The sequence below is a fragment of the Nicotiana sylvestris genome, chromosome 9 (genome assembly GCF_000393655.2).
Source record: "Nicotiana sylvestris chromosome 9, ASM39365v2, whole genome shotgun sequence".
NCBI classification, from domain to species: Eukaryota; Viridiplantae; Streptophyta; class Magnoliopsida; order Solanales; family Solanaceae; genus Nicotiana; species Nicotiana sylvestris.
The window spans coordinates 106,278,044-106,350,132 of NC_091065.1; the positions used below are offsets into that span (position 1 = coordinate 106,278,044).

Genomic DNA, 72,089 nt, shown 5'->3' on the forward strand with positions numbered 1-72,089 from the left:
AAAGATACATTACTACGCTCAACACGTACATGTCATTGTTTAGTCACGACCGCCTAGTATTCTCTGCTCCAACCACTTAAATTTATCTTCCAACTTATTTTTTTTCTTCTTCCACCTCCTTGAATTTCTCTTTCAACTCCGCAACTTCTCATTTGTATTGTCGTTCATATTCCCACTTCTTCAAACACAAACAATGAAGATGCTGCAACTTTTCTTTGTAGTATTTCTGCTGACAAGGTTCATCAATCCATACCTCAAAATTGCAAACAGGTTCATCGGGAACCCTATAAAACTTGTTCATACACGCCTGGTAGAGGCGTCCAACTTCTTCCAAACAGTCGTGCATCATGCATTTTTTGCCGCACTCGCACCTTGGGACATAAAGGGGTTCAGACATTTATTAAAGCGTAAAGAAAAACCTTGCTTTTATAAAAATATTTGTTATTGGTTATTGTTAAGCGCAGAAAATAACTAGAATGCGCTAGTTATTTATAGGCAAGCCAACACACAAAACGTAGTATTATACCGCACTATACGTATTCATTTTTTCTGAAATGAAACAGCTTTTGCGCAGTCAGTTCAGCTTTTCAGACCTACAAAACAACACACAAAACGTAATATTGTACCACGCTATACATATTCATTTTTTCTGAAACGAAACAACTTTTGCACAGTCAGTCAGCTTTTCAGACCGACAAGATAACACACAAAATATATTATTGTACCGTGCTATACATATTTAATTTTTCTGAAACGAAACAGCTTTTGCGCAGTCGGTCAGCTTTTCAGAATGACAAGACAATACACAAAACGTAGTATTGTACCGCGTTATACATATTCAATTTTTCTGAAACGAAATAGCTTTTGCGCAGTCGGTCAGCTTTTCAGACCGACAAGACAACACACAAAACGTAATATTGTACCGCGCTATATATATTTTTTCTTAAACAAAACAGCTTTTGCGCAATCGGTCAGCTTTTTAGACCGACAAGACAACACACAAAACGTAGTATTGTATCGCGCTATACATATTCAATTTTTTTGAAACGAAACAGCAATGTCTTGATTTATCCTTTATTATCTTTTATTTTCATGTATGTTGCTTTAGTTATGGTTGTTGTGTTTTTATCTCTTCGAGTATTATGTTATGGAATTTCAATCTTCAGATTGGTCTTCTTTACTAACACCAAATAAGTTGAATGTTGTAACTACCATATCATCATCCCAATTCAAAAGGTTATGTTAAAAATAAGATGTAACAAGACTATGGAACATAATTTTATTTGATAGATATTGCAACATAAACAAGTAGAGACACTTATTACAAAAAATATTACGAAAACAAAACACTAGGTGTATCCTTGATAGTTGGGTACATTTGACGAACTTGCACCAGGAGCTGGATTACCACCGCCACCCACACCAGCTGAAGGACATTTACGACGGTCGTGTCCTATTTGCGAGTATATGCCACATTTACGCGCATAAACGATATCACCAACATCCATTTGGTTTCGTATACGCATTCTCTTTTGCACTTGCAGCTTGCGCAAATAGTCCTTGTTACACAGTATTTTAAATGGTTCCGGTGACCAATAATGCTCAGCACCCAATGGTTGCAACTGCCCACTATATGTGTTTACGTATGCAGCAACACTATATTGTCTATCAACATAGTTGGTTGCCCCTAAACTAACTTGCTGAAAGCACTTCATGGCATGTGCACCGACATGTGGTAGATGGTCCATTTCCCACATGAACACAACATGTTGGCTTTATTTATGGTGTGTAGATTATTCCTCCGGTGTCCGTGGATAACAGTGCGAACTTCAAAAACACCCCGGTCGTTATTGTACTATAAATATGAATGCCAATGTGCTCGCCTCCTGTATTTCTCAAATCTTCTCATCGGTATTGGCATAAATTGAACACCTTTGTCCATCAATTCTGATGCAGCTCTATGCCTTTCAACAAACATCTTCGCAATCTGTTTTAATGTCATCCGGACCATGGCAGTGACAGGCAATCCACGTGCAGACTTCAATAAGACGTTGAATGACTCCGACACATTTGTAGTCAGGGCTCCCCATCGTCTGCCACTATCAGCATGCAATGTCCACTTGTGAAGCTCATGTCCCATCAGCCAAGTATAGGCTCGTGGATCTAACTACCGGATCGTTTCCATGCGCCTAGTGAATTTGCACTGTTGGTGCTTAGTTGTATCCATCCACATAAAATCATACAAGGCCTTGCCATGATATTTCTTCTGGAAATTGGCCTTCAGGTGCCTCACACAGTAACGGTGGTATGCATAGGGTTCCTGTCGTTCAGGCAAATGCCGTATAGAACTTAAAATACCACCATGCCGATTAGATATTAGACAAATACTTGAATGCTGTTTGACAACGTGCTGCTTCAAGTGGTTCAAAAAAAGCGTCCACGTCTCTTCGCTTTCATTGGCACAAATAGAAAAAGCTAGTAGAAATATTTGTCCACTGGCATCTACTGCAACTGCGATCAAAAGCTTAATATCATACTTTCCATAGACATGAGTACCGTTTATGGAAATTATTGGACGGCAATGTACAAAACCAACAATTACTGGTTTAAATGACTAGAACACATAGTTGAAAATATATTTCGGTCTTCCCGGACTTCGCTCATGCCTTTATTCAACAACAGTCCCCGGGTTAAAGTGTTTCAGTACGGACATGTACCTGGGTAGAGATGAAAATGACTTATCCCAGTCACCATAAATAATTTCAAAAGCACGTTTGCGCCCAAGATATGCCTTTCTTTTGGTTATAGTACACCCATATTTCTAGTGGACGGCTGTAATACACTCTTTGATCTTGAACCTAATGGACACTTCCAAGTATGGAATCAAGACAAGAGAAATCAAGTCTACATACAAGTTGAAGTGATTCTCATTGAATGTGTCTATTTCACATCTGTGGGTGCTAATATATTTACCCATTTTCCACAACCCTGATTTCTTCTTGCTCGCACGCAACATCCAGTGACAACCCATAAAGTCTTTACGGCATACAGCCTTGTATACCTCCGGAGTTGACTCCCTTACCATAATCTCATGGTACTCTCTGTAAGCAAGTGATTTTTGCTTCACGGACAAGCACTCCAAAAGAAAACAAAAATAGTGACCAGTGACCTCGCTGTACAAATTTTCCAATTTTTCATGACATGTACTGCTAGTCATTTGTGGTTCATCCCTTTTTTTTTGCATTTTTTGATCTTATCAGTCAAAACACAAGGTATGTCTGTCATAGTAATCAAACCGTAATTCAGTAGTTAAAAGAAAATTCAAAAATATATGTGCATTGTTCGTTCTAGGTTGTGATTTAACTTACTTGAACATTTTAATTTGGTGTGATAATGGTGTTGAAGTGTTACATTGTTGTTTGTTTTAATTTCATTTGTTTTACTATTTATTTGTTATTTTTCATTTTTTGTTTTAAAATTAGAAAAAACAAAAAGAAAAGAGTTGAAAATCGGTTTGGGCCCAAAAAATGAAACGAAATAGGCCCAAAATCGGCACTCAAGTCCAGTCCAAATCCGTCCTGCCCAAGCACCAATTCAAACGACGCCGTTTCAGGCAAGTCGATCTGAGCCGTCTAAGCCTCTTGATCCAACGGTCCACATCCGCACCCGTGACCCGACCTGTTTAGCTGGTCCAACCCAATCCATCACTTAAACCCAAACGACCCCGTTTTAATACCAAACGACCTCGTCTCACCCCTCACCATCAGATCGAAGCCGTTGAGATCATCTGATCCAACGGCTCAGATCTAAACCCCTAGACCATATATAAGCTTTCTATCACACCCCACGCCCCCTAGTCGAACCCCCCCCCCCCCTTCACTCATCTCCTTCCTCACCAAGCCCTGAAACCCCCCGAAACCCTAGCAGCCGCCCTAGTTTCCCCTTCACCAGAACCCGGCGGCATGAACGCCGGTGACCACCTCCTGAACACCCTAGGACCCCCTCACTCTCCTGAACATGGATCTATTACCCCTAGCCTCGAATCCCCTTCCTTCATCTCGAATCTTCATTTGAAGATTCGAGTCGAACCCGGACCTATACCAAACCTCACCATCTTCATACCAGACACTCCCCTGACCCCCCTCGTGACCAAACCAGGCTTGGTTTGGTCCGAATCTACCCACAACTCTTAGAATCTCAAATCTAAGAATCCAAAAGTTAGAACAGGAATAGCCTTGGAAACCAGCCAGTCTTATCAGAGTTTGAGGTCTAATAGACCTTAATCAAGGTGTTCTCGTGTGAGAACACCCTGATTAAAGTTTGTTCGGCCTCAAGGGTTCAAAGTTGAGTCAGATTTGGGTCAGTTTGGTTTAAACTTTTTCAGTAAGTTTTCTCTTTTCTTTGTTTTAGTTTTGATTGAGTTGTTAGCATGCCTTGTTGTGACTGTTTGCTATTGTCTGATAGTTTTCTTAATTTCTTCCATCTCTGCCAAAGACCTTTTTATTTGGTCGATTATTTTCTGTGTATGATTTGAACGTATCCTGTGGTAAACATGTCCGATTAGGATAGTCGTCGCATAAATAATTTATATAGGTTCCCAGTGATTGACCAAAGTTGTCCGAAGCCCTTTAGGTCCCTGTATGTATTTGTTTATATGAACGACTGATTGTTACCTGTTATAATTAGTATAGTCGACTTGATAAATGTCGTCGATTAACCTCCTACGACTGAATGTTCAAATATTCTAATTCGTACAACTTCACGTAAGTGAATGAACCTGTTGATCGTTAATTGGATACTTGACATTAGATGTGACTACTAGCTTATAACTACATTGTAAACAAATTAAAAGAATCAGGCTAGGGCAGTCTTGAATTTGAACTTTCAGAAGTTCAAAATACCCTGATGCTACAATGGGTTTAAGGCAGTAATAATCAGAGTTTAACAGGGGCAGTCTGGGGTTTGAAAAGAACAGAAAAGCTTAGTTTAAATGAGCTGACAAGTAGGGTACTAATTTGGGATTAAACTAATGCCAATGGGGAACAAGACACTAGAGTATGGGGTTTAAAATGAATACTTAAATGAACTCATAACTCTTGAACAAAGGGAATAAGCCAGGCGTGGGGAACAAAATGGCTGGCATCAAAAAGATGCTTAGGCATGGGATTTAATAGGGATGGGCAGTCTGCAATTGGGAGAATCCAGGCAGCTTGACTGCACTGGTTGTTTGGCTTATAAATAGGCTATTTCAGAACTTAAAAGGGGCTGGAAATTTTAGTCTTGAAGAGAGGTCTTGTGAGTTGAAGAGAACTGGAAAAAAAACAGAAAGAAATTTCCAGAAATACTGTAACTGAACACTGTCCAAAATTGCACAAAGAAACCAAGTTAGTTATCCTAACTGGGATTGTTATTTGTTCCATTAAGAGAAGTCTGTGTTATTCTGCTGTGATTGTCACTACACTGAGCTTTCTGTGTGCTGTTGGTTTGAGTTTTGGTCTCTTTGATTGTCGAAACTGTGCTGGTTACTTGCTGAGCCTTGGTGGTTATTGAACTCTTGTGGCTATAGCACAAAAAATTCTGTTTCCTTTCTCGACTGGTTTTGTTTCCTATCCTGTTTTCCTGGGATTATTAGTCTGTTGCTCGACCAACGTGTGAACTTCATCTTTGTGGTTGTTTGGTTGTTGCTGTGTTGTGCTATTTATCTGCTGCTGCTGTGCTTGCTGCGTACCACTCAGCTGATCATTTCCTTCTTCTTTTGTTCTCTATACCATGTACATGACTAATATACTGTCAAATGTAATTGGAAAGGTGAGCATGAATACAACAGAAAAGACATGAAGAGTGACTTTTATACATAGATTGTTACATTAAATATCATGTACTGTATAATAATTTTCATTCCTTTTTGATAATAGAAGTAGCCTGTATGCCCAGTATATATCAATGTAGATTAGCTGAATGTTAGTTTATATATGTATGCTGTTAGGTGAAAATATTCCCCATGTAATAGGTTGTATCTTAGACTTAGTTTAACTGTGTAGTATATTCTTTAATGTAGGCCAAACATGAAAACTATCCACTACTAGTTAAGTTCTTTCCCTTTAATAAACGATCCCTTTATAACTGATAAACCACGCCAATAGAACCCAGAACAAGTTCACGGCCTCAACCTCACAGAGGTCGAGCCCAGGTCGAAACAGACCAAGCAGGCCCGCATCGAACAAACAATGGCCCAGGTCTGGCCCATCACGCATGAGCTGGATTTGGGCCCTTAATTCTTGCTCGGCTGACTGTGTACGTGGCCGTGCTTCTGATTTTGCGCAAGCACTCGGAATTCTGTTATAGATAACTTGCAAGCATGTAATTAACTAGGGCTATCTACTGTTTTCAATTAGTAGAGACAAACGCGACAAGAAACGTAGTTGCTATAGAATATCCTTTTAAAATAAGGACGAGATGAGCCTCGACAAAAATAAAGAAAAACGCACAAATTGCGGGGCCCTCGTTAAATGTATATATTGAAGCATTCAGTCCCTAAGGTGGGTCGTTTAGCAAATCTCACGACCTCCCGGAATAATAACGCGATAGCCTCTATAAGCGTGTATTTAATAATTTTACCTTCTTAAATTCGGGTGCGTATTTATGTGACCCAAATCCAAATCTCGACGGATTCGAAATGTGTTTCTAGTCACGAGTACATTGATTGTGACGTGGTTCGAGATGCATGTCCATGACGTCGCAAATTCCTTTTAAAAATAGAACGAGACGAGCCTCGACAAACAAAATGTACAAAGCTGCGGGGCCCTCTAGAAATGTATATATCAAAGTATTTAGAATTCGGGACGTGCCGTTTAGCGAATTTCACGGCTTTCCCAAAATAATAACACGATAGTCTCTTAAGGTGCGTATTTAATAATCTATTTTCTTAAACTTGGGTGTGCATTTCATGCGACCCATATCCAAATCCCAAAACGTCAAATAAAATATGTTCCGGATTGTGGGTGCATTTCATGTGACGCAGTCCAAAGACATGTTTTTTTAAGCAATGTTCACATTCCTAAAAATAATGATAATAAAGCGGTAAAAGATAAAATTTGCACATGGTTCATAATTGTATTTAAAATCAGATAAATAAGCCGAATATAACAGTTGAGCGACCGTGCTAGACCACAGAACTCGGGAATGCCTAACACCTTCTCCCGGGTTAACAGAATTCCTTATCCGTATTTTTGGTACGCAGACTGTAATACGGAGTCATTCTTTTCCTCGGTTCGGGATTAAAATTGGTGACTTGGGACACCCTAAATCTCCCAAGTGGCGACTCTGAAATAAATAAACCAATCCCGTTTCGATTGTCCTTCAATTGGAAAAACTCCCTTGTACCCCCTCGGGTATGAAAAAGGAGGTGTGACACTCTCTAACACTATAGATTTTTACAGCCCTGATTAGGCGAGCTTTATCGAGAAAATACGTGCCCTTTACCAGCACAGTTGGTCTAGACTCATCCCATATTGCTGACCAAAATTCGTCAGCATCCCTTGTGAGGGCATCCACATCCGGCATACTTGGCAAATTATCAAGGTAGGGAATATTTCGCTCATGAAATGGCACGTGAGACTCGTACACTTTTGGTCTAACGAGAGGTGGAGGAGCATGCTCCCTCGTCAGCTCAGGTTCGACATTCACTTCCTCCTCCTCATCACCCTCATTAGGGAAGGGTGTGTCATCTCCAAAATCATCGGCATTCTTGTCATAATCACTATCATCTTCCTGACTCTGCGTATCTGCCAAATCACGAGTTAATACGTCGTCTACGGGCAATTGTGTGAGGTCAGGAACATCAAGTTGCTCGTTTTCACTGCACAAAAAGAACAAAATGATAAGCTACTCAAATTGATAAATACTTTACATATAGCTATATCACTTCACTTACAAGTCGTATTGTGTTGATATTCCATGATGGATATTTTCTTGTTGGTGATGATTCCCGGATGGACCATCGTGATCCAACACGCTAGAACTACGCATATTCCAACTAGGAGTGGGGTCATAACTTGTAAAATTCATATCCGGACGGTACCCCCTGTAGAAAATATGAGTGTTAATACAAATCCAATTCAACATAAAATAAGCATCGCTAAAGCGTAGAAAAATTAAAGTTTACCAGTCGTCTTGTGGATTATGTAAAGTCGAGAAATTATTTTCTCGCTGCTCATTCGCTGGTGATGATAATTTTAAATCAAGGCAAACTCTTTCATCAGGAATCTGTCCGGCAAAAACTGCTCCAAAATAACCACCCGATGACTGGGGCTTATCCCTGCTTTGCGCAATCTCATTATTGCCAACGTCTTCAGCCTCGACGTATATTTCCAACAATTTTATTACAATAAATTCCCTGTATTCATCCGGAATTCGCAAAAAATCTCTAAGAGTTTCATCATCTTCGATGTTAAACTCAAAATAATAAGCAAACCCCTGCGGAGTCACAGAATACGGAAATCTACCGGTTACTTTAAGGTTCACCGAACATTTCCTCACACTCATTCTTTTACGTAACAACAATACCAATTTATCGTACTTCATTATAAGCGGCAATTTAACATGACACTGTGGAGATGAATTATACCTCACAGAGTTATTCTCCATTACAACCTCATCCCCTCACCCCAATATAATGAAACCCTTATTTTTGGCTCTTTAGACATTATAATAAATGCTTGATAACAAGAAGAAAAGTTTGAATAGAAGTTTGAAGGTATGTTTTGAATGGATTTTCATAAAATCCTAACACCTTTAAATAAGGCAAGTCCTAGCTCGGGGGGCTGAATTTTTTGATGTAAAATACGGCATAATACCGCGCTTTATATATTTGAATTATTGTTATGTCAGTTAACCGCATGACACTAATTGGTGGGCCCAAAAAGAAGTAAAGCGCGGTATAATATCGCATTTTATATAGAATAACGATGTATAATACCGCGTTTTATATATTTGAATTATTGTTAATTGGTGGGCCTAAAAAGAAGTAAAACATGGTAATATACCACGCTTTTCTATATAAAATGTGGTATTATACCGCGCTTTACTTTAACGGCTAAACTCCATTAAAGTAAAACGCGGTATAATACCGCATTTTATATAAAAAAAGTAACTTTTTTTACACTATAGAAACGTGTTTTAAGTCCAAAATATTGGCATTTAGGTTTCAAACTCGGAGGGCGTATGACATATTTTGAATAGTAGTATGGACACGTGACTACACGCACTAACTTTTTAACATCACATGATGTTTTAGTCTAAAAAGGGTAATACAATATCACCAACTTTAGACTTGGGATTGAGGTAATTTGAGGTTTTACTCCTTAAATTCCCATTTGACTAAATCAATATATCGTATGATTATGAAATACTATTGTTTACCTCGAAAATACGAGTAACAATTAAATTTGTTTGTGGTTTTAAAGATATATGATTTAATCCGATACTAATTGATAGACAAGGAATCTAATGTATAAATTTAAAAGTAAGGCAAGTCAAACCAACCGTGTAAACAGACCTCGACCTCGAGCAAAGGCGACCTCGAGGTAAATGAGCAAGAACAACAGGAACTGTAAAATAATAATAAGATAATTTAGATGAGCAGTAGGTAGAAAAGTAAGAGAGTATATTCTTTGCTAATGATTGATGATATTTACAAATGATTGGGGTCTTATATAGTAGGGGAATCCTAAATAAGGTACATTTCTATTTACAGTAAGGAATTTTATTGGTACAACTATCTAACCACCTAGTACGGATTCGTACTAGGTCGTAGAATAAATTCCGAAATTTACGCCGCGATCTTGGGGGCGTGGCGGGAATCTTGTCCTTCTGTAACAAACTCATAACGACTCCATATCGGGGTTGGTCATACTCGGCTTCTATCTTCGATCCTTATATTCTGCCCTCGAACTCGAACCCGGTTCATACTAAGTTTATCCCTTGATGCGAGCTCTCTGTTCCTCTACGTAAGCCCTCGAGCCCACAAATCGGGGGTACATAATTTTACAGTATACAGATAGTCTCCGCGTTTCTTAGAATAAAATGATAAGAAACGATTTGAACCTCAATTTTTTGGAGCCCTTGATGATCACATCATTCTCGTGACGTAGGCGCTCGAAGTGACCGAAACGTCTCATCGGTTTGCTTTCCCAAAATATTAAATGTTTCTCCAGTGGTGGTCGGCCACTAGCGTCATTGAACTGTCGCCGCTCACCTATAAATATAAGGTTTAATTTTAGAGAAAGCTTTACTTCAATCTTCAAACCACCTCTTAACTTCTTCTATATATCATTCCCTTCATCTCTTTTCTCTCATTATTTGCTTCTACCATCCTCTTAGTGCCAGAAAATGCCAAACTCCGCCACCTTCTACATCTTTAAATCCAAAATCATGGCAAAACCCTCTAAAATAGTTCCTCAAAAAGAAAAGGCTTCTTTCTCTTCCTCACATCCGGTCGGCGACAAAGCGCCAGCTCTTCACGAGATCGTTCACGTCGTCTGCATCATAAAGAAAGATTTCGAGATTAAAAACCACCATGTAGTTCCTGGCTGATGTGAGCACACATCGAGGTACATTTGTTTGATAACGGAGAAACACCTCGAGGCTGTGAGAAAGGAGTGTGTCTAGAGGGTGATGTACTAACTTCAATAGTCAAGTGAGTACTGGCTCGGACTCAGAATATAACAAACTCTTAGGTTTTTTAGTGATCAATGGGCGATCTTAGAACTTATAATAGAATACCTCTTAAGGTTTTTTGTTAACCTTCAAGCTATGCTTAAGTCGATTTGATGCAAGCTCGGGATGATGGGACTCTTGAGTCCGAGTTGAGTGAGAGTAAGGTCTCGAACTCTTCATGTTTCGGCCCTTAGGCTCTTTTATATTGGCCCTTAGGCTCTTTAAGTTGGGCCAATTAGGCCTCTAAAATGGCTATGATTTTTACCTCTTTTTTTGGATAAAAGACTTAGTGAAATTTTCTTTATGCCTTAGCATGTTTTTTGTGCCCATTGGGTTTTCCGAGGGTCCAGTCGATCGGAACCTCATTTGTAATCCATTTGTGTTAAGGTAATTTAATACCTCTTAAGGTTTTTTCGAAGGCTGATGTTATCGAAGACTTTAAATTATTTGAGGATTGATTTTATCGAAACCCTTTTTTATTTGCTTTTGCGGAGGATAGCCTTCAATTTCGAAGGCCTTTAGCTTATGGTGAAAGTCATATGTCTCTGAACCGCATGATTTTGGCCGTAGTCTTTAATATGGCCGTTGCCTTCGGGTGTATTTTTGGACTTGTTTTCCGACAACTTTTTGAACTTGTCCAAAAAAGTTAGTCCCAGAGTATGATGGCCTTGGCCTTCGAGTCGAGGGATGCCTTTTTGAGGTCTTATAAGTCCGAGTTTAGATATTCGAAAGTGTTAATTGTTGACGATAGTCCCCGAGTATTCAAGGTGTATTTGCATTTTGGCCCTTGAGCCGCTTTTCATAAAATCACAAGTATGGAGTTCGTATAATAGCAGATTTCGTTGAGACACAATGCATTATGATATATAAGGAATGCGTTTTTGAATAATTGGTACATGCATACATGTTTTGCCATCGGGGTTCAGCTATTCTATATAGACACGGTTTATCTGACTGTTTGGCCCATTAAAGAGTTTTCCTATCGAGGACCACTTTGCCGTGAAGTATTTTCCTCGAAAATATAACCTCTGAGGGTGATGCCCCCCCAGTATTCGAGGTTGATTGAAAAGAAGCCTTGAATACTATTGAATTCTCCTGAGGTAGCACATAGTTGTTGCGTCGTTAAAAACCTCGCCGGGAAAACCCATTTGGGATAAAACCTGATCTAAGGGAAAAAGAGTTTAACGCGTGTTTAAAACCTAAGGTCTTCATATAGAAAGGTGCTCTCGGTGTCCTCGATCTAACACATGCAATGAGTCAGTTTTAAATCCAAACAGAAAAAAGGAGAAGGTCATACCTTAGCAGTAATATCGTTTGAGTAGTGATACATTCCAATTGTTTGGCAATTGTTCGTCTTCCATCGTGTCAAGTTTGTAAGATCCTTTACCGATAACTCCAATGACTCGATATAGTTCTTCCCAATTCGGGCCCAATTTCCCTTCATTCGGGTCTGAAGTATTGAGGGTGACTTTATGTAGAACTAAGTCCCCGATTCCGAAGTGTCGAAGGTTAGTCCTTCTATTATGATGCCTCTCGATTCTTTGTTTCTGTGCCTCCATCTTAACAAGTGCAACTTCTCATTTTTCATCTAGTAGTTCGAGGCTGGTATTCATAGCCTCCTGATTTGACTCTCGGTGCATGTCAAAATCTGGCGCTAGGTTCCCCGAACTCGATCGAAATTAAGGCCTCAGAGTTGTATACTAACGAGAACAGGGTCGCCCCCGTGCTGGACTTCGATGTTGTTTGATACGCCCAAAGAACCTCGGGTAGAACTTCTTTCCATTTCCTTTTGCATCGTCCAACCTCTTCTTTAAGTTTTGAATGATAGTTTTGTTTGTTGACTCGGTCTGTCTATTCCCGATAGGATGATATGGCATTGATAAAATCCTTTTTATTTTGTGTGCTTCGAGGAGCTTTGTTACCTTGCTGTCGATGAATTGCTTGTTGTTGTTGCATATGATTTCAGCAGGTATCCCGAATCGACACATGATGTGGTCCCAAATGAAGTTAATAACTTCTTTTTCTTTGACCTTTTCGAAGGCCTGTACTTCCACCCATTTAGAAAAGTAGTCAGTCATAAACAAAATGAATTTAGCTTTACCTGGGGTCGTTGTTAGAGGGCCGACGATATCCATCCCCCGTTTCATGAAAGGCCACGGGGTCATGACTGAGTGAAGTTGTTCTCCGGGCTGATGAGTCATTAATGCAAACCTTTGACATTTATCATATTTTCTAACAAACTCTAATATCCTTCTCCATGCTATCCCAGTAACATCCTGCTCTAATAATTTCGCGAATGAAGGACTCGGCGCCGGAATGATTCCCATAGGTGCCTTCGTGGACTTCTCGAAAAACATAATCGGTGTCCCCCGACCCTAAACATACTGCCAATGGTCCATCGAACGTCCTACTGTATAATGTTCCATCTTCATCCAATGTGAATCTAGCAGCCTTAGTTCGTAGGGCTTTCGACTCTTTATGATCCAATGGGAGCTTTCCATTTTTCAAATACTCGACATACTTATTCCTCCAATCCCAAGTCAAACTTGTAGAATTTATATCGGTATGACCCTCCTCGACCATGAATCTCGATAACTGGACGACAGTCCCCAGGACAATATCGTCTTCTTAGACCAATGATCCCAAATTTGTGAGCGCATCGGCCTCACTATTTTGCTCTTAAGGCACGTGATCCAGGGTCCACTCCTTGAAGCGGTGCAACGTCACCTGTAACTTGTCCAAACACCTCTACATTCTATCCTCTCGAACTTCAAAGCTTTTGTTCACTTGGTTCACCACCAATAGAGAGTTGTATTAGGCTTCGACGACTTCTGCCCCCCAAGCTTTTAGCTAACTCTAGACCTGCGATCATGGCCTCATACTCAGCCTCATTGTTATTTAACCTAGTAGTTTTGATAGATTGTCTGATAGTGCTCCTTGTGGGTGGCTTCAAAACAATGCCGAGCCCGGACCCTTTAACATTCGAGGCACCGTCCGTGAAAAGGGTCCATACCCCCGATGTTGTACCCGATTTAAGTAGAAGTTCCTTTTATACTTCGGATATGAGGGTTGGCGTAAAATCGGCCACGAAGTCAGCCAAAATTTGAGACTTGATGGCCATTCGGGGTTGATATTCAATATTGTACCCGCCAAGTTTGACTGCCCATTTCGCCAATCAGCCTGATAGCTCGGGCTTATGTAAAACATTTCGGAGAGGATAAGTGGTTAACACACATATGGGTGACACTGGAAATATGGTTTTAATTTTCTAGATGCGCTTATTAATGCAAGTGCCAATTTCTCAAGATGTGGGTATCTAGTTTCAGCATCTCCTAAGGTTCGACTTTCATAATAGAAGGTAATTGTGTACCTTGCTCTTCTCGGACTAATACACCACTTACCACCACGTCGGACTCCACCAAGTATAAATACAACTTCTCATATGCCTTCGGAGTGCGAAGAAAAGGTGGGCTCGATAAATATCGCTTCAATTCTTCCAATGCTTGTTGACATTTCGGGGTCCATGTGAAATCATTTTTCTTTTTAAGTAAAGAAAAGAACCTGCGGCTTTGATCCGATGACCTCAAAATGAATCGACCCAAGGCAGCTATCCGTCTGGTTAGCGTTTGTACAACTTTTACACTGTCTACAATGGTGATATCCTCGATCGCCTTAATCTTATCAGGGTTGATTTTGATTCCCCGATTTGATACCATGAAGCCGGGGAATTTTCCTGAGCTTACCCCGAAGGCACATTTTTCGGGGTTAAGTTTCATGTTGTATTTCCTCAAGATTTTGAATGTTTCCTGCAAATGAATCAAATGATACTCTGTGCGCAGGATCTTAACCAACATATCGTCAATGTAAACTTCCATTGATTTACCTATCTATTCCTCAAACATTTTGTTAACTAAGTGTTGGTATATAGCTCCAGCAACATTTTTTAGTCCGAAGGGCATTACGTTAAAACAGTATGTTCCAAACTTAGTGATAAACGAGGTCTTCTCCTGGTCCTCCATGTTTATCTGAATTTGATTGTACCCGGAGTAGGCATCGAGAAAGGTAAGGATCCCATGGCCGACCGTGACATCAATCATGCGATCGATATTAGGCAGTGGAAAAGAGTCTTTGGGGCAGGACTTGTTTAAATCTTTATAATCTATGCACATTCTAAGTTTATTTCCTTTCTTATGGACTGCAACTACGTTGGCTAACCACTTGGGGTATTTTACCTCCCGAATTGACCCTATTTAAAGAAGTTTAGTTACCTCATCCTTTATGGATGCATGCTTCACCTCAGACTGGGGCCTTCTATTTTGCTTTACTGGCTTGAACCTGGGGTCGAGGCTCAGCTGGTGCGTTGTTATTTCTGGTAGGATCCCTGTCATGTCTAAATGGAACCAAACAAAACAATCCATGTTATCAATAAGAAATTGAATGAGTTTTTTCCTAAGTTTGGGGGTTAACCCCGTTCCCACGTCTAATTTTTTCTCGGCCATGTACTCGATCAGTATGACCTATTTCAGTTCCTCGACCGTTGATGTGGTTGCATCTGACTCTTCGGGAACAACAAAGGTTCGAGGAGTAAGGAAATCCTCTTGTTCTTCTTCGGTTACCTGTTCCTCCGATTGGGTCAAGGCTAGGGACGATGATTGCTATTTGGCCGTCTACTTATATTTGTTGCTCGATTTTTTCGAGGTCGAAGGCACTGGTACCGGAGTCACCTCATCGACTGCAAACATTTCCTTTGCAACATGTTGTTCTCCGTAAACCAATTTCACACCATCCATTGTTGGGAATTTCATCATTTGATGAAGGGTAAGAGGTACTACCCTCATGTTGTGTATCCATGGCCTCCCGAGTAGTGTATTATATCTCATGTCGCCTTTGATGACATGGAATTTTGTATCTTGGATTATCCCAGCCATGTTCACTGGTAGGATTATCTCCCCTTTCGTTGTTTCGCTTGCCATGTTGAAGCCATTTAGGACTCTAGATACATGTATGATTTGGTTTTGTAGGCTGAGCTGCTCTACGACCCTCGATTTGATTATGTTTGCTGAGCTACCTGGATCCACTAGAACACGTTTAACTTGAACTTTATTTAACAAAATATAAATTACCAAGGCGTCATTATGTGGCTGAGATATGCCTTCCGCTTCCTCATCATTGAATGATCGGATGCAACAGACTCGGAGTTATATGAATTACATGTTGTGATTCTTCCCGCTCATTTTTTCTGTTTGCATCTCTTTCCCTGAAGTGGTTCTTAGCTCGATCACTGAGAAACTCTCGAAGATGACCCTCGTTGAACAATCGAGCAACCTCCTCCCTCAATTGCCTACAGTCTTCGATCTTATGGCCATGTGTGCCTATCACACCTCCTTTTTCCTACATCCCGTAAATGGTATAAATACAAAAGCGTTTTTCCAATTAAAGGACAATCGAAACGGGATTTATTAAAAAAAATCAGAGTCGCCACTTGGAAGATTTATGGTGTCCCAAGTCACCAGTTGAATCCCGAATCGAGGAAAATATGACTCTGTAATGCAGTCCGCGAACAACAAATCTGAGTAAGGAATTCTATTACCCCGGGAGAAGGTGTTAGTCACTCCCGAGTTCCGTGGTTCTAGCACGGTCGCTTTGACCATACTTGGCTTATTAAAATTATTTAATTATTGATTTTAGATCCTGTGTGCATTTGTCTATTAATCGCTTTTAAATCGCTTGATTATTCGTAAAGGATTGAGTTACGCGTACGTATACTCTTTTCCTTTGGCGCGTCAAAAATTATGTCACGCGAACGTGTCCATAGTTAATAACGCCTTGTTTATTTATTTAAGAAAAATTGGTTGAGGTTGCGCGGACGCATCCCTCGTGTTGTTTTTAAGATCGTAATCATGTCACACGAACGTGTCCACAACCACGATAATCTATTAAACGTGTCTAAAGCAAACTACGATAATTGGTTATTTGTTGTATCTAAATCATAAGAAATTAGAAGAGGCCCATGGAAAATTCGTTAAATGGCATGCCTCAAACTTAATTGCCTAAAATTCTTATTTTTAAAATTATGAGGGCCATAGACTATTGGTGTCATTAACATCGTTCACCTCAATTGTTTTAAAGGCTGAATTATTTAACACTCGATGAAGTTAAAGTTCCCCATGGTCGTTTAATTAACAATCAAAGGCCGCAAATGGGCTTCCTATGTGAAGTCCAGAGCCAGGAAGGCTAGCGAAAGGCCTGGGCATGACTGGGCCACAATTACGACCCAAATCGTACTCGAAGAAGCTGTTAAGCTCGGGCCCAGGACTGAGCCCAATTTCAAAACCCCAACAGGTCTAAGTGGAGAACTCGGCATCGAGTCCCTGCAGGCCAAAACCCAGCGATATTCAACAACATGTCTGATCTAGTTTTTCTTAGCAAGCAATGACAACAGAATTCTCATCAACGGACAGCATATTCGATTTAGTTTTAAACTTGTACCAATATGAGTAATGCATTTTGACCTTATCCTACTATAGAAAACTGTTACATATCTAAACAAATCAAAAATTCATTCTCAACTCAATGCATGCATCTAATTACCTTGAGTACCCAGAGACTTATGCCAATCAGACCAGTATTCATAAAGTCTTATTCCCACAAAGCAGACAGTCACCCCCTTTAATCGAATGCACTCTGATTTCAGTTAAAACTAGATGATAAACTAAAACTTAACAGAGTCTAACCACATACTGGAACATATGCATAACAAACAGTGAATAGCTTAAATCACAGTCCCTATATACAAGGTCCAAATGTCCTGAACTACTTACATACAATCAAACCATCAGACCATGTGCTTCATCGCAAACGAAAGGCAACATGAGTTTTCTAAGGAATAACATGCTACTGTTATATGAAAATGGATAGATCAGACTAAATTCCATTACAATATACCACTAAACTCCAGAAATTGCAAGTAAACAACTAATATTGATGATTAAAAGGAAAACAGTATTCATTCATGAGGATCTTCATGTAATTATATCTCTCATACTTGCATTTCATCTCCTATAGAATCAGGGAATACCTGGAATTAAACGAAAAAAGAAAAAGGGAGAATCAACAGTAGACAACAGGGATCAGCAACAGGTTCCAGTAACAGAAACAAACCAACAAAGCATGTTCGAAACCCAAAAATAAAGTACTGCAGCCCAGAAACCAGTCTCAAACACCCAATTAAATCAGCTGACCTCAGAACCAACCCTAATGACTAAATTTCAAACCATTTCTAAGCTCAAACAATCAGGAAAATCGATTCAGGAAGAAGAGGATTTCATATTATAAAGCTCAAACCCAATGAAACAGTATTTTCTATAGAAGTTTCAACTGTTTTTGTTTTCCAGAATTTTTATTCTCTTTCAAGTCTCTTGGGTCTGTATTTTAGCTCCTTAATCCCTGCCTTGAAAGGCAAGATAGAGATGCCTTTATAGGCAAGGCATTAGGGCAAGCCTCAAGAGTTTATTTTTTGCCCTTTGGTCCCTTTTTAATTTTCATTTTAGCTTAATACCCCTAGTTCAAATTCAGACTTTGCCAAGTAGTCCTCCCCCAGCTTCCAGGAAGCTTTCTTCAGTCAGTTACATCAAGATTCCTTAAGCAGACTGACCAAATTACCCTTTTATTTTCTGAAAATTACTTCAATCCAAACGGGTCAAATTGACCCAAGGACATAGACCAAATTAAATGGGCCACACTTGCCAAATGGGTCAGCAACAGACTAAAGCCCAATTCGTACATTAACATCCCTAAATTCTATGAGCTTTCTGAGAGACAGAACCATTCAAGTACTGGAACAATTTTCAAGACTAAGACCCTAAACTAAATTACTACTAACTGACACAAATAAAGGGAATTAACTAAACTGTTAGACGATTAACTAATTAAGAAAGGATCCCGAACTAATCATGCATGAATAACAACACTCCGGAACAATTAAACAAACCCAGAAGAGGAGATGAAGCAGAAACACAAAAGAAAAGATAAATAAATAAACAAAACGAACAAAAAAGATACCTAACACCAACCGGGAGCCGATTCGACAAACTTTGAAGGGCTTTTCAAATTCCTGACTGGAATAGCCCTTAATCGTGTGTTTCCATGCAAAAACACACGAATAACGCCTATTACGGTCCTAAATCTTCAAACTGGCCCGTTGATTTAGACTTTGAGATTTAGGGTTCTTCTCTTCGGATCAAGATTCGAAAAGTTCCCGGGGTATTCGAAGAAAACCAAGTTGACATTTGGACAGAGGGGAGTGAGGAGGCTATAGGGTGTGATTTTGGTGGCGTTTGGAGGTGGCGCCGCCACCAGAGGCCGGGGATTTGGGGGCGGCTCAGCTAGGGTTTTCTTCCAAAACCAAATTTGAGCTGGTCTGGGTTGATTCGAGGGCGGGGATTTGTAGATTCGGAAAGAGGAGAAGGAGGGGAGTGTTTGGTGTAAGTTTAGTGGTGATTGGACGTCGGCGCCGCCATCAATGGTGGTGGGGAATCCCGGCGACTTCTAGGGTTTCTCTGAGGGGATTTGAGAGAGACGAAAGCTGGGGGGAGGGTAACGTTTGGACATTAATATATCAAATGACCCCGGCTTCTCGTCCGTTAGATCAATCAACCTCGACGGTCCCGATCTGATGCCCATAAAACGACGTCAATACTCTTAGTTGGGGGAATGGACCGAGTAGAGGCGGGTTTGGGCCGGGTTTCTGCGTGATTGGGGTGGGTAGGCTGATGATGTAGGTTTGGGCTAGGGATTTGGATTGATTTTGGCCCAAATTTTCCTTTTCATTATTTCCTTTTTTTTTCAATTCATTTCTCTTTTTTTTTTTCCTTTTTAAAAAAACTCGTTTTCTTTTTCCAAAATTGAAATTAAAACTTGAATTGAATCCTAAACCAAATTATCCTACCACATTAAATTAATTAACCCTAATAATTGTTACTACCGATAATTAAAAATCAAATTAAAGGAAAAAACTACCAAAATTCGACAATAAATTAAAAGTGCAAAATAAACTATTTTTGTGATTTTTCCCATTTTTATAAAATAATTAATTTGTCTATTAATCCTAAAATGTAAAATTAAATTCTAAATGCAAATACAACATATTTGTTGTAGTTTCTCATCAATTAAAATGCACAAACAAAATGCAAACAATTAACAGAAAATGCCACAAAATCCGAAAAAATTGCAAACACTGACAAAAATTTTTTTGTTTTGAATTTATTGGAGTAATACATATAGGGCAAAAATCACGTGCTCACAGTGCCATGATATTTACACATCAAGTTTGGATTTCTTTGAGAAGGATCGGTTTTTATAGGTCTGGGCCACCTGATATTTTTGATTCTTCTAATAGATGACACGATCCCCGATGCATCTACATTGAAATTATACTCCGACAACTAAGGTGCTTCTGTGGGATCGGTATGTTTATCAAAACCGTTCTTACTTATAAGTCCCCGAGAGCTTTGACCTCGATCATTTCTTCGATCATTCCGAGGAACGTTACACCCAGAGCCATTGTTTCTCCGATCGACTTATGGCTTAAACTGTTCCCTGTTTGATCTTGGTTCCCTGTCTGTATCCCTCGAGGTCTTAACTGCCAATCTATTAGGATGGACTGAACCCGAAAGGGCTCCCAACTGGTCGTCCTCGACCCTAATCTTCGATTGGTAACGATTATGTATGTCTGACTAAGTCAGAGCTGGGTACTCAATCAGATTTTGCTTAAACTGTCGTGACACAATCAAACTCCGCTCGTTCAACCCCTGCATAAAAGCTTGCACCGCCTAATCATTCGAGATCGGTGGTAATTCCATTCGCTCCATTTGAAATCGGTACCGAACTCCCTTAGTATCTCATCATTCCTCTGTCTTATCTTAAAAACATCTGATTTCCTTGTCATAACCTTTATGGCCCCGACATATGCTTTCACGAAGGCGTCTGCTAACATAGCAAACGAATGGATAGAGTTCGGTGGCAAGTTGTGAAACTAAATCATGGCTCCCTTTGACAAAGTTTCCCCAAATTTTTTCAACAATACTGACTCGATCTCATCATCATTTAAGTCTTTTCCTTTAATCCCGCAAGTGTACGAGGTAATGTGGTCATTAGGATCGCTCGTTCCGTTGTATTTAGATATGTCAAGCATAAGAAACTTCTTGGGAGTGGGCATCAGAGCCACGCTCGAGCCATTACCATTCTATCTTTCAAGCACCGGCTCGATTCAGCGGGTGATTCCTGGTTCGACCACACTTGGAGTTTTTTTGCTGACTTTGAAGCTCAGCGATAACAATCTGTTGAGCTTGTAACATCTCGAATATTACTTGGAGGCTAACTCTCCCGTCTCCTACACCCTGAGTTCCTTGGCCACCAATTCGGCCTTCCCTACGTACACTCCCTCTAGGATCCACGCCTAAATCTGCATTCAGAGCAATGTGCGAATTGACGTCGACCGGGTTGGCAGCAAGCACTTCCCCAGGTTTAACTGGTGGCACTCCGATCCATGAAGCAATTATGTCGTCATTTTCTCCGTGGAACCCAAGACCGTCATCACCGTGTACATGCACATTCTGTGAGTTTGACATGTTTTATTATGAAATCAAAGAATTTTTGACAAAAACAAGTTTGAAAATAACGTGTGTTATCAGAATCAGTATCGAAATAAACACTATTATCTTTATCCCCACCGTGGACGCCAAACTGTTTACCTCAAAAATACGAGTAACAATTAAATTTGTTTGTGGTTTTAAAGATATGTGATTTAATCCGATACTAATTGATAGACAAGGAATCTAATGTATAAATTTAAGAGTAGGGCAAGTTAAACTAATTGTGTAAATAGACGTCGACCTCGAGCAAATGCGACCTCGAGGTAAATGAGCAAGAACAACAAGAACAGTAAAATAATAATAAGATGATTAGATGAGCAGTAGGCAGAAAAGTAAGAGAGTATATTCTTTGCTAATGATTGATGATATTTACAAATGATTGGGGTCCCCTTTATATAGTAGGGGAATCCTAAATAAGGTACATTTCTATTTACAGTAAGGAATCTTATTGGTACAGTTATCTAACCGCCTAGTACGGATTCGTACTAGGCCGTACGAATAAATTCCGGAATTTATGCCACGATCTTGGGGGAGTGGAGGGAATCTTGTCTTTCTGTAACAAACTCATAACGGCTCCATATCGGGGTTGGTCATACTCGGTTTCTATACACGTTGTGCAATTCAATCTTCGATCCTTATATTCTGCCCTCGAACTCGAACCCAGTCCATACTGAGTTTATCCCTCAATGCGAGCTCTCTGTTCCTCGACGTAAGCCCTCGAGCCCACAAAATTGGGGGTACATAATTTTATCTTCTACAACTATGAATAATGTGATATCTAATTTGGGAAGTCATGTCTATGGGAAAATGATCATATAAGCATAATTCATTGAGTTATAATTACAATCAATATGCATTGAGTTTCCTATTATTATATAGATCGTATACAAATAATACATAATTCATTGCCAAAATTATGCAAAGTTTAGGAAAAAAAATTATAAGCGTGTAACACCAAATTACGAACAAGTAAGGATTTTTATGGCTTTTTTCTCTATGATTTGTAGACAGGGATGGCAGACGGTGCGGTGCGGTTGCGAGGCAAACCCACATAAACCCACAAGGATTTCAACCCGCTCTGCCTCGCCCCGTGTAGTATTTTCACCCGCGTTCACCCGCCCCACACCAACACCCGCGTCTGCCTGCCCCGAATAATTTTTTTCCTTTTGAGATTTTGGATGAATTTTTAATTTAATCAACAAAAAAATAAAATATCTTTTGTTGCTCATGTACTGAATTCGTCACTTAAAAAAAATGCAAGTTCTTGTTGCTCATAAAAATAGCAAATCGCCCCTTTAATGTATTATTATTCATGGCTGAGAAGTCCCACATCAGGGGGCGGGTAAAGCGCTCTCTAACAAAGGCGACTTCATACCCAAGGACTCGAACCAGAGACCTTTGGTTAAAGATGAAGGAGTACTTACTACTCTACCACAACCCTTGTTAGTTATTATCCCCATTTCTCCATCTCTTTATCCTATCATTCACTATATATTAGTTTTTCTCTAATCTGGTCACGAAATTGCAAGCAAGTGTAATGCTCTTTGTCTATACACATCGAATAATTAAAAAAGAGCAGTATCAAAAATAAAAAGCTGAAGTAGGCATATATATATATATATATATCAGCTCAGAGAAAGAACGCAAGAAGAAGCAACGGTTTCATACACTTCTTTTATTTCCTGAATATTGTGTTAAAAAATTAATATTATAATTAATGTCCGGAAAAAGTTTCGAAATGTTTCCCACTAGTGAACTCTATTTCTCTAAAATAATTTGAAGTACTAAATTTGGTTAAGAATTTTAAATATCTTTTACTATTTTGATTGGAAATTTTACCATATTTTTAATTTTATATCTAGGTTTTGTGTTGTTGGATAAGTTGCAGAATAGGCCGAATAGAAAAGTTGCTTAATCTCGCGTAAACCCACATAAACTCGCAACCCCCCGCACCACATTAGGTTTTTAAAAAAATTACCTCAACCTGCCCCACATCCTCCCCGCCCGCCCCGCATAATCTAAAAACCGTCCCGCCCCGCATAGCTTTAAACCCGCACCACCTCGTTTGCCATCCCTATTTGTAGAGAATTTCAATTAGTAATTCAAAACTTTATATTATTGAAAATAAATAATTATCAAATGTAGACCCAAAGTATTTTTTTTTATATGGCAAACCAAGTGAGTGCTTATTTTTATTTAATATTTTTTATGCATGAAAATAGACTAGCTAGCGATTATTAATTTTTAAGACTTAATACCCTAAATCTTCCTTGAATTATCCAACTTTTGTTAGTTTCCTACTTTAACTATTTAGCATTCCTAGAAATCCTCTTTATACTAAACCCCCCTCATTGAAATGGTTTGAGGTGCGTTTGATACACATTCTTAATTAATTAAAAACTATTATGTGGCTATTTAACTATGGCTAATGTAAGAACCCATTTAACATTTTCTTTTTGATTTTTTTGTTTCTTTTTTCTTATGTAACCTGACGTTTCGCAACAACAAACATGAGTTTGTAGATGATTTTTTCTGACAACTTTTTCTCCTGTCTTCTACAATTTCATTTTCTTCTTCTCTTGCTCACCTTTCCCCTCTCTCACACACAAATCACTCAATTGAGAAAAGGTAAATCTTTTAAAGAATAAATCAAGATCTCTAAAGATTATGTTTTTGGTGAAATCTAAAAAGTAAAGAAAAGCAAAAAATGCAAGCAACTTCTTTAAGTTTATTTTGAACGCAACAGTTATAAGGGTTGTATTAAACCCGAGAAGTTTTATTTTGTGTCTCATACAACTGACACTAGTTGTATGAGATTCCTTTTTGTCTCACGAATTTGTGGACCCCAATCTTAAACTTTTGGGTCTCATATAACTAGTGTCAGTTACATGAGATACAAAATAAAATTTTCTTACTAAACCCAACTAGCAAATTATAAGGAGGACAATTTAGAACTGCAATTAAAGAAAGAAATTAAACCCAAATCCTAATTAAAGGCCAACAAGAAACGATCACGAGGTTTTCATCTTAGGGACATTGTGAAGGAGCATAACCAAAATCATTCATCAACGTAAGAGATTTGAAGAGTAAACAATAAAGGGGCAAAATAATTTCAGAAGAAACAAGATATGGAAAAAAAAATTCAAAGGAACCCAGCTGAAAAAAGAAGAAGAAGAAAGGCTAGTAATAATAATAATATAAAGAAAATAAGGAGAAAACAAAAAATTTAATTTTTTAAAAAGGGGGCAAATTAGCAACACATGGTCAGATTGGGCCATTTTGATTGCTTTTTTCAGTAGTCACACGTATGTTTCACGTCATGAATACAGTCGAATAGATTCGAATACAAAAATCAGTCTAGCTGTAATTCCCTGTTTTACGTTTAGAAATGCTACTGTATTCATGAATACAATAACTTAAATGCACCGAATACACTCTAAAAAACCTGAAAGTATAGCTATAGGAAATAATATAGTAAATGGTAGCTACAACTAGTTAATAACCACTAAAACATAGTGCTTTCTGAAAGTTTCTCCTTTTATTTTGGTCCAAAATACATGTATATTTATATAATCAAGAAAATATTTAATTATACCTAAAAAAAATCTTTTACTCTCACATTAAATTATACTACAATATTTAATTAAGAATGACTTAGTCACATTAAACATTTTTATCTAAAATTTAGTATTTTGGGGCGGCGAAAGTAAATTGGTCGACCGGAGGGAGTAACTCTTAAAGTGAATTTAGGGATTGAAATCGAAAGTCAATCCGATGTTATTCTTCTCTGTAAAACCCTAACCATTAATCTGGAATAAGAAACTTCTTCAAAAGCTTGGGAAGAAACATTAGGAAGGACCAAAAACCCTAGATTTAACTAGCAAACATGGAGTATGAAAAGAAAGTGGTATGTCCGGAGAACGAAGAGTTGGCAGCATATATGTGGAATAAGAAGCAAGAAATGGCTCAAAACCCTAAAGGGATATCGGATAATATCTTAAAGACTCTTCACAAAGCCTATACCAATCTCTGCAATTCCAAGACCCCTATTAAGACTCTCAAAGAGTTTTCTGAGATCAAGTGAGTAGAATCTTTAAGTTAACATTTAAGGTTTTAGCACTTAACTCACTATATTTTTGAAGTTAGGTTCAGAAGTTAAAATTTATTGAAGTTTAGTGGTTTTTCACATATACATTTATGCTCGTGTCAAAAATACTGGTTCCATTGAACCCGTAAAATCTATGCTATTTGGCTTTCAATTGGAATAACTATTTGACTTACTTTCAATTATAGGGGTGTTGGAAAATGGATTTTGAGGCAAATGAAAGGGTTTTTTGAAGCTGATGATCGTGGTGCTTCATCATCCGAGGAGAGCCATCACTCCAGTGAGAAAGGTAAATCTTGAATTACTTTTTTGTATCTAGTTTTTATTCTCTGCTTGTATCATTGTCTGATCACTGCACTACTTAAAGCAAAAAGGTGGAGTCTTTGTAGTACTAGTGGATTGTATAAAGGTGGAGTCCTTGTAGTGCTAGTGGACTAATGGAGTATATCTTGACAGAATTAGGCTTATGTTCCTTTTGTCTTCTCAAATGCTTTTGCTTGTTTGGGTAGCTGATTTATTGATCACATGAATTTTTTCAGTACACTGATTGACCACAGATGCAGCTTATGAACTCAACAATTAAGTTAACGGCCAACTTAGCTTACATTTGTAATGCTCGATAACTAGACCCATTGATAATTGGACTAATTGATCGACTATCCGGGTGGTTTTCAGAAATAATAACATCAATAATTGAGTAAAGCATAACAATACAAACCTTTGTGTACGTGGATTTGAGTGGTATTTAGTTAATTATTTTTTTTATCCATCTTTTTTATATTCTGATGGAGGATATGGATGTTGGATCAATTGGAAGTTGCTAAATTCTTTCCCATATCTCCAGGGAAGAGAAATAAGGGAACAAAGCGTTACATGCCTCAAAAGAATTCTGTGGCCTATGCCTTACTGATCACACTGTACAGGTGAATGGCTAATTCAATGCAGTCTGCTATGCTTCGTTCTAGTAAATTGTTGTTTCAGCTATGAAGATGTCATGATTCTAGGTGTACAACAAACGGTGAAAAATTTATGCATAAGCAGGAGCTTATCGATGCTACTGAAGCTAGTGGTCTTTCTCGTGCACCTGTTGGGTATGGCTGTCGCTGCTTAACCTGGTTTAGTATTCAATTTAATGTTCTCCCAGCAATTGTACTAAGTGAATTTTTGACTCTTTCGTCCATGATGTGTGCCATGCATTAGACCTGAGAAAGGAAAAGGAAAAGCTGGACAATTTGGCTCGCCAAGGGACTGGTACAGCGGATGGAGCTGCATGGGGAAGTTAATAGACAAAGGACTTGTTGCTAAGTCTAGCTGCCCTGCAAAGTATGCTTGCCATGTCTTTTATTTATGCTCTTTCTCCAGTTAACTGATATTCGTACATTTCAAATAAATTTGGCCATTTCATTTCCTGCTAGATAGTTTTATGTGCATGTTAGGGAAATGTCAGCTTGCTTTTAAGATATGAAAGTTAAAAAGAACATATGGATTATCTCCCTCAGTTTGGATCTGTTGAACATAACCCCTTTGACTTTTAAGGAATCCTCCTCAAAGTTATGAGCTAAAGTATACTGGTTTGCTAACGTGAGAAAACACCCCTATTTTCATTTTATCTTCCCAAATCCTTGTTCTTTTTTTGGCCTTCAATTTCCATTTTTCATTTTTCTGTCTTCTTCTTGCTGTTCCTGGCCAAGCCAATGAAATACAAAGCGCGGTAGTTGGATGAAACTTGTTATATTATTATTGTTGTTATTATTTACGTTCTTTTTCAACTGGCTTTATCATGCTAATTGGCCCAAGGCGGGTTACTTCTGAGATAAAAAGGCTGAGAACTATATCTAGGCTTATTATAAGTGTGTCAGATACCTCTTGTTAGTTTGGACAGAAAAACTAATTGTTCCACTTTTACTCCACCACTTTGAGGAGGTTATATCTATATCTATATCTATATGCCGCATACTCCAAATTCGAGGGGCTAATCCGTACTTAACCGTTCCAACATTACCTGACTAGTGACTAGTATTCTAGGCGTCAGTAACTTGCATATGGAAGGTGGTTTTTCATTGAACGGGGGATATGACTGATTAAATGTCAATCGATATAACTGTTATCCTTTTGACTTGAATCTGTATATTTATGGGAAGCTGATTTTGCCATTCTTCATATATATATATATATATATATGTATTCTTCATTTGAACTCCATTATCAATTGTTAAAGTGTTTTCTTCATTTTCTAACATAGGGGCTTTTCTTGGTTATAGGGGTGGGGATGAATGTCATTCTTAATGGTGTGTCAGTTTCAGGATTCATTAAAACGAGATATATCGAGATCTACCCTGCTAACTATGTAGATATATAAAGGAACTACTTTGCAGCCATCTGACAGGAACCACTATCTTATAAGCAGAGTAAATGATATTGTGCTTGAGTTGCTATGCAAGTGAATGAATCTTACTTTGCATGCTTAACCAGTTTCTTTTCCCGATCTTTAGACTTAAGTAATAAACCAGGCATCCTTTGTCAATAAGTGCAGATATATGCTCACTGAAGAAGGCAAAGAGATTGCACGGGAATGTCTTTTGAGGTCAGGAATTGTTGATTCCAAAGAAATATCGGCATCTTTGACAGGATTTTCAGATTTGGATCAAAATGACAAGCTAGATAAATCTTTGTCAACTATTAACTTATCAAGTACAGAAGTTCGAAATACTACTTCAGTGAGAAAAAGGCCAGTGCCATCATCTCAATCGACTGGCAAAAAGAAAATGAACATTCCATCTGAATCTCTTGACAGGGTACTTTTTCTGTTTTAGATGTGCTACTTTGTATTCACGATTCTTAACTTGATAACAGCAGTGTGTAGTTTAATACCTCTTGTTAAATGTTAGCAATAATTCTCTTCCCTCAGAGCCTCACTTGTCATTTTTACTGCTGCCCTAATTGACGTGGAAAGCTTCAGAAAGTGCAAAGTTGTACTAATATTGGTATTCAATTGCCTATGCTGGCAGATTGCTTTCTGACTTGTTTGATCACCAATGGACCAGTGATCATGGATGCCCTGATTGCTTACTCTCTCATAAATTTTAAAAGAAATATCTAACTGGCATTAAATAATAGAGTACTATGATTGAGCTTTGAATACGTTCCAAGACTATGCACCAAAACATTGAACTGTTCTTAATGGAATGGAACTTCAGCTTTGATGAGGGTCATGTTTATGGAGAATTACAGCTTCCTGTTATCGTGAGCAGAACTTCACTACAGAAAAGAGAAGGGGCATACCCCTTAATAGCTCATTTTCTGAGACTGCATACTCAAAAGGCTCAAATAAAGACCGACCCACCCGCTTCTGAAAAAAATGCCCCATCTCAAATACCTTATGATGCCTTGAGTCCCTAGATTTTCTTACATCTAGGTGTCTTGTTTAGCAGTAACCTGGACCTATTGCTTTCATCAATTTTCAAGATAAACATAAATATGTAAGCATCAAACCACTCTATTTAGTGCTTGCTAGTTGCCAAATCTGGTGCATATGCTATGTGATTTTTATGTTCTAAGGTGATGGCTGCAGCATCATTGCCACTACCATATTGGATGAGGTGAATCAATTCCTGTATCCTGCTACTTTAGAGTCTATTTGTGGCTATTGTTTGCTGCAGAAGCAGACGTGCTTGCAGTAAAAGTTGTTTTTTAGCATTTATCATCCAGAGATCTTTTTTTTTTCCACTCAGGAATTTACTTTCGAATTCATTAAAGCATTCAAGCCTTATCATATTTTCACCGCATAGTTATGTCCTTCCACCTGATCAAGTCTTGACTTGTCGATGTCTTTAGTACTGACTTTTCTCGTTGAAACCGGAAAATGACTAAACATAAGTTAATTTCTGAGATCTTAGTAAGATTCACCCAAATTTCTGTAGCATATTTATCACACAAGTTAATTTCTCATGCTCGATTATCAGTTTTTTTGGGGTTTTTTTTTTGGGGGGGGGGGGTTGAAAGACAAAGGCTTTGTATTTATCAGCATGCAGTCGGTGATATGACTTCTCTAGCTGCTGTTCTATTATCCACAACTATATGTTTTCCGGAACTTAAGATGCTTCAAAGCTGTTCCATTTTCTTCTTTTAAGATTCTTTTTGAAGTAATTCTGGCATTTGTTAAACTTATCAATTACCAATTTATGCTTCTTTTTGTTCTGTGCATCTGATTCTTGTAGTTTGTTCGAATGGGCTTCTCCAAGGAACAAGTAATTCGGGCTTACTCTGAAGTGTTAGAAACATCACAGAGCAAAGATATATCATTAATCTGGCCGTCTGTTCTGTGTCGCCTTCGCGAAGATCAAGTTTATGGTTTGTTTTCTGACTCCTTTTAAATAGTTTCATGTAGATATATAGTTCGTACGAAGATTTAAGAATTCACAGTTTGGCTTGTTAGAGGTGCTGATTGAAACAGTTGAAATTAAGCATTCTTTTGCATGACTTTAGTGACTGTCGATGGCCAGGTCAAGTTGGTACTTGTGGAATTGATGATAGACTATCCGAGACTACTTGCAATGGAATAGTAAATAGTGCAAAGCCTTCTCGTCTTGCTGATTTTGCAGATTGTTCGAATACTTTGAGAGCTTGTTCATCCAATGTAAGTTCAAAATTGACTTGCTACAGGGCAGTACGAGCTTTTTAATCTGAGTTCCTGACACATTGAGATGTTTTTCTGTAGACTGACAGTGACGCATGGAAGCATTAAGTTCTCTGTTTCTAATATCTTTGCTCTATTGTGTGTTCAGCTAGTTGGTGAGCAATTACCATGTCTGGAAACTAGATCCAATCTCTTGGTGGCGCCACCATTGGCCTATGGAGAGCAATTTGAAGATGTTTATGAAGTAGTTTTGGTATTAGATGATCGGGAACAGTTTACTTCTCGAGGGTAAGCAAGCGCTCTGTTCATTTCTGAAAATAATTTTAGTTAGTTAAGTACCAGTATTACTTTGACACCCAAGGGTGTGGCCCAGTGGTCAATCAAAGGTTCAGACCTTGGAGACCAAGGTTTAAACCTCAGCTAGCCGATGGAATAGTCGAAGTACATGCAAGATGACCCCACACCGCCATTATTTAAAAAAGATATCAGTATTATTCTGATGGTTTGTCCATTATCCAAACTCACTACTACAATCTATTTCTGTTTCTCATCGATAAGCATGCTGTAACTTAGACCACAAATGTTGTGATATAAAGTAAGTTCACAAACTTGAAACTCCAGCTCGTATTTCTACAGAAGCCATGTGTGCCACTTCTCCTATTAGTTTAAAAGTCTTATATATCTGCATTTAACTCTGCATCAGCGCACTTTGACATGCCGTATTCGACTCTCCCTATCACAAAATTCTGTAAACAAAGATTGTACCTTAGTAAAGCTGTTTTCAACTTGCTGCTAATTTGGGAAATGAGCTAACAACATTGCAACCTTGCTGTCAGTAAGGAAGTAGAAAAATGAATATCAATATTTACTGAATATCTTTTTATGATCAAGTACTGTATTTTCTGAATATTAAAATAATAATTTTATATTAATACTATAGGGCAATTTGTTTGCTCAGAGAAATCAAAGATTGATTTGTCCTCTGACTGTTGGTTATTCCATATTTCCTTGAATTTTTGGAGATTTAGGAAGTGACAATGCCGATATAGGAATGTCTAGAAGTTGGTGCTATTTTCATCTGCTATGGCTAATTAAAAATAGGGTCTGACAGCATTATTATCAAATGTGCAGTCATTGAGCTCCCCTTTTTATTACATAGCAAAGCGCCCCCCCCCCCCCCCGGGGTCCCGCGTGGCAAAATGATGTTTAATTGGCTTTCTTGTGAAACTCATTGAATCTGTGTCGTTGTATTTACCAGGTCGCGTTCCAGGAAGATAATTGAAAACATCAGCACACAATTTAAAATTGAAATAGAGGTGAATATCTGGAATCGTTCCCTTTAAGTTTCTCTTTTCTTGTGCTTTCATCTATTAACTGAGATAGGAACAATTATATGAAATAAGTATTTGTCAAATACTCTTTGTCAGTTTTCATTTACTTGAAGATTCTCCTTGTATCCATGCTTGTTTTTGGAAGTGGTAGAGGCTGGTAGCGTGGTACTTTATAATTGGAGAAAGGACTGCTGGCAATTTCTTCTTTTCTTAGTTTTCAGTAGTTATATTTCTAGCAATTTCAATTTATCAAATTAAAAAAAAAAAGGAAAAGGATTTCTAGCAACTTTATCCATGTTTGAATCAAATACTTAGTCCTTCTAAAGGGTATTAGCACTGTAGTTGTGATGCTTATTGTCTCAACAAGGCTTAGGGTCTCATAGCATCTACAGGTGGCTATCTCAAGTATCCAACGGCCATGCAGAATGTTCAAGCACTAAGAAGCATATGGCAAAGTTGTTGAAACTACTGCCTCCCAATAAATTCCACCGCAGCTGATAGATGTAAGATTATTTTGGCACTTCCATAGGTTAGGCGCTTGCCTGTTGGTGATGCAATCTGGATAGCTCGTAACAAAGTTATTGGCACTGAATACGTTCTTGACTTTATTGTGGAGAGGAAGAATGTTGAAGATTTGCAAAGTTCAATCAGGGATAACAGATATAGAGATCAGAAGCTGCGGATTTTGGTATTTTCTTATCTCTTTTCTTTTGGTGCTTTTTGAGTACTTCTATATGCTGTGCTTTCTATATACTTGTGTGTATTTGACTTTTGTCTTTTTGTAACTTCTAGCTTTTAATTATTTTTCTTTGTCCTCAGCCTTCCATAACAATGATATATTGACATAGCCCGATGATCTGTATGAGTATGTATATCGCTGTCCAAAAGCAAAAGTGCAGTTTAATCTGCTCGACAGACCGGCATGATGTTTTGTAATTGAAATTGTCTGACTTATCAACAATAAAGGAAAAAAAGAGAGAAAGAAAGTAAAAGTGTCGTTTAATCTCTTGCAGGTAATGGTAAACACTAAATTGAGTAACTAGTTTTACCTATTTAAAGAAAAAGATAACTAGTTTTATTTTATCACACAGAGAGAGCAGGCAATTATATCCTTGTCTTATCTGTACTTGCATTTTCGTTATAGACTGACTTTTGCTCAGTGAGTTAGACAATTTGATATCCAATAGTATTGAAAATGATTTTTGAGATTGAGTCATTTTTGTCAGCATTGTTAAGGACTAGTGAATAAAAAACGTCATTTCTTTGTCAGCTTAGACTTTTAGGTGAAACTCAATATGCAACCAGATCACAGAAAGTTCTTGAGTTTGAGTCTAACTCACATCTATCATAGAAAGGATTTCCTCATGGTTGGCTGATGGAAAAAAAAAGAAGAATCTGACCCGGCACAAGGGGGCATGTGAAAAACATTCTTAAGTAAATAAAAAAGTGTCCTCTGTCTAACCATTTAAGCTTTTAGATGAGGCGGTTCCCAAAATTCAAGAGATTTAGTGAATTAATATGCTATAATTGAATAATTTTTGAAATAATATGGATTTTCGGTTGATTTATGAAAAGAGGTGTGGACTCAAGAAGATGATGTATGTCGTTGAAGGAGATCCAAATTCTTGTACTGCTGCCGATAGCATCAAAACAGCGTAAGTTGTTTTTTGGATCCACCAATGATGTCTTTTTCTGCTTTTCTTTTTTACTTTATTTGTTATTTCTATTTCTGATTTCCAATGATTGCATTAGTTGTTTCACAACCGAGATCTTGGAGGGCTTTGATGTGCTAAGAACAAGTGGTTTGGGAGAGACATTGAGAAAGTATGGCTGTCTTACTCAAGCAATCAATCAGTACTACAAATGCATGGATAACAAGCGGTCCAATACCAGGCTGTGCCCCCGCTTTAATGAGTTTATTAGGAAGTGTGAAGATCTCGATAAAATGACAGTTAGCGATGTGTTTGCCACCCAACTCATGCAGGTAGGAATTTTCACGTCAAAATTGGAATATTTTAAGTTCCCTTGTAAATAAAGATACGAGTTTTAAAATCTTCGGTTGTTAGAATTTGCTGTTTGGTGACAATCATGAATTTTATGTACTTCTAGGTCTCTGTTGCTAAACTTTGTTTAATTGATTCATATCCCGGAAGGTTGTTTTCTAGGGGACGGCTGGGTAGGAAATAGAGCAAGGTTTGTTGATGATGTTTCTAAGGGGCTGGGTGTTGTGAAACGAGAGAAGAGATTTGCATATACGTTTACATATCCTTGTACTTTAGTGGGTCACCTAAGCATATTTGGTGTTTCCATGTAAAAACACCTCCACCAAGTTAGGGAAATGGTGTATTTATTAGCCATGAATTCAATCAATTAGCTCAATTTAATGGAGTGATTACAATGCATGCAGGTCCCACAAGTGACAGAGGAAGTTGCTATTGCTGTTCTTGATATGTATCCAACACTTTCATCTCTTGCGCGTGCTTACTCGTTGCTTGTGAGTTGCTGCCAGTGCTTTCTGTTTGACCCCTGTGTTTGAGTAGAAAGATAAGAATATCCTTTGTTTTAGAACAAAGTCCCACATTTTTTGGCTTAAGAGGAAAAAGGATTAAAAGTAGCAGAGAATATTAGAGTACTTCATCCATTTAGAGTATTTCACACGATTGGGCTAATTCATGCAAAAGCCTTATTCTCGACCAAAGATGTTTGGACATGCCTCAAGATTATTCATTCTAAAGAGATTCTAGCATTGCATGCTGAAGTAAAGGCATCAAATGGGCAGTAACATTGGGTTGAGTAGCCTTTAAAATCTTTTATCTCAGAGATCTGTGAAACTTATACTTAAATTTAGCAACGAATTCGTTAGAGGCTAATCTGCACCTTAGTAATCCTTACATTATGTAGTGTATTAAGATTGCCTGGATCTTCTGAATTAGTAGTCTTTCTCTTTGCAAAGTCTCAAACTAGTCGTTCTCATTAAAGATCATCCAAGAAATATTTCTTATTTTGGGCGATCCTAATATGGCTTTTTTGAAGGATGGTGATGTTCGTGTGCAAGAGGAAATGCTCAAGGAGCAGAGCAACAACTTAGTCAATGCAACTGCTAGCAAAAAGATTTTCGAGCTGATTTGGAGCAGTTGATGGCATTTTACAAGATTAGTAGATGCCGGGATAGCAGAAAGAATACATGGCAGGGTTTCTAGTATTGTGTATATTTTTTTTGGTCTGTTGTTTGCGTATATATACGAAAGCCTGATATTCTAGCTGATACATTGTATACAGATAGCTACTTCCAATTTTGGTTAGATCTGTGATAGCAGTGACTTGCTGGGATCACTGCTTTATTGATGCGGTTAAATCAACTAGTCCTGAATATCAAGGCTTTTCTTGTTCTGTTGCGTTCTTTTTTAGAGTTTTTCTTATTATATATCAGTTTTTTCCATTTCTTCAGAGCCATTGCAGTTTGCAACTAAAGCCCTTGCTTCATGCAACTCTTTTATACTTCGGTTGCTGCATTTTATAACAGACGGATTACTAATTCTACTAGCTTTAGTAGTAAGATTTTAAGATTATAAATTATCTAGCATAATATTGTTTTTAATTTAATTATGTACTTGGTAATCTGACACATTTCTGTCAACATGAGGAGATCAAATGCTAAAATGAATAAAGCTTACTACAAATTGCTTAATAAGAAAATGCCATAGTTGGGTAGAACCACAAACTCTTCGATGCCATTAAGCTATGAAGTACATTGAAAGGAAAAAAGAACAAAAGAATCGGGCATTAGGGTGTGTTTGGTGTGAAGGAGAAAATGTTTTCAGGGGAATGTGTGATTTTATCACTTATTTTCCCTTGTTTGGTTGGTGAGTGAAAAACTTTTTCTGGAAAAATATTTTTTAGTGTTTGGTTAGAGAGTATAAAATATTTTTAGGAAAATAATTTTTATGCTATCCTCCTCAACACCTTCCCCAAAATCCTCATGTTTCCAAATAATCCTCTTCCCTTCCCCCTCCCTCCCCAGGACTCTATTTTCTTTAAGAATTTAATTATTCTTTTCAAAATTCACACAAACCCAAAGGAACTAATGTGTTACTTTACTTTTTCACACAAGAAAACGTTGAAATTTGAGCTCGATAACTAAAAAAAGAAAATACTTTTTCTTTTGTTGAAAAAGAAAGTATCCTTTCTACAACATGAAAAGAATTTATTCATTTTGTTGTATGAAAGAAAATACCTTTTCTACATCATGAAAAGAAAATATTTAGTTTGTTGAATTGAAAGAAGATACTTTAGGTATTATGAGAAAAAAGTATTCGTTTCGTTGAAATGAAAGAAAATACCTTTTTTACATCATGAAAAGAAAGTACTCTTTTTGTTAAAATGAAAGAAAATATTTTTTCTACATCAGGAAGAAAATACTTACAACAACAACAACAACAACTACCCAGTAAAATCTCACAAAGTAGGGTCTGGGGATGGTAATGTGTACGCAGACCTTATCCCTACCCCGATAGGGCAGAGAGGCTGTTTCTGATAGACCCTCGGCTCAGAAAGACGGAAATAAAAAATAAGAAAAGACAATTCATTAGTAACTCCAGTAGAAACCGTAATAGTAACAGAAGCATAACAACCAAAAGATGAATGACATGCAATAACTGTAACCAGAATCTAAGGCCCTGGGCTAAGATAAACAACAATGATAGTGTGGATTCAACATAAACTGCAAGCCATCTAAGATCAACTCTAATCCAACCCCGCCTCACCCCCGGTATGAAGTAAGGAAAGCTCTACTACCCCCTAACCTACAACCCTAATGCTTGACCTCCAGACCTTCCTATCAAGGGCCATGTCCTCGAAAATCTGCAGTCGTACCATGTCCTGCCCGATCACCTCTCCCCAATATTTCTTAGGCCTCCCTCTACCTCTTCTCGTATCCACCACGGCCAACCGCTCACACCTCCTCACCGGGGCATCAAGGCTTCTCCTCTGCACGTACCCGGACCATTTGAGCCTCGCTTCCCGCATCTTGTCTTCCACAGGGGCCACACCCATCTTCTTCCGAAGATCTTCATTCCTAATCTTGTCTATCCTAGTGTGCCCGCACATCCACCTCAGCATCCTCATCTCTAATACCTTCATCCTCTGGATATAGGAGTTCTTAACCGGCCAACACTCTGCCCCATACAACATGGTCGGTCTAACCACAGCTCTATAAAACTTACCTTTGGGTATCAGAGACACTTTCTTGTCACATAAGACTCCAGATGCAAGCCTTCATTTCATCCAACCCGCCCTTATACGGTGAGTGACGTCCTCGTCGATCTCTCCGTCTCCCTGAATCATCGACCCAAGGTACTTGAAGCTATCTCTCTTGGGGATGACCTGTGATCCAAGCCTTACGTCCCTGCCTACTTCCCTCGACTCAGCGCTAAACTTGCACTCCAGGTACTCTGTCTTAGACGTGCTCAATTTGAAACCCTTAGACTCGAGAGTCTGTCTCCAAATCTCCAATCTCTCGTTAACACCGACCCTCGTCTCATCAATTAGAACTATGTCATCAATAAATAACATACACCATGGCACATCTCCTTGAATATGGTATGTCAATGCATCCATCACCAAGGCAAATAAGAACGAGCTAAGCGTAGAGCCTTGGTGTAATACCATAACAACCGCAAAATGCTCCGAGTCGCCTCCCACAGTCCTAACCTTAGTCTTAGATCCATCATACATGTCCTTGATCGCTCTTATGTAGGCTACTGACACGCCCTTTGCCTCAAGACATCTCTAGAGCACCTCCCTAGGAATCTTGTCATACGCTTTCTCCAAGTCAATAAACACCATGTACATATCCTTCTTCTTATCCATGTACTGTTCCACCAACCTCCTAATAAGGTGGATAGGTTCCGTAGTGGAGCGATCCGGCATGAACCCAAACTGATTGTCGGATATAGGCGTCATCTTCCTCACCCTCACCTCTACCACCCTCTCCCAGACTTTCATGGTATGACTAAGTAACTTGATACCCCTATAATTGTTACAACACTGGATATCACCTTTGTTCTTGTACAACGGTACCACTGTACTCAACTTCCACTCCTCCGGCATCCTCTTCATCCTAAAAATTGAAATTAAGGAAAATACTTTTTCTACATCCTGAAAAGAATATATTAATTGAAATGAAAGAAAATACTTTTTAACATCATGAAAAGAAAATACTCGTTTTGTTAAAAATGAAAGAAAATATTTTTTCTCCACCAGAAAAGAAAGTAATTAATTTGTTGAAATGAAAGAATTACATCATGAAAAGAAAATACTCGTTTTGTTGAAATAAAATAATTTTTCTATTTCAGGAAAAGAAAATATTTAGTTCGTTGAAATGAAAGAAAATACGTTTTCTATATTATGAAAAGAAAATATTCTTTTTGTTGAAATAAAGAAATACTTTTTCTACATCATACAAAAGGTACTTGTTTTGTCGAAATGAAAAAAAAATACTTTTTCTACATTTTGCAAAGAATATACTCATTTTATTGAAATAAAAAAGTACTCTATTTACAACATTAAAAGAAAGTATTCTTAATAATATTTTTATTTAGGGTTGGTGGCGGGCGAGGTTGGGGTGTGGTAGAGGTGGTTGGGGGTGGGTAGGGGTGAGTGGGGTAGGGGTGATGGAGAGAGTGGGGGCCGGTTGGTGGGAATAGGGAAATGGTGGAAAGGTTGAAAAAGAAAAGCAGGGAAAACATTTTTCTCCAATTTAGGAAAAATGATTCATCAGAAAAATATTTTATTTAAGCCAACCAAATATAAAAGAATTGGAAAACATTTTCCGGAAAATGTTTCTTTCATACCAAACACACCCTTAATTTCAATTGTCATTTTGTCATTGTTCAATTCTTTATTTTTTGAAGAAGTAGAGTGGATTCAAGAATGAATAGTGTGATTATTCCCCGTAAACTTGGTTAGGAGTCAACAATAATTACAATGCTTTTTCTTTATCAAGCATTCGTAGTAATTACTATATATACAACTTTAATAATCTTCTAATTATGTATTAAGTGAATTAAATCAAAACCAAAACAATACAAAGCATATTTATTTAGAGGTCTTTCAAGGGATTAGTAAAAACATCTTCCCGTAAAACATTCGAAAGTGCATAATCTTCAATTCTTCTTCTGCTTGCCACCATCGGGCTTGGACAATGGAGGAGGAGCCTGAGCCTTCGAACCATTGATGGCAGAACTGTGTAGGGGATCGGAGGAGGGGGAATAGCGGAGGCTAGGGTAAGAAAAGATGAGCGAGTCCGTGTGGGTTAGAGAGAAAGAAGAAAGAGAGAATTTGGTGCTGGAAATGAAAAAAAGAAGACAATAAAAAAAGGGTTGTAGAAGTGTTTCTTTAATAATGCGCTAAAGGCTGAAAGTTTCTTTCAAGTAATGTACAATTTGGGCCAAACCAGGTAAGTACTTTAAACCTGGGCCATTTTTGATTAGGCTGTTGGGCCGGGCCGTAATTCTTCCTATATAAAAGCAGCTTCACTATCGCATATTTAACCTCAGTTCAACTTGAATTCTTTGGAGGGAGAAATTGTTATAACGAGATAATTCGTTGCAAGGACCATAACTCAATATTCTGATTCTGCATCAAATCTATGGTGTCCAATGGGAGGGGACAAGACTAAATAAACGAGACGGGAGGGGACGACGTTTAACCGGGACGGTGGCTGAACGAGCTTAAACGGGACGAGATAAATGGGACGAAACGGTAGGCCCATCCCATCCCGGCTTCCGCTAAAAAACGGGATGGGACGGTTCACAGGCCTTAAGTGAGCCTTTTTTTTATAAAAGAAATTAATTATTTAAGCATTAAGTTTGGCAACAGTTAGTTTTTTGACAATGACTAAGTTTTTAAAGTTTGCAACGACTAGTTTTTTGACTAATTTACTAAACTTAAACTTAATAAATTATAAAATATTAAAACAAAAGACTTGTAATGAAATATTTTAGTAATTATAATAGAGTTGTAATTTATTTAATATAATTTCAAACCATTAAGTAACTAAGTAAGAGGGTAAGACAATTCATAAAAAAAAATTCATTCAAGGCTTAGAACCTTTTATTTTATTAATGCAACAACAACAACCTAGTAAAATTCCACTAATAGAACTTTCGAATTTCATATACAAATATAACTCTTTTGAAGAGCACCTAATCAAATTTCACATACAAATATAAAAAAGTTAGCACAGAAATTAAACACGCAAATAAAATACGAAAATAGAACACGTAAAATAAATACAAAATTAAGCACTAATATGATACGCAAAAATTATACATTAAAATTAGGAGATGGAACGAGTGCACCGTAATTAAATATTGAGACAGAATGATTGATTTTTGTGAAAAAAAATAAAGAAGGATGGGGTATTTATAATTAAAAATAGGGCCAACGTGTAATTTAATAAACTTAAGGGATTAATAGTTGGGGGGGGGGGGATATGGCCCTTAATAGCCATTGGAAACGGCTAAATTTGCAAACAATGCCGTTGCCCAACGACTCTATTTCAAGAAAAAAAAATTTAAATAACATGCGGGAGAGATGGGACGGGACAGGATAAATGGGATGAAATGGGCAGCCAGTCCCATCTCATGTACTGTTTAATATGGGCCCATCCCGTTTAGAATTAAGTGAGTCGGACGGACGGGCCATATTCAAATCTGGTGAAACTATCTTGCTTTTTTACTTTGCGAGCAAATGCATTGCCCCAATCATGACACAATATCCAGAAGACGTCTATATGATTGAGAATTTATCGATCTGTATCAGAATATCCAATTATTGACACTCATCCTGTACCTACATATGCACATAAAAGGATAAGAAATTAAAATTGTTGAAATTTTCCTCCTAAATTCATTTATGTGTATGAGACTTCTTTATCTTGTCTATATCATCTTTATTTCACAATATCTGTGTGTGACTCGTCGGATGCCTATCGCATTTGGGCCGTGACACTAATGCCTATATACTTTACCCTGTTCGAAACCAAGAAATTTACATAAACTGATTTTTTCATTTAAAAGATGCTGTCCACATACTTGTCCTGATTTTCTTCTAAAGTAAAAAGGATGGTATCAAAACGATAATTAGTTTACTTGTTGATGTATCTAATTGAAACTCAAATAAGTATGCCTTGTTTAATAGTAACACACAGACTAAAATCAGAAAAGATCAATTATTCAAGGATCAATTTTATTAGACAAAAAAAGAAAAGGAAAACTAACAACGGAATCTCTCTCAAGGTAGTACATTTTAAATCTCATTCACTGCTATACTTGTGCTCTTGCGTTGAACCAAGCATAGGAGGAATACTCTGTTCATGTCGAAAAACATTTAGTGGATCAATTTGTGTCTTAGCTTTAACCAACCTATCATAGTTATGCAAGAAATACATCTCACCCCACGCTCTAGCTCTCTCCACAGCATCAACAGAGGAAGAAGGACTACTGCTTCTAGCATTTCGCAATAAGTAGTCGTCGACCATATTCACTCCAAGATCCATATCCAAGTAGTTGATATAAGCTCCCCTTGGCGAGCTTGAAACAAAGGGCGTCATTGTATTGTAAAATCCTCTTATCCACTCCATGTAAACGTCGCTCATGTAATCGTCCTCTTCATTCCACTGTGCTAGATACTGAATCGCGAAAAGGTTACCTTTTCTATGAGGGAAAGCAATAGCTTGATCACTAATCTTGTCCATGGCTCCGCCATAAGGATCAAAGACAAGATATCCCTTCGGGTTTTTCTCGAGTTCCACAAGAAATGTTAGCATCCCATCCATTGAAACTGGCTTCTTCACGTAGTCCGTTTTGCCTTTGAAAAAACCTTTTCCGTCCATGTAACGTTCTTTCAGACGGGAGATATCACCAGTCGAGTTCCCGTTAACGTCAGCTAATTCGGAGAAGAAAAGTGCTGACTCTACCCAAGTCATTTCCTTGCACTCATCATTCTTAACGCCTAGCTCCGGAAATGTCTCATTCGATATGGAAAGAACTTCAGTTTTTGGACCCAAATAAAGTGCATTGAATTGGGGAAATATTTCAATAGGAGTAGTATTACCATATTTCATATCCGCCGGTAGATCTGCAGGTCTCAGCAGTACTCCTAGAGTAAAATCATCGACCAAATTTGGAGTAACTATTTGCCATTTCTCAAGTATTTGAGCCACGTATTGTTTGGATCCAGGCCTATAGATCATACAAGTTGTTACGATTTTAGGCACTTTGAGTAATCGAATTTTCCAGGCATAAACAATGCCCCAATTTCCACCGCCGCCACCTCTGATTGCCCAAAACACGTCTTCGCCCATGGCTTTTCGGTCTAATAACCGTCCATCAGCATCAATAAGAAGAGCATCAACGACATTATCAGCAGCAAGTCCGAATTTTCTAGATAAAAGTCCAAATCCACCACCTGAAATATGACCTCCAGATCCTACTGTTGGTCCCGAACCTGCTGAAAATGCATGAACGTCACTTACCTTGGCAATGGCATAATAAATTTGGCCAATTGTTGCGCCGCCCTGAGCCCAAGCTGTTTCAGAATCCAAATCTACTGAAACGTCGTCTAATTTCATCAAGTCAACGATCACGAATGGAGAAGCGTCAAAGGAAACGTAAGAAGTTCCTTCGTAACTGTGTCCGCCGCACCTTACTCTGATTTCATAAGATGCTTTTCTGCAACAAAAAATGGTGCTCACGAGCTCCTCCTTACTGCTTGGTAGGATAATGAAGGTTGGTTTCGGCATGAAAGGTGCAGCAAAGCGAAGATTTTGAAGGGAGAAGTGGAGCAAGTTAAAGTAATTTCTACTTGTGGGGTAAATAGAGAAGTTATGGACATTGTGGTTGATTAAGCAGGCTGAAAGATTTGTAACAGCTCCAGTAGCAGTTTCAGACAAGGAAGCAAGTGAAAAGCTGATCAGAATTATGAGCGGAAACATGTTGTATGTATTTCTGCTTCACCTCTCCCACTAATGCATATATGAGCAGGGTGAGAAATAATATTATATAAACTACCGGGGGGCTATTCAGGGGTGCGTAATTTTAAATATTTTTATGTAACAACCATCCAAACATTTACTGAATCAACGAGTACTTCATATACTCCTATCGTTAGACCATAGTTAAATTCTCACCTAAACTTATTGTATAATTCCACGTAAATACCAAATGTGTAGTTAAATTTTTACCCACGTGGTACATAGATGTCCCTGTCCTGCCTTGATTAAAGATTCCCCTTAGTCACCCTTTTTTGACTATGTAATTTGTCTCTTTGTTTGCCTCATTGTTCTGAAAAGATTGATTTTTTTAATCTTCTTACCAACTTTCCTTTTATTTATATATTATTCTTCATCCTTTTTAGTTTATATAATATAGTTTGATTTAGTAGAGTTTTAAACTTAAGTAATTTTTTGAGCCACGAAAATAATTTTTTGCAGAAATGCAGAGTAAAGTTGCGTAGAATAAACCTTTATGGTCCGATCCTTTTCCGAACTTTATGCATAGCGGAAGCTTAGTGCACCAGACTGCCTTTTAATTTTTTTATTTATTATTATTATTATTATTATTATGATTTTATTATCTTAAACATGTGATAATATTTATGTGCATATAAGTAAAACCTTGTCATGATAAGGATAAATAAGAAGTTCAAATAACATTATTTTAAAGTTAGAGAAAATTTGTGAAGGAAAATGACTTCTCCAAACGTAGGAGAGTTTATTTTGTTTAAAAAAGAATTTTATGATAATCAAATATCAGCAAAATTGTATACGGTAAAATTGGAGGTCCAGTTTTCCATCGTTACGACGTCTCGAAGGCTCAAAATCACGGTCGAGTTTCATCCCTCGATGGCCATCGACGCTGGACCTTGAAGCGGTACGGACCGATGGTTACAGGGGGAAAGTGGGAGTTCCCAAGGCATGAAGCTAGAGCCAACAAAGTTTGTCACGCTAGTCTGAGCCCGCATCATGGCATTGACTAGCTGTCCCATCTCCATATCTTTGTAATAAATGTACTTGTACTATGTTGGGATTTCCCTCATATATATAAAAGGGATCCTTGTCATTTTGTAAATATCTGTTGCTCAATACTAAATACACAAGAACATTTCTCTGCTCTCTAACTTATTCTCTTATCTCATTACTTTATTTATTGCTCATATTTATTGTGTTCTACTTAAAGTTCATCATTTGTTGCTTACTATTGGCCATAAAGAGCCATCATTGATTTATTTATAACTGTTAGTCTCCATCGACCACCCTCGATAGCTCCCAGCCGAGCTTCAGACTCGACCCCAAGGCCCTCGTATAGGCAAGCTCAAGGCCCCGATTGACAACGATTCGGTTTGGTTAACATCTCGTTTCTAAGTTCTTTTCTTGATTCCAAGTACTTCGCTTAGCATCTATTGCCCTAACAACTAGCATAAAAGTAGATCACGTATTTTTGGAACTACTAAATCAAATTTAATTGTTATTACCATTTTCACGATAAACAGTTTGGCGCCCACCGCGAGGCTAAAAATAATAGTGATTATTTTCTTACTAGTTTTACTACACAACGCAATTTATCTTTCACATTTTTTCTTGCCCAAGATCTTTGATTTCACGTCAAAATGTCTGACTCAGTGAACAACAATCTTGAGAACCACGGAGAAAATGGTGTGGATGTTCCAGGTATTGGTGTACCACCACGAAACCCTGAGAAAGCACCAGAACCAATTTCCGTGGACGCGGTCTCATGCGATGCTCAACACTTCGATGTAAGCTCCTACACTAGCAGGAGCGTGCACCAAGGAGACCAACAAGAAGCTAAGAAAAACCTGGCTAGGGAAGAACGAGAGGTTAGCCTTTACGTTATTTTTGAAATGTTGCAGGCACAACAGCTAGCGATTGCTCAGCTGCAAAGTCACCAAAAAATTCCCAGCACAGTAGCGCCGGGGAGGCTCCCCCAGCCGAGCAGATACCGGAGAGATCAAGCAACAACAGGTCAGTGGCCGACTTCGCCATTGTAAAGATACTCGAGGACCTCGCAAAGAGGATCAAAGTGGGTGAAAAGAAGATAGATGCCAACAACAAAAAGGTCGAGACCTACAACTCTAGGGTCGACCAAATTCCGGGCGCACTCTGAAAGGTGTGGATTCGAAGAAGTTCATACAAAGGCCGTTCCCGGAGAAAGCGACTCCAAAACCCATCCCAAATAAGTTTAGAATGCCAGACCTTCCGAAATACAATGGAACCTCAGACCCCCAATGAGCACGTTACTGCTTACACCTGTGCAGTGAAGGGCAACGACCTAAAGGACGACGAGATCGAGTCTATCTTACTAAAGAAGGTCGGGGAAACACTCTCGAAAGGGGCCATGATATGGTATCACAACCTAGCTCCTAACTCCATAGGCTCATTTGCCATGCTGGCAGATTCTTTCATAAAGGCACATGCCGGTGCCATCAAAGTAGCAACAAGGAAATCCGACGTCTTCAAGATCAGGCAGAGAGAGAATGAGATGCTGCGAGAGTTCGTATCTCGCTTTCAAATGAAACAAATAGAACTACCACCAGTCTCCGATGATTGGGCAGTACATGCCTTCACTCAAGGTCTGAATGAATGAAGCTCGGTGGCTTCGAAGCAGCTGAAATAGAATCTGGTTGAATATCCCGCCGTGACCTGGTCGGACGTTCACAACCGATATCAATCCAAAATCAGGGTCGAGGACGACCAACTAGGGGCCCCCTCGGGCTCAATATACCCAAGCAGGGTTCTGGCGAAGGAGCCAAAGCCGAACAAAGAAAGATACCAGCCATATATCGAAGACAGGAGAAACGCCCCGAGGCGCAACATACCCCACAATGATCGAAGGATGGACCGAGGCCAGAACCCTCAGGGACTCGTCAACAGAGCCGGATTAGACAGGAACACGGGTCCAACGAAGGCACCTCACTTGTCGGAGTACAACTTCAACATAGACGTATCAAACATCATGTTCACCATCAGTAAAATCAGAGACGCCAGGTGGCCCAGGCCTATGCAATCAGATCCTTCGCAAAGAAATTATAACTGTGTGTGAATTTCATAACATGCACAACCACATGATTGAGGATTGCCACCAGCTTTGAGAGGAAGTAGCCAGACTACTTAGTAAAGGTCACCTCCGAGAGTTCCTCAACGACCGGGCCAAAAATTAGTTCCGAGAGAGAGAGAGGCGGCCAAGAAGAACGAAACGAATGAGCCACAACATGTCATCCACATGATCTTGGGAGGCATCAATGCCCCACAGGAGCCCATGATGAGAAGAACAAAAATATCCATCACTAGAGAAAAGCGAACTCGGGATTACATACCCGAGGATGCCCTCACATTCAGCGACGAGGACATCGAGACCTTTTCTCAGCCTCACAACGATGCACTGGTAATCCCTTTTCTTGTAAATACATTTCAAATTAAACGTGTACTTGTGGATCTAGGTAGTTTGGCCAACATTATCAGGTCGAGGGTGGTAGAGCAGCTCAGACAACTTGACCAAATCGTAACCGCCTCTCGAGTCCTCAACGAATTCAACATGGCGAGCGAAACAATAAAAGGGGAAATCACCCTCCCAGTCAACGTGGCCGGCACAACCCAAAATGCCAAATTTCATGTCATCGAGGGAGACATGAGGTACAACGCCTTGCTCGGAAGGCCATGGATACACTGCATGAGAGCAGTACCATCCTCCATAAAATGATGAAATTCCCCACAAAGGATGGGATTAAGATCGTCTACAGGGAACAACATGCGGCAAGAGAAATGTTCGCGGTGCACGATGTGGCCCCGACACCGGTACCTCCACCTTCGAAGGAGCCGAAGGATAAGCAAACAGTAAAATAGCGATAACAAGCTACACTCTCAGCTATCCCCGACTAAACATAGAAGGGGACCGTACCGCGTCCTCATCACAAGCGACTGAAACATACCAGAGTTCGAAACATCGCCGACATTCTACACTGAGGTATGACCGTCCCCTTTCTCTTTCAATTACATTCTATGCTGATCTGAGTGCAGGTATCCGATCGAAACGGCCAAAGCACTCTCCAACTCGAAGGCCTTAGGTTTCAAAAAGCATACGTTGCACTCTTTTCCTTCAACCGGGTTTTTATACCAAAAAAGGTTTTACCGACAAGGTTTTTAACGAGGCAACATCCATATGCTACCTAAGAAAAACTCAAAAAGTATTCAAGACTTCTTTTACAATCAACCTCGAACACTGGGGGGCATCCCCCCGGAAGGTCACTTACTTGGAGAAGACAAAATATGCTAAGTGGGTTGTCGGTAGGAAAATAATGTACCTGACCAAACGGTCGAACGAACCGTGTCCGCATAGAATAACCGAGCTCGCAAGAACAAAAACATGTATGCTTGCACCAAGTAATTAAAGGAAATCAGTATTTTTGCAAAAACGACTTATCTTTCAAAAAACGTCCCGAACACCCGGGGACTGGCGTCAACAACTCATAACAATGCAACCCCCGAGTCGGAGCTTCGAACTCGTAAGCTCTCAATGAAGTGACAATAAGATCACAAAATAGCTCCAAAGCCATAAAATGCCCCGAATACTCGGGGACTGGCATCGAAAAGTCAAGACCACATGACCTCTGGGTCGGAAACTCCGAAATCGTAAGCCCTCAAAGAGGCAATACCAAGTTTGCAAGTAATGGCTCCTGAGTTGATAAATCCTCGACTACTCGGGGACTGCCATCAATCGCCATCTCCATCAACTTATCAAAACTCGAGGCCATAAGACCACATGCGGGCAACCTAGGTCTCGTAAGACCTATATAAGGCAACAACAATGTCTGTAAGACCTCAAGCAAGGCATGAACCATACTTGTACCAAGTATCCAAAACTGTAAGACCTCAAAGGCATGTAAAACTTCTAAGACCTTATTAAAGGCATAAACCCGATCACAAAGTTTAGGCTATATATCGAACTTGTAAGACCCCTAAAGAGGCATACCCTCTATATAGATGCCGAAACTACTTCACTCGGGACTTAAAGGCTCCGGCCAAACACAAATGACTCCGATCACAAGGCTGTACCAGCCAAACTAACGCGACTTGGGGATTCCCCACCGTCGCTATAAAATCACAAGCCTTCAATTACTTCGAATATACTTCGAAAAGAACCGGTTAAACATGCTACCCTCGACATAGGCAAAAGAGCTTCGACCATGTCAGCTCCTAAACACTGGCTTCGAGATACTCAGCCTCCGAGCCAAACCTCCCAAGGTGCTCGATCATTGCCACATAACAACTCACAATCGAGATTTTTTATTAAATCGTCGAAAAGTCAGGCAAACACTATTTCAAAAAGTTCTTAACGAGGGAAAATAAAGCCTATATTAGAGGTCGCATCGACCCAAGGCGTAAGAGTCATTGTTGCCAACCCACATAAAAGGTCACATCGACCTAAGGCGTAAGAGCCATTGTCGCCATCACACACAAAAGGTCGCACCGACCCAACGCGTAAGAGCCTAAGGGCCAGCTTGCAATTCAAAAACTTGAGGATCGAATGAGCTAGAGTCAAAATCTGATTCGGAGACTGAACCCAAAACAGTTAACTGCATATGCCTAAGAGCAAACGCGTAAGAGCCACTGTCGCCAGCACTAAAATCAAAGGTCGCACCGACCAAAAGCATAAGAGCCATTGTCGCCAGCACTAAACCAAAAGTCGTATTGACCAAGCGCGTAAGAGCCTACGGGCCAGCTTAATGAGCCTCAGGGCCATACCAAGAATCTAAGGATTCCTTCTAACTCAAAAACCAGTTCATCTGGCTAAAATCAAGGCAAAAAAAATGCAGAAGAAATGAAACCGCGAGGCTTTTCTTTTATACATACATGCGGGAAAATACAAGCTCCATTTACGACATACTTCGAAAGTACTATGTATAGAATCAGAAAAGAAAATCTACGTCCCCCTTGGGGACTATGGCCCGTCGGCCTCATCCTCGCTATCCTCGGCATCGGACAGAAGTGACTTAGTGCCACGTTTGTCTGCCTTCGCCCGTTTCACCTCTTCTGAGAGGTCAAAGCCCCTAGCATGAATCTCCTCGAAGGTTTTCCCTTCGAGACTTACACCGAGCATATTCCTTGATCCTGCTCTCGCAGTCAAGAGTCCTTCTCAGCCCAGCTTGGGCAACGACAACGTTCTTCAAATAAACCGCCACTTTCTGGTCAGCCTTAGTTCGGCTCATTACATCTTGAGCCCGAGCATCCACAACCTCGGCCTTTATCTTTAAGAGCTCATACTCGAGCTTCATAATCATATATGTTCAAACCAAGCTATTATCACGAGCTAAGAAAAGTTGAACCTCAAAGGCGGAAGCTTTAGCCAGAGCACCCTTCTCCATCGAAGCCTGAGCGTCCGCCTGAGACTTTAACTCGTCATACTCGCGCTTGGCTCGGCCAATCTCGTCCCGAAGGCGCTCCAAGTCCTCTGTCTTTTTCTCCAACTGAAATAAATGAAACATTAGCCTCATGAGCTAGAAGGAGGAACACACACTCACTCGGAACAAACACTACCTGCTCCTTTAAGGAGCTCTAATAATTCAAGCTCCGACTCACCTCATGTCGTAAATGTGCCAACTCGACTTCCCTTTCATCGCAAAGGAGCCTAGGGGATTTCTCTTCATCCAGAGCTTTCTACAGCCTGGCCTCAAGGTGAACCAGCTCGGACTTAAGCTTGTCGAAGGCCTGCAAAAGAGAACTCAACAAGGAAGGGAAGGCGCGAAACTCGAAAGGCCTGTGCCAAAACACACCACAGAGTGAAGCCGCTGGGCTTCCTCAAAGATCGAGCGCACATCTGCTAACCTAGCTCCCTCAGCTCCGAAAGAGTCGACCCCGGTCGAGGCACGATCGCTCCGTGCATACGACCCCAGGTTTCGAGTGCCCCTCGAAGTACCTTCGATAGAAAAAGATGACGGCAACCGAGGAGAGACCGCCTTTCCAAAACCAGGAATCATGGGCACGACAGGCTCAGTCAATACTTCCACTCTGGGCCCCTGGTCCAGGTCCGCCTTGTTTTGAGCATCGTCACCCTGCAGAGGCATCTCTCGCTTATTGTTATCATTCTTTAGATCGGAAGTTAGCAATCTTCCTCCCTCTCCTAAAGGGCACGACCTTGCTTTGAGGGACTCCCCAATGCCTACGATGACAGAGTTAGTATATAGAAAGAAAAGACGCCATTCTGAGAGCTAAAAAGGGGGGAGCGAATCACAAAGCACGTACTGTGGTGCTTTGCCTCCCACCTATCCTTAGATAAAGCACGCCACTTATGCTCATTGTAAATTGAGTGGGTAGCCAACTTCCAAACCCAATCCGGCAGATCGGGAACTTCACCTAGCATGCACGAAATCGCTGTAAAAAAAGAAAAGAAGGTGCATTCACGAAGCCAACCTTCGCCATAAACAAAACTAAGAAGGCACGAGTGTACCACTTACATGTAAAATTCCATTCCTCAGGAAATGGTAGAAACTCCACTGGAATAATATCGACAGTCTGTATCCGTATGAATCGGCTCATCCACCCCGATCTCCGTCTTATTCGTCATCAACAACAAAAGGCGTAGTGGATTGGCATCGTAGGGTCAGCAGGCCTCAATAATGAAAGGGCCGATACAACCTGATGAGGTGATTAAAAGTGAATTCAAAACCTGCATCTTCCACAAAAAACCTCATCATCAATACTATCCACCAAAATAACGGGTAAATCTGTGCCAAGGTAACCTGGTACTTTTGACAAAAGTCGAGAACGACCCCATCAACGGGGCCCAGCGTGAAAAGATATGTGTACACATTCAAAAATCCATCGACATGGGTCGTGATGCCCTCATCTGGGGAAGGTATCTGCAATACTACCTTCTCCCCCATCCGCAGTCTTTTCTGACCAACCCAAGGTGTTCCTCTCCGATCGAAGAAGTAAACTTCAAGGTATTCTCCTGTTGATCCTGAGCATTTCTGACGAGAAGTTCCCTCTCGAAGCAAAATGCCCCGAGTCAGGCCCGCCTGGCATCAGCGACGCTCTACCAACGAGGCGAGAACCGGAGGCGGAACTCTCTCCTCCCTGCCGAATGTGAGCACCTAATTTTTGACCACTCTTGAATTTTTCTCAATTCCCTCACGTTATTTAGAACATACCTTACCACCAACACAATTATTCCCTTAGATACTTTACACTAAGCATACACTCATTTTCCACTCACAAAATTATTTCCTACTCCACTCTCCTTTATCCCCAACTCTTTGTCCCCACTCCATTCTCTTTTGTCCTCAACTTTTCCTTGTCCCCTCTCACTTTATCCCTTTTCCCCAACTCCCCCACATTACACTCACAACACACACCTCACGATTCCTCTTACCTTCTCACTCTTACTCTTTACAACTCATACTGACACTCTTTCTTATTTCATATAAACAGACACACACACGGAAAAAGGGGGGGGGACAACATCAATGAGTTTAGAGCACCTAGATAAGACTTTGAAAAGAATTGTTAGCAAGAGATTTTTAGAGAAGAAAGAGTTTCAGTACTTTTGTGTTTGGTTTAAAATATACTGCTGTCCCTCAGTTCATTTAGATGTTTTTGAGTTGATTTCTGTTGTCGCTGGTTTAACGTGAGCTGGGTTGATAGTTTCTGTATAAATTTGGAGTCCGTTGTGCTGCATGTTGCTCACTTCTCTGCTATCTAGGTATTTATCTCAACTATGTAGTACTCAAATTACTCTGAATTTGATGTAATAAAGTTCAAAGTTTTAACTTGAGCTCTTTGTTAATTGCAAATACATATTTTCTAGTTTATGAAATGGCCAGTACGCTTGTTTGTGAATAAATGCTGGCTATGTCAAGAAATGCTTTAGTTTTCAATTTTGACATGCGGTTTGAATTCCGAAATATGTCTACTTGGCTACAAGTTGCAACAAAGTAACATTAGTTTAATTTATCTTTTTTTAGAATTGGTGTTGGAAGTACGTTTCTTATATTGAAAGTTAAAAGAAGTGTATGTTAACAATATTTTCATTCCAGGAATATATTTAAAAGAAAGTTTATTTCATATGTAGTTCCTTTTATTATTTATTTTTATTAAGTGTTTATGTTGTTATTGTACCTTTAGTCATTGTGATGAGTGGGCATAAATCAGTAAACTAATTAGGAGTCAAATAATAAATAAAACTGAATAAAGATAAAGGGGTGTGGGAAAAGGCTGAACGTTTCAGCAAACAAAGAATTTGAGCCAAAAACTCAATTCTTTAGGCCCAATGCAAAGCTAAGCTAGGTCGCCCATTTTTTTTCTCTTTCTTCTAAGAAATAAATAAATAATTGTCCCATCTTCTAAAATCCTTAAGTTGGCCCATTTCTCCTTTAACAAGAAGTTGACCTATTTCTTTAAAATAGATTGAGTTGGTCCAACATTTATTTGCATAATTTTACCAACAATAAGACTAGAAAATAGTAATAAAAATCAGATTTTCGTTACTAATTAATTAGCACATTTTCTTTTCATTAATTAGTTGAACTACTAGGCAACTAGTAGGCGCGCTCTAACTTTTTCATTCACAGACTCGCTTGCGTAGCGTGATAATTTTTCTTAGTTAAATTTCTCAAAATGTATTTAATTCTTCCAAAAATAAAAAAAAAAAATTAATAACGTAGTAATATATTTTTGTCATGACTGCAGATTCGCTTGCGTAGTGCTGTTATGATAAAATTAATAAAATTCGTCTCGGTCGCACATTCGCTTGCGTGGTGCGGTTAGGACAATTTGATATTATTCAAATCACTCTTCAACAATTTTAATAAATAAAAGTGGATAGATAAAATATTGAAAACCAAATAAATTACAGTTTATCCAAAATTAATTTAAGCTAAATGTGATCAATAAAACGACCGTGCTAGAACCACGGGACTCGGGAATGCCTTACACCTTCTCTCCGGTCAATAGAATTCCTTATCCGAACTTTGTTTTTACAGACCGATAAAAAATAGAGTCAAACCTTCCTTTGACTAGGTATTCAAATAAAAGGTGACTTGGAACACCTAAAAATCAATTCCAAGTGGCGACTCTGTAAATAAAATAATCCCTACTCAAGTTTGTCACTTTAATTGGAAAAACTCTTTAACCCACAATCCATAACACACATTATCTTTTGGAGGGGTAAAAAGGGGTGTGACACCGAACAGATCCTGATGTAGCAGTCATGACTATGGCAAAATTAGAGAACTGGAGTAGGAATTTGGGCAAGAGCGTTAATACTAAAATAATGGAAGGCCTAATGCAGAAAGCGAGACTAATCACTCAGAGTGACAGAATCTCCAGAAGGGCGGAGACAACCCTATATATGGAAAAAGCAGCGACGGTCTGCCTGCCTCAAAGGCCAATTAAAAATACTGGCCGATATCACTTTGGGAAGATGTGCCGGTGGGATCGCCTCGGTCACTTTGTAGCCGTGTCGTATATTTAACGTCACCATGTGATGTTTTGGGATCGGAGACCCCCGCACCAACCAAGTCCCGAGATGCTACCCGATCTCGAGGACGTCCATCAAAAAGAAGTTAGGCTCCAGGAAGCCATTGGCATCATTACAAGTCCCGAGATGGTTCCCGAGATAGTTCCCGATCTCGAGGACGTCCATCAAAAAGAAGTTAGGCTCTAGAAAGCCATTGGCATTATTGCAAGTCCAGAGATGGTACCCGATCTCGAGGACCTCTATAAAAAAGAAGTTAGGCTTCAGGAAGCCATTGGCATCATTGCAAGTCTCGAGATGGTACCCCAATCTCGAGGACCTCCACCAAAAAGAAGACAGGCTCCAAGAAGCCATTAATATCACTACAAGTCCTGAGATGGTACCCGATCTCAAGGACCTCCATCCAAAGGAAGATAGGCTCCAGAAAGCCATTGCCACCATTGCAAGTCCCGAGATGGTACCCTATCTCGAGGACCTCTCTCAGGAAGAAAATGAGCTGTAAAAGGAGCCGCTCGTATATGAGCTTAACCTCGGGGTGGCATCCTACTCTGAGAATTTCAGCTATTGCGAGTACGGATCGTCTACCCGATTTTCTGGACCTCGAACTACCTAAGCTCGAGTTAACTACCGCTCAAAAGCTACCGATAAAGCCTTAGCGCTATCTTTCGTCTTCAAATCAAGCTATCTTTATTCTCAGACACTCGAGCAAACCCCCCCTCGAGGGGTATCGCGGGATTTAAAAGAGCTAAGTTTCGTTTCGAGAGTTCGAAGCCTTACTTTTATTCAACTTGGAGTCAGGGGTCCCCGACGATCCAAGTTAATCGATCCAACTCGGGTTCGGCTTAAGGGACGGCAAAAGATTCCACAGGGAATCGGGTTAACCAGTCTAGAGTCGGAGAGATACTTGTACCCGGGCTCGACATTCGCACCAACCGGTAGAGCCATACATTCAGAATCTCCACAAACGCAAATAAAAGGAAACATAGCATGAATCAAAGGCAAATTGAAGAAAAATCTTTGTATTCATAAGCACTTGATTACAAAGGCCCACGAAGGGCCCTTACATATGATTACAAAAGCCCACGCAGGGTCCTTACACAAAAACAAAGAAGCAGAAAGGTACATATATAAGAAAAGTGGGAAGAGTCTAATCTATTCTCGAGGGTACATCCTCGACGGCAGTATCTTCGAGCGCCATCTCCTCGGGGGTCTTGTCTCGGTCTTCCAAAACGGTATCTCCAAGGGAGAAGATGAAGAAGAAGAAAGTGGGAAGATGGAAAAGAGGAAAGTGAAGAAGTAGAAAGGGATGAAAAAATGCCATAGCCCACCAAAGAGCAAAGGCTTTCACCAGGCCAGGAAGATCACGGCCCGGTAGAAGACTTGGAGGGCTTCGGCCTCACTTGCACGACTACTTTGAGTCTACTTCTTGGGACATTGTTCCGTGCAAGCTACTAGCCAAAGGTGCCACTTCACCCCACGGAAAGCAGAAGGGATGAAGTGCCACACTAGGCCGGGGTAGGAATGTGAGCAGCGGTGTATAGTCTGAACACCCTCGTGAGCAGCGGTGTAGAGTCCAAATATCTTCCCAAGTCGGAAGAGATCGGCCCCCTGTCTCATCATCTCGAGCCAACAATGACAGCAGTAATAACAATAACAATAACAACAACGACAAGTCATAGTAATCTCGCTTGGCAAGGGAAAACCCAGGAAAAAGGCCATTGCGTGGCTGAAGAAAACACCGCCATGTAACCTTAGGGCCGCGGGCCTTAAACATAAGGGATAATGACGGACAAGGATGAGGAGAAGATAAGGGCGAAAGGCTAATATGAGAACACTTGAATAAAGAATAGGTTCTAGAAAACTCCCATTTATAGAGAAAAAAGAGAGTAACCGGCGGGCACAATCAATATTCTTTGAAAAACGCAACCGAAGACGCCATCAATATCCTTGAAAGACGTATTAGCAGGCGCAATTAATGCATTTTTGGAACTGAATCGATGATGATATTACCGCTTTAAAGGATGAGAATCGGCAGTGCATTGAAAGGCGCTAAAAAGACAAGTCAGCGGGACGCCTCGGTTGCCACATAGGCCTATATCATGAGTATGATGTTATCAGTATAACATTATCGCAGGAAATCCGGAAAGATGGTTATCAAGGTCGTTTCTTATCATTCTACTCTAAGAAATGCGGTGACTATCTATATATACGGTAAAATCGGAGGGTCCAATTTTCCATTATTACGATGTCTCGAAGGATCAAAATCACGGTCGAGTTTCATCCCTCGAGGGCCATCGACGCTCGACCTCGAAGCGGTACGGACCGATGGTTACGGGGGGAAAGTGGGGAGTTCCCAAGGCATGAAGCTAGAGCCGACAAAGTTTGTCAGGCTAGTCTGAGCCCGCATCATGGCATTAACTAGCTGTCCCATCTCCATATCTTTGTAATAAATCTACTTGTACTATGTTGGGATTTACCCTCATATATAAATGGGATCCTTGTCATTTTGTAAACATCTGTTGCTCAATACTAAATACACAAGAACATTTTCTCTGTTCTCTAACTTATTCTCTTGATCTCATTACTTCATTTATTGTTCATATTTATTGTGTTCTAATTAAAGTTCATCATTTATTGCTTATTATTGGCCATAAAGAGCCATCATTGATTTATTTATAACTATTAGTCTCCATCGAAAACCCTCGATAGCTCCCAGCCGAGCTTCAGACTCGACCCCAAGGCCCTCGTATAGGCAAGCTCGAGGTCCCGATTGACAGCGATTCGGTTTGGTTAACATCTCGTTTCTAAGTTCTTTTCTTGATTCCAAGTACTTCGCTTAACATCTATTGTCCTAACAACTAGCATAAAAGTATATCACGTATTTTTAGAACCACTAAATTAAATTTAATTGTTATTACCATTTTCACGGTAAACAAAATATTTTATTATATTCTGATAAGTATTTTCCAAATTAAATGTAGTTTTTGTCACATCAAACACACATGCAATTGTTCTTAACTTTTGTTGGAAAAGGGTATCAAGTATGGTATTGATGATAGGCTATAATTATGTATTTTAGTCGCTTATTACACTCTAATTTACTGCACTTTAATTGAGTTTGATCTTTAATCGCTAGTGTCTTGCACTAATTGTGTGTTTTATGACTTGTAGGAGTGATTCCGAGTTATGTAGATGTTATGGAATGAATTCAATTAATTTGAAATTTTGAATTCTGAGTAAAAACCCAAATAATTAAGTTGGGATTGTGTTCGGAGATCAAAGGATGATAGTTAAGAGCGAAACGAAGAATCGAGCGGGCATACGGCGCATTGTCTAGTAAAATGCACATAACCTTTCGCTCAGAACTCCGTTTGGGCTCCACAATATATCGTTGGAAATCTATTTGAAAGGGCTACAACTTTAGTGTTTTGCATTTTTGCAAATTCCCAATACCTCAGCGCGTGGTGTGCCGCGCCTGTGGAAATTTTCTGCAGCCTATCAGAATCAGCAATCTGAGCTTTCCACTGCCGCCCCGCATTGCGCGTCGCCCTATGCGGCTCGGTAGTGCAAATTTTAGAGAGTGAGTATCCTATTTCGCGCGGGAGAAGGTATTTTCATTTGGGCCCGACCCTAGGAGCAAGGAGCCGTCGTGGAGACGGGAGATTCGACCTAAGGAAGAAAGAACACACTAGGAGCAAGGCGGAGAATTCTTCTACGAGTTTTTCACTTCCTTCTTCCTATTTTCATTATTGGTTATGAATTCTAGTATTGTGGTTATGCATACTATTATGAATAACTAATTTATTATCTAGGGTTTTGATAGAACCTGTTGAAGGATGATTTTCTCGTTATGTTAATATATATTGCCGTAGTATTATCTCTATTTGTTCAACTATATGCTTATTGCTGTTGATTGAAGAGCCCTCAATCAGATGTTCCTATTTAGTATGTATTACTCGGGAGAGAGTACATGTTTAGGTAGTTTTTGAACAACATCACTCCTGACGTATGTGAGGAATCAATAACCAAGGGTTTAAAGGTGGGATAAGGTATAACGAAACCTTGGGTGCAATCTAAGTGAGCTGTAATTAAAGCCAACTAGCGTAACTCGGGAGAGTATGTCTAGTAAATTATCGTAATTACTCAGGAGAGAATTACAACACGTAGAGCGCTCATGATCGGTAGAGAATACTTAGGCGAAATTATAGAAGACATAGCGGGAAGGATTCCGACAATTGGGGAAATCATAACTCTAGACCTCCTTAATCTTTTCTCCAACCTGTAGTATCTTTAGTGTTAATTTATTATTTTAATTTGTTTGTTAGTTTAGCTAAACACAAGAATCTTAATATCCATAAGTTAGGAATTGTTCAAGCTTGTATTCTTGGTGATAGTGAATAATTGTAGCTAAGCCTTAGTTCTTTGTGGGATTCGACTCTGGACTTGTAAACCGGATTATATTTGCAACGACCGCTTAATCCTTTTTATAATGCATAGTTGGGCGTGATCAGGTATATATGTCAGTGCTCGATTAATTACTAGATGCTAAACAGAAGATGCGACCAATTTTTTTAATAAAAAAAGTAGTATTATCTTTTCATGGTTGCCACTTGAAATCATCATAAAACAAACATGCATGAGAATTAATCAACATGAGTGATTACACTACTAGAAATTCGAAAAAAGCGACCACAAAAAGCGACCAAAGTTGGTCGCTTATAGGTCAAAAAGCGACCAAAAAGTGTCCAAACAGTCTTGGTCGCTATTTTGCTGGTCCCTTTACATTAGGGACCAAATATTCCGGGTAAACAATATACCGACCAACTTTGGTTGCTTTAATATTTTAATAATATAAATTTAGCGATCAAAGTTGGTCTCTATATTTAAATTACGTTTTTTTAAATTTATTATTAATCAAAATATAGAGACTAACTTTGGTCTGTAAACCAAATATTATATTTTAAAATCTGGAAAATAGTGACCAAAGTTGGTCGCTTGTTTTTTTAAATTTTTTTTAAAACATAAGCGACCAATTGGTCACTAATTTCAAGAATTTAATTATTTTTTAAACATAAGCGACCAAAATTGGTCGCTATTTTCCAGAAATTATTTTTTTAGAATAACGACCAAAGTTTGTCGCTTTTTAAGAAATCTGGGTTAATTAGCGACCAACCTTGGTCGCTATTGCCCAAAAATTATTTTTTTAAATAGAAAAGTGACCAATAACCGACCAAAGTTGGCCGCTTTTATGGGTATAATTTTGGCAGAAACTGCCTGTTTTGGCAGCTACACCACCTGCCAACATACCAAATCCCTATTACAAGCAACAATAACAACAATACCAACAACAACACAACAACAACAACAATACCAACAACAAAACCAACAACAACATTAAAACCAACAAAGTATAAAGTTTAATAGAACTAACACATTAAGCTAACCAAACTAAGTTAACTCTTATTACAAGCCCATTCGAAAACCGATTCTATTTGTCTAGTTCAAAGTGTATAAAAGTCAAGGAGTGTTTTGTACATCATTATCATCACTGTCTGATGAACTTTCATCACCAAGACGGTATACAGAAGGGTCTACTTGTCGAGGACTGGAAGAACGATCACGGGGAGGACAGGAGGAACGAACACTTGGAGGACGGGAGGAACGAACACGGGGAAGTCGAGCCTCTGGCGATGACTAACGAGACCGGGGAATCGGAAAACCTCGAGAAGCTAGGAGAGATTTGAGTTGCTCTTGCATGCCCTGGCACTGAGCTTGCATGCCAATATACTGAGCATCTCTAAGCTTTTCTCTTTCCTTGGCCGCTTCTAGCTCGGATGTGAGCTTTGTCACAGTCTCCCGCATAGCGAAGAGGCTCTCCACATCAAGTTGCTCGCCTTACGAGGAAGTCCTTATTCCTTGCATTCCACACTTATAGCGATGAGATTTCTTAGTAGGAAGATCGTATACCTTCTCCCATTTTGGACTGCCTGCAGCCTCCGTCCATATTCTTTCAACATCCTCGTCCGAAGGTTGGATTGACTCGCCCGACTCATTAAGTGGCTGACTGTGTATGAATTCCTCCACTTCAGCTATGAAGCGACCCTATAAGAAAAATTACATTGAATTAATATTTCAAAATTTATATAAAAGTAAATCAAAATACTTAATGAAAAGTGAAAACTTACATGTACAGTCGAGGATCGGCCCTCGACCCACCTTTCTTGATCCGTCTCTTTCTTCTTCTTTACAATATGAGTCTCCTTGAATAGCTCATCTTGGCTCATCGGACACCCCAACTTCTTTTCCTGAAAACTCATAAATTTTAGTTAATAAACAGAATAGATATACTTTGAAAATTAAAATAAATTAAGCAATTACGTACCATTCTTCTTTTTATTGTCCCTAGGCTGATCGCACCTCCAGTGTGCAAGGATCCTCCCTTCTCAGATGCACAAACTTTCTTTCCTTTTTTGCTCTTCTCTAAGAACTTTGCGGTAAGCCATTGCCTTTGCAAATCCTCCTATAAATTCTGAAACAACCAGTTAGGCTTCTAGTTCAACTTTCTAGCTTTGGAGAAACTATGCGACAACCGCATGCGAGCTTTGAGATGAAAATTTGTAGCCACTTCCGCGCTATAGCGGTGTTCCCATACACACTTGCTCTATATTTCAAAAGATAAATATTATATGGAAATATCATAAATATAAATAATTATACTGCTTAAAAGAACATTTATACCTTAAATTGAATGAAAATTTGCTCCTTAAGCGAGAATGGGAATTCACTCCAAGTCGCATAAGGGCCATCATAAAGCTTTCTAGTTGCTTTGGTGATTATCCTCGTACTAATATTACTCGAGATGAACCTTCAATTTAATTAAAAAGATACATTAATATCTTAGTAAAAACTGTACAAAACAATAAACGTAAAAATAACAAATAACTCTTACCCATCACCCTCAAGGACTATGATGATTCTGCCATATTGATCAAAGTGCACCTCCTCGTCATCATCAGCATCACCATCTGAAGCATGTATATCAGAGGAATGTGTGGAAGGTGTAGGGGGTTCAGAGCTAGTGTCTCGCAGGCGAAGGCCTGAAATAGATGGAGTCCCTGATGAAGATGGCTGCGATCCCTGTGACTGCGACATAGCTGGATAGACCGCAAGTGGTTGTGATACTGATTGATGTGACTCGAGTGGCTGTGACACTGATGATTGTGATCCATGTGGATGTGACATGGATCTATGCGATCCATGCGATGCAGATGGATGCGATCCATGTGGTCGTGAGGCAGGTGGACTGTATGTCGGATGTATAGTCCTATGGCCCTGTGACAAAAGACCTGGTGTCTGCATGAAGGTGTAGGGCTCGTGATGTTGTGGCAGCTCAGAATAGCCCTGGGGTGGAGGTAAAGACATAGGCATAGGCATCTCTGAAGAGGGTGGAAAAGAGTGAGTATTATCTTCTACCCTCCTCTTTGGTTTCCTAGCCTTTTCTCGACCCCGAGAACCAGTAGGGTCATTGTTACCTCGACCCTTGTCTGTCATCTATATAATATAATACATATTTAGATTGAAACATATAAATAAACTAGCTATAAACGAGAGTTATTAAAAAACAACTTTTTAAAGTTCATCGACGTATTGTTCCTCGTCCGAGAATTCTTCTTCCTCACTAGTTTAGCTTCATCAGTTGATTCTTCTTCCTCGTTTTCTATAATTCTTACTTAATTTATATCAACTTCTTCCAATATGTGTTCAGGATGTTCTAAATCATTTTTCTAAAAGTTCGTCCACTATTTGGTGAACACTGGAGATATCGTTTTGATATGCAACATCTAACACATTCTCGACTTCCACCCTACCTACAAGCTTAGTTTTGATTACAACCCACCAATCGGACTTATTCCGCCGCAATGGATAAGGAGCATAATACACTTGCCTAACATTGTGTGCAATTATGAAAGGATCATAGCGATCATACTCCCTCGTATGATTAACCTCAATTATGTTGTATTGATTGTGTACTCTTGTACCTCTTGTTGGATTTGGATCAAACCACTTGCATCTAAAGAGTATCAATTTCTTAAATGGCCAACATGTATATTCTAGTTCTATTATTTCTTTGAGCACACCATAATAATCAATATCTCCAACTTGGTTGCCATCACCACCTTGAACCCACACCCCACTGTTGTTGCTATTTTTATTTTTAGAGCAATTCTCTGTATGAAACTTATAACCATTCACAACGTACTTAGACATTGTTGTGACCTCAAGCCCAGGTCTCCAAGATATATATTTCAAAAATTGATTTACATCATTATTTGGATCATTTACCTACATATTATTAAAAATATTCATAAGTTAGCATAACTTCCAAACATTGTTTACCTACATAGTGTTAGAATATTTTAAGGATAAACTTACAAATTGTTTGAACTACGTATCAAATGTCGTATATACAGCATCATGGCCAAATTGACCCACGAAGTGACTGTGACACATCAAATATTTTTAGTAGTTGTATTGAGATGTAATCACAGTAAATTTTATATTTTGATAACTACTAAATCAATACTTACTTGAGAAATGGTACAACTTCGGGACAATTTAGCAACACATGAAGTGTAGCTGATTTGTACTACATATCACTCAAACTTCTCTTTCTAACATCCTTAGAACATTGGCCTGGTTGATTGAATATGGACATAGGCGGATATAATGGATCATTCACACATCGACCATGTGCCTATTGGTCTATTCCTAGCACATGGCACATTACTCTCAAAATAATAAGAACAAAAATGAGCAGTTTCCTTTGCAAGATAAGCTTCTCATATAGATCCTTCAATCTTATTCCTCTGCTTAACAAATTGTTTGCATTTGCCAATTGTCCTATATAATTTCAGGTTAGCCAAGAACATTAAAATAAAACAGAAAATTACATCAAAGTTCAATTCATATCCTAAACGTCCAATTCATATCCTAAAAGTTCAATTCATATCCTAAAAATTCAATTCATATCCTAAAATTTCAATTTATAAACTAAAAGTTCAATTCATAAACTAAAAGTTCAATTCATATCCAAAAAGTTCAATTCATAATTTATACCTTAAATCAATTTATAAATTAAATACATTAATTTGAGTTCTATTAAGAACCATAAGTTCATAATTTAAGGTAGTTCATAATTTCTACCTTAAGTTCATAATTTATACATTAATAATTTAAATACATTAATTTGAGTTCTATACCTTAATTATAAATCTAATGTAGTTCAAACCAAAAACCCTAATACTAAATAGACAAAAACTCTAAAAAATTACATAAAATTATATTAAAAATTAAAAAGCTAATAAGGTAGATTACTAACCTTGAACAACAATGGTAGTGGTGGTGCTGCAAAGGAGGAGAATGGTAGTGGTGGCGCGCGGACAGTGATAGCAGCGGCAGTGGTGGCGCGCGGACAGTGATAGCAGCGACTCCGGTGGTGGCTCCGGTGGTCACAGTGGTGGTGCGGGGTGGAGAGATTGATTTGTGTGAGGGAAATAGAGAAGGGGATGGGAATGTGTTGAGAGAGAGTTTGGGGAAATTTTGGGAAGAAAATAAGAGAATGGGAGGGGGAAACCTGTTTTTGAGTCTGGATTTACAAAAAGTGACCAACGTTGGTCGCTATTTTGGTAGCTAATTAAGTTTTGACTGTTTGACCAAAATAGCGACCAACGTTGGTCACTATTTTTTGACTATTTGAATAAAATAGCGACCAACGTTGGTCACTATTTTTTGACTATTTGAACAAAATAGCGACCAAAGTTGGTCGCTATTTCTAAAAAAAAATTAAATAACTTTTTTTTTCTATTTAGTTTTTTAAATATTATAAGCTATAAAAAAATCTTATTAGCTATAAATATTAATTTTATTTAACTACAATTATTATAAATAATTAAAAACTTATAAGCATAATCTTTAAAAAAATTATATTAACTAGGTAATTACTTTTAATAGATTATAATAGCATGTATGTAAAGGAATTTTTTAAGTTATATTTAAGTATATGAGTAATTTCATACACACGCATAAACTATATTGTAATTGATGATCAATCTTATACATTACTATGTACGAATAATTAATGAATTGATAAACCAATATAATATTATTCTATGAATTATATATATATATATATTATTAATGAATTGATAAACCAATATAATATTATTCTACGAATTGTATATATATATATAGACACACACACACAGACACTTCACTGTAATACTATAACGTATATATAACTTGTTATAGTATATGTTAGTGTGTGTGTATATATATATATAACACACTTCGTATATATATATATATTAAAAACAAAACGTCTCGACCTATATCAATTAATATGTTATAATTGATTCATCGACTTATAACCTAGTGATGAATGAATTACATTCATTAACTCTGTTACAATACAAATAATGAATACAGTATCATATACTATAACATGCTATATATGTAGTTAAAGTAACATGTTATAGTACATGATACTGTACTCATTGTTTGTATTGTAACAGAGTTAATGAATTACATTCATTCATCACTAGGTTATAAGTCGATGAATCAATTATAACAGATTAACTGATATAAGTAGAGACGTATTGTTTTTAATATTCAACGATGCGTCTGAGTAGGTTATAAGTCGATGATTCAATTTACATATATATATATATATATATATATATATATATATATATATATATATATATATATATATATAACACGCTTCGTTGTACTACTTTAACTACATATATAGCATTTTTAGAGTATATTTTAGTGTATTCATCCCTTGTATTACAAAAGTGTTAACGGATTACATTTATATTATTTATATAGTAAATACAAAATTGATTTTTAATTTTGACCAATGTTGACCTGAAAAGAGACCAACTTTGGTCGCTAATTATCCAGAAATTAAAATTAGCGCTCAAAGTTGGTCGCTAAATTTAAATCAGTTTTATTTATATTTTATATAATATTTAAAATAATAATATAATTGTTAAACGTTAGAACTGGGTCCCAGATTAGCGATCAAAGTTGGTCTCTATCTGCTTCCCCTGTCGTAAGCGACCAACTTTGGTCGTTAACTTTGAATTATATTTATTTATATTTTATAATTTTTTTAAATAATAATATAATTATTAAAATTTTATAACTGGGTCTCAGATTAGCGACCAAAGTTGGTCTCTAGCTGCTTTCCCTTTCGTAAGCGACCAACTTTGGTCGCTAATTTTAAATTATATTTATTTATATTTTATAATTTTTATAAATAATAATATAATTATTAAAATTTTATAACTAGGTCCCACTTTAGCTACCAAAGTTGGTCGCTAATTTCAGTATTTCTTTGGCCAAGCAAGTCTGACCAATCCGGTCAACATTTTGACCACATTATCAAAAAGCGACCAACCTTGGTCGCTAATGTATTTAGAATAATTATTTAATTTTTTTTTTTAATTTAGCGACTAACTTGTTGGACTTTAAGCCATTAGGCTTTAAAGTAGAAGAAGTATGAATTGGAAATGGAGGGAAATAAAATGGAAGGAGAATGAAAAATTTGAAGAAGTGAACTTTTGCCTTGCACTTTGTCCCTCATTGGTGAGGGACAACCACATTTGTGTGCTTATATATAGAATCACTTCTTAAAGCTCTTAAAAGGAGTTGAAGAGAATGAACCCTCGCGCTGTCGTCGTCGTCGCTCACTCGGCTCGGCTTTGGCTTTGGCTTTGGATTTGGATTTGGATTTTTTTTGGACAAAATTTATTTAATTATTTAATAATTAATTAAATGTCAAGTCACTGCTGAAAATACGCCAGAATCTTGCTGAAGATTCAGAGAGCCTATCTGACCGCGGTCGCGGTGGAACCGCGGCAGGCTGATTCAGAGAGCCTATTTGATCGCGGTTATGCCGCGGTAGCGGTAGAACCGCGGCAGGCAGCGTATTCTTCTGAAAAGGCACTTTTTCCAGACACCTCTTCTGATAATTGCCTATAAATTCTGAGGCAAGGCTCCATTTTCTATACACGAAAAACACTCCAAAACTTCTTTCTTTCTGAATACACTGCATCCTAATTCGCAGTCTCTCTCTCTCAAATTCGTAAGTGTGATTTTGCTTCGTTCTTTGAGTCCGTTGGTATCCTGCAGTTTGTATTGCCACTGTTGCAGGAAGGTTTATTCCGTTTTATCCTGGGAGGATTTAATCCATTACCTTGGCAACTTGTGAGGGGGTTAAAATTCCTTAAGGACGCACAAGAAAATTGTGGACTCGGAATATTTCTGATTCTTTATTGTTTTCTAGATTTCTTTATTCTTCTAACAGTTTTTGTTTTCTGATTTTTGTTTTAACACAGTAACGCTCACAAGCTTAAGGAATTTTATAATTACTAACTTTTCTGTGTTGATTATTAAACTGTTTTCTATATACTCTGTTGGAGACTAAATCCTTGTTGCTTTCTACTCCTATAATTGTTTCTGTCCGGTTTAAAGTACATAAAAAAAACTTTGCCGGAATAATAAACATACGGGTTTGAAGTATATAAAAACTTCACCATTGTTACGTGTTGTATGTTTGGTTTGATATTCAGTTTGAAGATATCATAACTTCACTGATTTAACAAGTTCTGTATTGTTTTCAACTTTACATAAATATGACGAATGAAAACCAAACTAATGGAAGCATTGCGGGAACGGGTGCTACTGTTACAAGTGTTGCTGCCTCGTCAAGCCGTTCTACTCCTGCTCATGCTATGGCACCGACAGAAAAAACCCGGAAAGTTTTTCGGTATTGACTTCAAATGCTGGCAAATGAAGATGCTCTTCTATCTTACTACGTTGAGTTTGCAACGTTTCATCAAGGAGGATCCTCCGGTCATGGCTGAAAATACTCCGGATGATGAACAACTTGTTGTAACTGAAGCATGGAAACATTCTGATTTCTTGTGTAAAAACTACATATTGAGTTGTTTGGAAGATGGCTTGTACAATGTCTATAGTGTCATGGAAACTTCAAAAGCGTTATGGAATGCGCTTGAGAAGAAGTACAAGACTGAGGATGCTGGACTTAAGAAGTTCGTGGCTGCAAGGTTTTTGGATTTCAAGATTGTTGACACTAGGTCAGTCATAACTCAAGTCCAAGAATTACAAGTCATTGTGCATGACCTCCTTGCTGAAGGTATGACCCGAATCAATAATTTTATTAATAAGATTTATCTTATTATTAATTATGAATTTGTTATTGAAGGTATGGTCATAAATGAGGCCTTTCAAGTCGCTGCTTTCATTGAGAAGTTACCTCCGTTGTGGAAGGATTTTAAGAACTATCTTAAACACAAGCGAAAGGAGATAACACTAGAAGACTTGATTGTTCGTTTGAGGATAGAAGAAGACAACAAAAATGCTAAAAAAAAAGTCATGTGGAAACTCGACAATAATGGGGGCAAACGTTGTTGAGGAGGCGCCACAAAATAAGAAGAGGAAGAAGGCTTCTGGACCAAAGAATTACCCAAGCAAGAAAAAGTTCAAGGGTAATTGCCACAACTGTGGAAAATCTAGGGATAAGGCCGTGGATTGTCGTGCACCAAAGAATGATAAGAAGAAAAAGAATCAAGCTAACATGGTTGAAGATGAAATGGAGGACTTATGTACCATGTTGTCTAAATGTAACTTGGTAGGAAATCCAAAAGAATGGTGGGTAGATTCTGGAGCCACCCGCCATGTTTGTGCTAACAAGGAGTTATTTTCTTCTTATGCCCCCGCAGGACCCGACGAGACAATCTTCATGGGAAATTCATCTACGGCCAAAATTGAAGGAGTTGGCGAGATTGCGTTGAAGATGACGTCGGAAAAAATAGTGACTCTAAACCAAGTCCTCCATGTTCCAGAAATTCGCAAGAATCTTGTGTCTACCTCACTTCTTGTCAAGAATGGATTCAAATGTATTTTTGTTTCTAATAGTGTTGTACTAAGTAAGAACGATGTATATGTAGGAAAAGGTTACCTAAATGAGGGCCTTTTTAAGCTAAATGTAATAGCAGTTCCTATCAATAAAGTGAATGTTTCTTCTTACTTACTTGAGTCAAACACTTTATGGCATTCGCGTTTAGGTCACGTAAACTTCAAAACATTGCGGAAGATGATAAATCTAGAAGTATTGCCAAAATTTGATTGCATTAATTCCAAATGTCAAATATGTGTGGAATCAAAGTATGCTAAGCATCCTTATAAGTCTGTTGAAAGGAATTCAAGTCCTTTAGACTTAATTCACACAGATATTTGCGACATGAAGTCAACACCATCTCGCGGTGGGAAAAAGTATTTTATTACTTTTATTGACGATAGCACGAGATACTGCTATGTTTATTTACTTAATAGTAAAGATGAGGCAATTGATGCTTTCAAGCAATACAAGAGTGAAGTTGAAACTCAACTAAACAAAAAGATCAAAATGATAAGAAGTGATAGGGGTGGCGAATATGAATCTCCTTTTGAAGAAATTTGTTTGAAAAATGGCATTATTCATCAAACAACTTCCCCTTACTCTCCACAATCTAATGGAATTGCGGAGAGGAAAAATCGAACGTTGAAGGAGATGATGAATGCATTACTAATAAGTTTTGGCTTACCAGAGAACTTGTTGGGGGAAGCTATACTTACAGCTAACTGAATAATCAACCGTGTACCTCATAGTAAAACACAGTCCATTCCTTATGAAAAGTGGAAAAGAAGGAAGCCTTACTTGAAATACTTCAAAGTGTGGGGGTGTTTAGCTAAGGTACAAGTTCCTAAACCTAAAAGGGTTAAGATAGGTCCAAAAATGGTTGATTGTGTGTTTATTGGATATGTAACCAATAGCAAGGCATATCGTTTTCTGGTTCATAAATCAGAAAATCCTGAGATTCACATTAATACGATAATAGAATCAGATAATGCTGAATTCTTTGAAACTATTTATCCGTATAAAAAGGAAAGTGAAGTGACCTGCCAAAAGTCAAAACGACCTCGGGAGGAAATAACAGATGGTATGCCTAATGAAGAAAATCCAAGAAGAAGTAAACGTCAAAGGATATCTACTTCATTCGGTCCAGATTTTCTGACTTTTCTGTTAGAAAATGAGCCTCGTACCTTCAAGGAAGCAATGTCTTCCTCAGAAGCACAATATTGGAAAGAAGCTGTCAATAGTGAAATAGAATCCATATTGAGCAACCATACCTGGGAATTGGTTGATCTTCCTCCAGGTAACAAAACGTTGGGTTCTAAATGGATTTTCAAGAAGAAAATGAAGGACGATGGTACTATTGACAAATACAAGGCAAGGCTTGTTGTCAAAGGATTTAGACAACGAGAAGGTCTTGACTATTTTGACACATACTCGCCGGTAACAAGAATTACATCCATTCGGATGCTAATAGCGTTAGCCGCCTTGTATGGTCTTCAAATCCATCAAATGGATGTAAAAACAACATTCTTAAATGGTGATCTTGAGGAAGAAATTTACATGAACCAACCTGAAGGGTTTGTGGTTCCGGGAAAAGAAAAGAAGGTGTGTAGACTTGTCAAGTCCCTTTATGGACTAAAACAAGCACCCAAGCAATGGCATGCGAAATTTGACCAAACAATGTTGTCAAATGGTTTTAAGATTAATGAATGTGATAAATGTGTTTACATTAAGAACGTTCCAAATCATATAGTCATTGTTTGCTTATATGTTGATGATATGCTAATAATGAGCAAAGACATTGCCGACATTCAAGCTACTAAGCGTATGCTTGCTAGTAAGTTTGATATGAAAGACTTAGGAGTTGCCGATGTAATTCTAGGAATTAAAATCCAGAGGACTCCTCAAGGTCTAGCTTTGTCTCAATCACATTACGTGAAAATGGTACTGGAAAAATTCAAACACTTGGAATTTAGAAGTGCAAGAACTCCAATTGACTTAAACCATCATCTTATAAAGAATAAAGGTGAAAGTACGTCTCAATTGGAGTATGCTCGTGTGTTGGGAAGCTTAATGTACATCATGAACTGTACACGACCTGATATAGCTTGTGCAATAAGTAAACTTAGTCGATTCACAAGTAATCCCAACAAACATCACTGGGTGGCAATGAAACGAGTTCTAGGATACTTGGAGTATACCCAAGACTACGCTTTGCACTACAATAAATATCCTGCGGTTATCGAAGGATATAGTGATGCAAATTGGATAACCGGCTCAACAGAAACAAAGTCCACAAGTGGATATGTTTTTACTGTTGGTGGAGGAGCAGTATCTTAGAAATCTTCCAAACAGACGTGTATCGCTCGTTCTACAATGGAATCAGAGTTTATAGCTTTAGATAAAGCCGGTGAAGAAGCTGAATGGCTTCGAAATTTCTTAGAAGACATTCCGTTCTGGCCAAAGCCTTTGGCTCCTATTTGCATACATTGTGATAGTGAGGCTGCCATAGGATGAGCAGGGAGCGTTATGTACAGCGGAAAGTCTCGTCATATACGACGAAGACATAACACCGTTAGACAACTACTTTCTAGTGGAATTATCACTATTGATTATGTAAAATCAAAGGATAATGTGGCGGATCCGCTTACAAAAGGCTTAACTAGAGAGGGAGTTGAGAAATCATCTAAGGGAATGGGACTAAGGCCGAGAACAAGTCAACATGGCGGTAACTCTACCTAGAATCTTGGATTTTCCGAGGTCTAGGTTCAAGGAGCTCAAACAAAGTTATGATTGACCGGTTCAACATTGTCAAAATAAAATTTTTGGTCCATTCTCGTGATGAAGACAATGTTCAGTAACAAGGATAGAACTTTACACGTTCTTTAATGATTACCAAAGTTTGATGAGGTATCTATCAAATAGTGTCAATCTAAAGGATTACACGTTTAGGAATCACCTACGTAAGTGTGAAGTGTAAGCCGCTTCAAGGAGAATTCTGTAAGGCCAATTCTCTACGCACTTATGAGACCAGGCGGTGTTCATGGCTAAAACGAACACAACAATGAGAACCAAAAGACGGTTAAGGGTTGGTTGTGTGACATATGGTTGTCTAGGTATACACTAAAGTTCGACGGTTCAAAGATATCAAATCTACCGATTGACCGAGTATATCCGACATATGTTCACTACGGAAAGTTCAAAGGGAAACCTACTTATCCAGATGCAATTAATCCTTACTTGCAAAATCACATAGCTTTCATCTATGATCTTTCTTGATACGACCATTCCCATTCATGTGGGGGATTGTTGGACTTTAAGCCATTGGGCTTTAAAGTAGAAGAAGTGTGAATTGGAAATGGAGGAAAATAAAATGGAGGAAAAATGAAAAAATTTGAAGAAGTGAACTTTTGTCTTGCACTTTGTCCCTCATTGGTGAGGGACAACCACATTTGTGTGCTTATATATAGAATCACTTCTTAAAGCTCTTAAAGGAGTTGAAGAGAATGAACCCTCGCGCTGTCGTCGTCGTCGCTCACTCGGCTCGGCTTTGGCTTTGGCTTTGGATTTGGATTTGGATTTGGATTTTTTTTGGACAAAATTTATTTAATTATTTAATAATTAATTAAATGTCAAGTCACTGCTGAAAATACGCCAGAATCTTGCTGAAGATTCAGAGAGCCTATCTGACCGCGGTTCTGCCGCGGTCGCGGTGGAACCGCGGCAGGCAGATTCAGAGAGCCTATTTGACCGCGGTTATGCCGCGGTCGCGGTAGAACCGCGACATGCAGCATATTCTTCTGAAAAGACACTTTTTCCAGACACCTCTTCTGATAATTGCCTATAAATTCTGAGGCAAGGCTCCATTTTCTATACACGAAAAACACTTCAGAACTTCTTTCTTTTTGAATACACTGCATCCTAATTCGCAGTCTCTCTCTCAAATTCGTAAGTGTGATTTTGCTCCGTTCTTTGAGTTCATTGGTATCCTGCAGTTTGTATTGCCACTGTTGCAGGAAGGTTTATTCCGTTTTATCCTGGGAGGATTTAATCCATTACCTTGGCAACTTGTGAGGGGGTTAAAATTCCTTAAGGACGCACAAGAAAATTGTGGACTTGGAATATTTCTGATTCTTTATTGTTTTCTAGATTTCTTTATTCTTCTAACAGTTTTGTTTTCTGATTTTTGTTTTAACACAGTAACGCTCACATAACTTTGGTTGCTTTTTTTGACAGACCTTACTTTTTTCCGGATTTCTAGTAGTGTTAGTTGAGTTGTATTTGTCTTGAGTACTTACTATATAACTCAGCACCTTTCCGTAGTGTAAGTAAAGTCTTAATCGCTCTTGAACATTAATATAATCTTATGAGTGTTTGTCGTGTGAAAGAATATATATGAGCATTTAATCTAAAACTGTAGTATAATTTTGTGAATAAAGTGACCAAGTACTTTCATTAAAAAAACAAATTATTGGAGTTCTCGACCCAGCAAAATTTGGTGTCACCTAACTTACATTGGAGTTCTCGAGCCCAATTAAAATATTGTACCCAGTGAATATCAACAAAGAAACATCTCGAAAAGGATGAGAGTAATTAGCACATAAGCTAAAAAACAAATTATTGAGACAATTATTGCAGCTGAATTTAATAGAATAAAAAACTTTTGGACGTGTATGTATGACAGTATATATGAATTTGAATAAACTTTCCCTATACTTTGTATAACATATATAGTTTTACTCCACTAGCTAGTGTATGTATTATTGTTTCTCTTCCTTTTTCTTGTGTGTTCGTTCAGCTTCTGGTTATTTGAAAACTGTCTTCCAACTTTCTAGTATTTGCATTTACATACTGCAAAATGGAAAAGAGAAATTAAGAAAATTCTAAGACATGTGCATGTGTGTGGGTGTAACAAAAAATGTACAAGTCCATGTTTGTAACACATACTTCAATTCTCAATGCTTTGGTTGTTGCATGAACTCGCACGTATCCAAATTCGGCTATTCTTACCAAACTCCACTTATCCGCCTGTGATAAAAAATAATTTTGTAACCCTAATATAATGTTATACATAAAATTCTAAGTATTATTTTGCGCAAGAGTAGACTTACATC

At 38.6% G+C, this 72,089-nt stretch overlaps 4 protein-coding genes across 4 annotated transcripts in view; 1 reads left to right on the forward strand and 3 right to left on the reverse strand.

Moving 5' to 3' along the window:
• The first annotated feature begins 25,057 nt into the window (after positions 1-25,057).
• LOC104246259 (crossover junction endonuclease MUS81) lies at positions 25,058-34,830 on the forward strand. Its single transcript, XM_009802034.2, has 15 exons — positions 25,058-25,448; positions 25,662-25,762; positions 26,318-26,396; positions 26,478-26,564; positions 26,674-26,796; positions 28,007-28,268; positions 29,691-29,823; positions 29,976-30,109; positions 30,258-30,397; positions 31,368-31,425; positions 31,970-32,128; positions 33,016-33,095; positions 33,193-33,424; positions 33,848-33,934; positions 34,474-34,830. Exons 1-15 carry the CDS (start codon positions 25,255-25,257, stop codon positions 34,576-34,578), a joined length of 1,974 nt encoding a protein of 657 aa, XP_009800336.1. The 5' UTR covers positions 25,058-25,254; the 3' UTR covers positions 34,579-34,830.
• A 1,407-nt stretch (positions 34,831-36,237) lies between these two features.
• Positions 36,238-36,630, reverse strand: LOC138878014 (uncharacterized). The gene has a single exon (XM_070157667.1). It carries the CDS (start codon positions 36,628-36,630, stop codon positions 36,238-36,240), a length of 393 nt encoding a protein of 130 aa, XP_070013768.1.
• Positions 36,631-40,653: 4,023 nt separating this feature from the next.
• Positions 40,654-42,472, reverse strand: LOC104246258 (berberine bridge enzyme-like A). Its single transcript, XM_009802033.2, has one exon. It carries the CDS (start codon positions 42,434-42,436, stop codon positions 40,757-40,759), a length of 1,680 nt encoding a protein of 559 aa, XP_009800335.1. The 5' UTR covers positions 42,437-42,472; the 3' UTR covers positions 40,654-40,756.
• Positions 42,473-71,607: 29,135 nt separating this feature from the next.
• Positions 71,608-72,089, reverse strand: part of LOC104217286 (probable inactive purple acid phosphatase 27) — a 15,698-nt gene continuing 15,216 nt past the window's right edge. The window contains exons 11-13 of the mRNA XM_009767488.2: positions 72,087-72,089; positions 71,923-72,003; positions 71,608-71,826 (exon numbers count right to left, since the gene is read on the reverse strand). The exon at positions 72,087-72,089 is cut by the window's right edge and continues 186 nt beyond it. Of these exons, the coding sequence (XP_009765790.1) occupies positions 71,770-71,826; positions 71,923-72,003; positions 72,087-72,089 (141 nt within the window). The 3' untranslated portion in view covers positions 71,608-71,769. The remainder of the gene's footprint in view (positions 71,827-71,922; positions 72,004-72,086) is intronic.

Bases quoted from the DNA above. Each gene is read 5' to 3' on its own strand.
- LOC138878014 (XM_070157667.1), bottom strand. From the start codon at position 36,630: ATGTTGTATGGGGCAGAGTGTTGGCCGGTTAAGAACTCCTATATCCAG.
- LOC104246258 (XM_009802033.2), bottom strand. From the start codon at position 42,436: ATGTTTCCGCTCATAATTCTGATCAGCTTTTCACTTGCTTCCTTGTCT.
- LOC104246259 (XM_009802034.2), top strand. From the start codon at position 25,255: ATGGAGTATGAAAAGAAAGTGGTATGTCCGGAGAACGAAGAGTTGGCA. The intron at 25,763-26,317 runs GTAAATCTTGAA...CCATATCTCCAG, and splicing joins CCATCACTCCAGTGAGAAAG to GGAAGAGAAATAAGGGAACA. The intron at 32,129-33,015 runs GTATTTTCTTAT...ATTTATGAAAAG, and splicing joins ATCAGAAGCTGCGGATTTTG to AGGTGTGGACTCAAGAAGAT.